The sequence below is a fragment of the Columba livia genome, chromosome 26, assembly GCF_036013475.1.
Source record: "Columba livia isolate bColLiv1 breed racing homer chromosome 26, bColLiv1.pat.W.v2, whole genome shotgun sequence".
NCBI classification, from domain to species: domain Eukaryota; kingdom Metazoa; phylum Chordata; class Aves; order Columbiformes; family Columbidae; genus Columba; species Columba livia.
Window position 1 is genome coordinate 4,422,501 of NC_088627.1, and position 67,841 is coordinate 4,490,341.

At 47.0% G+C, this 67,841-nt stretch overlaps 2 protein-coding genes across 20 annotated transcripts in view; both read left to right on the forward strand.

The window, feature by feature from the left end:
• SRRM1 (serine and arginine repetitive matrix 1) overlaps positions 1 to 10,608 on the forward strand; it is an 18,178-nt gene extending 7,570 nt beyond the window's left edge. For 4 of the 19 annotated variants that reach the window (XM_065041785.1, XM_065041801.1, XM_065041802.1 and 1 more), the window contains 12 exons: positions 235 to 438; positions 1,001 to 1,120; positions 3,370 to 3,641; positions 3,785 to 3,865; positions 4,210 to 4,296; positions 4,946 to 5,090; positions 5,235 to 5,276; positions 6,263 to 6,367; positions 7,546 to 8,010; positions 8,826 to 9,012; positions 9,231 to 9,416; positions 9,629 to 10,608. In XM_065041785.1, the coding sequence (XP_064897857.1) occupies positions 235 to 438; positions 1,001 to 1,120; positions 3,370 to 3,641; positions 3,785 to 3,865; positions 4,210 to 4,296; positions 4,946 to 5,090; positions 5,235 to 5,276; positions 6,263 to 6,367; positions 7,546 to 8,010; positions 8,826 to 9,012; positions 9,231 to 9,416; positions 9,629 to 9,733 (1,999 nt within the window). In that variant the 3' untranslated portion in view covers positions 9,734 to 10,608. The remainder of the gene's footprint in view (positions 1 to 234; positions 439 to 1,000; positions 1,121 to 3,369; positions 3,642 to 3,784; positions 3,866 to 4,209; positions 4,297 to 4,945; positions 5,091 to 5,234; positions 5,277 to 6,262; positions 6,368 to 7,545; positions 8,011 to 8,825; positions 9,013 to 9,230; positions 9,417 to 9,628) is intronic. The other 15 variants (XM_065041791.1, XM_065041804.1, XM_065041795.1 and 12 more) reach the window with 13 other exon arrangements.
• Positions 10,609 to 22,000: 11,392 nt separating this feature from the next.
• On the forward strand, positions 22,001 to 53,486 carry CLIC4 (chloride intracellular channel 4). Its single transcript, XM_065041910.1, has 6 exons — positions 22,001 to 22,235; positions 38,690 to 38,799; positions 45,047 to 45,172; positions 45,561 to 45,667; positions 47,535 to 47,716; positions 49,313 to 53,486. The coding sequence occupies exons 1-6, from the start codon at positions 22,164 to 22,166 to the stop codon at positions 49,475 to 49,477; spliced, it is 762 nt and encodes a 253-aa protein (XP_064897982.1). The 5' UTR covers positions 22,001 to 22,163; the 3' UTR covers positions 49,478 to 53,486.
• Positions 53,487 to 67,841: the final 14,355 nt, after the last annotated feature.

Below are 67,841 nucleotides of genomic sequence, written 5' to 3' on the forward strand. Positions count from 1 at the left end.
TCATCTTGTTTTCTAGCCAGTTGACACATAGCCTGTATATCACTTTTGCTTCTCTTTGAATCATAGTACCATGTTTTGATTCTTTTCATAGTTTTGGAGCAGGATGTCTAACATGTTGTCAGATGATGGGCAGGAGAATGTTCATTGTCAGGGAATATCTTGACAGATTCTCAAATGTTACTTGGGCGGCTGTGGTTTGTATGCACTTACAAATGAAGGTTTTGTTTTTAACAGCGATATCCCAAAACCTCCTAAACCGGAACCTCCTGTACCAGAGACTAAGGAAACTTCACCAGAACGTAATTCAAAGAAGGAGAGAGAGAAGGAAAAAGAGAAGACTCGTCAAAGATCCCCATCTCGGTCCAAGTCAAGGTCACGATCTCGATCACGTTCTCCATCTCACTCTCGACCAAGAAGGCGTCATAGATCACGGTCAAGGTGGGACTTCAGTTTATCCTGGTTGCGAAGGTTGAGAAGTGAATATTTTCTTCTAAAGGTGCCACTTAATGTAGTGTTCTTGGTTCAAATAGCGATGTTTTTAAGAGATGTTGAGCTATGGGATGTTTCAGGCCAAATGAGAGGGATGCATTCAGTAGGTAAATGTGTTGGGGGGTTGTTTTCTTGCTGTCAGTTCATGAGAAGGTGCTCACAGCAACTAACACTGACTGGATAAGAATGGGCTATTTAATGCTGAGTATCGCACTTGTCAGATAATGGGAATTGTGTAGCCTTCTGTTAGGAGATAGGTTTGATGCTGAATATGTTGTAAATTACTTTTTTCCCTTTTTTTTAAATTCTTTTTTCTTCTTAGTAGAGAGTTGTTAGTAAACTTTGAAGGACCAATTGTGTCTAAATGAGCCCCCTTGCATCATATTTTAACGGCTACTTTAATGTGATGCACTTGGAGAAAAGCAACTTTACGCTCAGTGCCCTGAGGATAAATCTCCTCAACTCTGAAAGTTAGATAGTTGCTTTTCATTTGAATTTTTGATTGTGACAGGTCTTACTCCCCTAGAAGGCGACCAAGCCCGAGACGACGACCATCCCCACGGAGGAGGAGCCCGCCAAGGCGAATGCCTCCCCCTCCCAGACACAGAAGAAGCAGATCCCCTGTGAGGCGGTAAGATCCCATTTTTTGAGACCACTGAAAATGTCGAACTGTCAAAGTTGGAGGCACCATGAGTTGGGGAGGAATGAGTGTTACAAAATTACCTTGTTCACCTTATCTCAGCACTGTTGGGTGTATGATCTGCATGATACAAAAACTGCAGCGTCATATTTCATACATGTGTTGTGGAGGAACACAGTAGTTGTGAAATGATTTCTTTTGAGTTGAGATAATGATGAGAATTCTGTCTTTTTGAAAAATGGCAATTTCAGAACTAACTTCTTCAAGTGGCTTTCAATAGCTGTGTCACGGAGGCACCCCGGGGTTAGTTTAAGGGACAACAGGGTCCAAACCAACTTTTATTAAACTGGTGAGAAACAGGGTTTTAGCACTCCAAAAGTGACTTGAATGCAGGTTTGGATATCAGTTGAGGTAAATTATCAAGGGGCAGCAACTAATACAACAGGAGGTCCACAGTGTGCATGCACGTGGCTTCACCAAAACAATACCGGAGCCGTCCCTGAGTCCGGGAAGAGTCCACACTGGCCTGAACACGGTGTGGGATTATTTTAAAGGGATACACGTGCTCGTATTGAGTACGGAAAGTGCACACTTGCAATCCTGCGAGGGTAAATTTTACTCACACACGTGGCGGCAAGGCAAGCGGAGTCTCTGTCCCGAGGGGGCTCTCAGCGGTAGCATCTTGTTCATGCTCCAAGAGATCCGCGCAAGGGGCGGAGTCTCGACGAGAATCCCGTTTTTATAGCCTGATCAGATCTGACTGTGGGCATTCCAGAAGCTTCTCTGCACCCCCACACTGGCTGTGGGTGCCCCTGAAGCCTCCAAACATCCCCACACTGGTCGTGGGCGCCCAGCGGCTCCCTGGTGCCTCGGCGCTCCCTCCTCTCTATTAACGGCCCTGGCCAGGGGCTCTGGGGCCAAACAAAAGCAGCTGTCAGCCTCAAGCAGCAGAGATAGGGAGATGTGTCTACTCCTGCCATATGGAAGGAGAGAGGGGGGTGTTTGCATTCTGCCACAGACTCCAAGCGTAGTGTCTTGACATCTTTTATGACTTTTTTGTTAAAATATTAATACCTTTTATTCCTACCTGGGTAAAAAATTAGAAGTAGTAACTGGGTTTTACTTGTTGGCAGTTTTTAAATTATGACTTACATTTCCATCACATAAATTTAAAATAAAAATTAAATTTTGACTCAAAGTGTGTTTCTTCTTCGTGTTCTTAAAAAATAACCTCCAAGGTCTGCTCTCTGGTGTTGGAGGTTAACATTTTGACAGCATAAGCAGTTGTTCTAGTAACAAAGCTCTGAGTTGCCTTGCAAAGAAAATGGGTACTTCTGGCAATGCCAAAATAGACATTTGTCTTCATAGGAAGAGAATAGATTGTTATCCTTTTCATAGGAAGAGAGTTAAAGTGGTGTTTCCTGTGTACTTCCTGTGTACAGTAGTTATTCTTTTTTAGGAAGGAACAGTTCTTCCTTTTGATGACAAGGTGATGTCTCTTTTTTTCTGAGTTTGTAAAGCTGTTCATTTCACACAGTTACTGCGAGAACTGTGAAAAGTACCAAACGTGTGTTACAAGATGTACAAGAGCTCCCTTTCAGCAAATGTTTATCTCACTCAAGGTAGGGTTTCTTTTTTCCAGGTTCTCAGGAATTCTGCAGCCAAAGGTGGATTCTGCAGGTACACGATTGCAACAGAAATTGCCACAAATTTTGCCGCAGAATTCTAGAGGCCCTGCCTTGTTAAAATTACCAAGTAAAGATGAAAGACTAAAACATAAGAATAGTTAGATTGACTCTGAATTGTGAAGTTGTCTGAAAGGTTTACCTCCTGGTATAAAAACAACTTAGCGTACTCGCACACTAAACTTGAACAGGTCTGTTCTGAAGATCATTCAATCACATGTGCTAACATGGAGAATTCTTTTAACCAACCAAAAGTTAAAGAGCCCAAACAAAACTAATTGCTCCCAGGAGAAAAGCTGAGTTGTAGTCTGTAGATGGGCAGGAAGAAAGCAAAGGTAACACTAACAACTTTTTGCTCACTGTGTAGTTTAACTGTGAAAGATGGGTTGTTATCCTCCTTTTCTACAAACCGTGTTGAAGGCTGTCCACCATGTTTTGGAAGTGCAGTTATATGTGGCTCTTTATTTGTGCTTGCGAAGAAATGCAATTCAGTGTTCACACTCAAAAATTTCTTAAGCTGGCCAGTCAGAACTTAATGTTATATTTGATTTCCAGGAGAAGACGGTCATCAGCATCCTTATCCGGCAGTAGCTCTTCCTCCTCCTCCTCACGTTCCCGGTCACCACCAAAGAAAGCACCTAAAAGAACTGTATCCAGTCCTCCCCGAAAAACACGCAGGCTCTCTCCTTCGGCCAGCCCACCTCGGCGGAGACACAGGCCGTCCCCACCAGCAAGTCCACCTCCAAAACCACGCAGGTCTCCAACGCCCCAGCAGTCGAATCGTGCAAGAAAAAGCCGTGGCTCTGTTTCGCCTAGCAGAACATCAGGTAATCGCAGAAAAAATTGTATGGCAGCACCTTTATCATATTGTGCTTTTGTTTTCTCAAAGATGACCTGTACAGCTTGGATGAGCAGAAAGTGTGCAAGGATGTAACAAATTGTAATTGGGTTATTTGACTTTGTCTTTTAGCACCCAAACATAAGAGTACTGAAAAAAGAGAATCTCCTTCTCCAGCACCCAAAACCAGGAAAGCAGAACTGTCTGAATCAGGTATGGCTCTCGCTTTTCGACGCTGGTTTTGGGTGCGGTTTTTAGTCAAATATGCGTGGCAATAAAAGGCAGTGGTAAACTGCTGAGCCCTCTGGATAGGCTGGCATTGAAAGCAAGAGTTTTCAGAAGTATATAGATGATCACTTATACTGCCTCAGGTATTTAATCCAGGCTTTCTTGGGAAGAGCTCAGCCGGAGTGTATTCCAGCCTCAATGTTTTCTTAAGATTTGGGGGTGAAAAAAGGCATGCTTGATGTTCTATGGTAGTACTATTTGCTTCTGCCTGAATAAGACAAATGTGTGTCTTCAGTTTAAATATTCTGTCTGTGTACATACCTTTTCAGAAGAAGACAAAGGAGGTAAAATGGCTGCAGCAGACTCTGTTCAACAGAGGCGTCAGTACCGAAGGCAAAATCAACAGTCTTCATCTGGTACGGGTGACATAAATTTCCTAAAACTGGATTGCACTTTACTTTTGCACAAAGTAGTTAAATGTAAATTCTGATGAAAATTACGTGCACTGCAGTGCCATTGTAAATTTGGTTCTAGATTTACCACTGGTAATGAAATCACTTTACACTTTGTACTTCATGAGTAATAATTAATTTTAAAGGTTACAGTGTATCTCTTGTTAATTGGTTTACATCTTTAACATTGGCACTTTTAAACTCTTATCATCACACACAAATATTGTTTGCTATGGATAACTTAATCTGTTGTTGCATGAGGTTATTTCCTGATATTTTGGACTCTTGTATGTTTGAGATCAGTAAATTAATCTGAACCTGGTGTAGGTTTTTGTCCACTTAATGTTTGTGTGAGAACTGCAGTTCACTTTTTAAATCACCGGGCTGGTCAAATTATATGTGGACAGTTGGTTGCTGCCAATATTCTTATCCAGCTCCAGTGGATTTAGTTATTGCTTCACTTCACTTTGACTGCCATTTTTAATCAAACTGCTCTTAAATCGAGGTTTCTTGTTAAGTGGGAGAGGTTAGTACAGCAGTTTAAGCTGTCAGTAACTGCGTTAGCAGTGTCAGGAGAATAATTTCCCAGAGAGTGATTCTTCTACGTTTGTAGATTCTGGTTCTTCATCATCATCTGAAGAGGAAAGACCTAAAAGATCCAATGTGAAGAACGGGGAGGTTGGGAGACGCCGGCGCCATTCACATTCACGCAGCCCATCACCGTCTCCACGAAAACGACAGAAGGAATCCTCCCCTCGGTAAATTCTTCTTAATACAACTGATGTCTTTTTTTAACTCTTTAGTGAATGTTGCTTATCTGCCATACACAACAGAATTATTTTTTGCCTCAAACAAATGGCAGATAGATTTGTCTTGTTTTGTTTTTCTTCCACTGCTATCAGGATGCAGATGGAAAAGAGGTGGCAATCGCCAGTGATGAAAAGGTTGGTTAGAAATTGATCTGTTAAATAGGATTTACATATAGAAGGTCATTTAGACATGCTCTCATTTATTTTGTCGTGGGCAAGTACTTCCATTCTTGGGACTTTGCGGGCTTGAAGTAGTAAATTGAGAGAGATTCAGACTGATGCGTTCCCTAATGTGTTGGATCTGGGACCATTTCACTGCAGAGAGAAAAAAAAGAGCAAACTCTGCTCTGTAAAAGGTGTAACTCATTGTCTTGGAGAACAGCAGCCAGGGTATTTGATTTCAAATCTCAGTATGTGTTTGCTTAAAATTTCCCCTCCTAGAAGTCCGTTGTAAGCCTTGCAGAGCAGAAAATAGCTCATTTAGTGAATAACTTTAATCCAGGTAGCTGCAGTTTAGTTCCAGCTCTTATTTTTCTCTGCATTTCAAGAAATTAGTGACTTTGGATTTTAGATCCATAGATAAAAGCTATTTTCAAGAGTACAGTTTCACACTTTATTCCCATTGGAGTTCCGACCGCTGCTGAACGCGGTTCTGCTCTGCCTGGCACAGCTGGGCCTTCCCAGTTCCTCCTTTGTGCCGGGCCTGGCAATTCTGCATGACAGCAAGGAGCTGGTGTTGGTGATTAGTCTCCAGTGGATCAGTGAGCTGGGCTGACTCATGTACATTATACACTCGATTCAGTTCAAGGGAAATGGCAGAAATGAGCTTTCAGGAGAAGGAAATGGGGGAGAATTGGGCGTCCTCTTTTGCTACAAAATTCAAATAGATCAGGTTAAGCAGAACGTGAAATTGCCTTGTGACTGCTGTAGTGGGCTTTGAAAATTACAGTAAAATTAAGCGTTGTCGCACACTCTTTAGAAAGACAAGCATATTTTTTCCATCTTCTGACAGAATTTCATTTGGAAGTGCATGAACATTATTTTGTACAGTGAAAGCAGAACACAAAAATAATTTCATGGCTAAATTGCAACTTTTCTGAGCAATCTCTTTCTGTCTTTAGCCGGAGGAGGAGAAGCCCGTCGCCCCCCCCAGCCAGGCGGCGCCGCTCTCCTTCGCCTGCCCCCCCTCCCAGGCGGCGCCGCTCGCCTTCCTTACCCCGTCGAAGGTCAGTATTGCAGGTTTCGGCATGAAGTGGTTGCGTTTGGTTTGTTGACTCCCAACTGTGGCGTGTAAAAAGAATTAGACTGGAAGGGGGATGGGGTTGTATCTGGGCTTGCATCAGTGGGGCATCACTCTAGAGTTGAAGAAGGCTGGGAGGCCTCCCATACCCTTGGGGAGAAATGTAGCAAGGGCAAGTGTAGAGTCTTGTATCTGGGCAGGAACAACGCCAGGTTCCAGTATAAGTTGGGGAATGACCTATTAGAGAGCAGTGTAGGGGAAATGGACCTGGGGGTCCTGGGGACAGCAGGGTGACCATGAGCCAGCGCTGGGCCCTTGTGGCCAGGAAGCCAATGGTACCTGGGGTGGGTTAGAAGGGGGTGGTCAGTAGGTCAGAGAGGTTCTCCTGCCCCTCTGCTCTGCCCTGGGGAGACCACACCTGGAATCTTGTGTCCAGCTGTGGCCCCTCAGTTCCAGCAGGACAGGGAACTGCTGGAGAGAGTCCAGCGCAGCCACCAAGATGCTGGAGGGAGTGGAGCATCTCCCGTGTGAGGAAAGGCTGAGGGAGCTGGGGCTCTGGAGCTGGACAAGAGGAGACTGAGGGGGGACTCATTCCTGGGGATCAATATGGGAAGGGGGAGTGTCAGGAGGATGGAGCCAGGCTCTTCTGGTGACAACCAGTGATAGGACAAGGGGCAATGGGTTCGAACTGGAACACAGGAGGTTCCACTTAAAGATGAGAAGAAACTTGTTGGGGTGAGGGTGGCAGAGCCTGGCCCAGGCTGCCCAGGGGGTTGTGGAGTCTCCTTCTGTGCAGACATTCCAACCCGCCTGGACACCTTCCTGTGTAACCTCGTCTGGGTGTTCCTGCTCCATGGCGGGATTGCACTGGATGAGCTTTTGAGGTCCCTTCCAATTCCTGACATTCTGTGAAATGCTGTGGTTGAGGAAACCAGTTCCTTGATTCACAGTTACGAAGGGAGTTGTAGTTTTACTAGTGAGATTACGTGTGGCCTAGATATTGCTGTATCAAATACAGAGTAACACCCATTAAGCTGATTTTTGCAAATTTCTGGTTATGAAGTTTTAAAGAATTTCTAGAGGAGTCCTTTTTGGGCAAATTGCAAGACACTTGTAACTAATTCACATGCTGATGTGGCACCTGAATGTTTGTTTTCTCTGCAGGTCTCCATCACCACCCCCCCGCAGACGCTCCCCTTCTCCACGGAGATACTCCCCACCGATCCAGCGGCGATATTCTCCTTCTCCACCGCCTAAGAGACGAACAGCTTCTCCTCCTCCTCCACCTAAACGAAGAGCATCGCCTTCCCCACAATCAAAACGCAGAGTCTCCCATTCCCCGCCGCCGAAACGAAGCTCGCCAGCTGCTAAGAAGCGTTCGCCCTCTGTATCTTCCAAGCACAGGAAGGGATCTCCTCCCAGTAGGTCCAATCGGGAAACGCGTTCTCCACCACAGAACAAACGGCATTCACCTTCACCACGGCCTAGAGCTTCTCATACCTCGGCGAGCCCAGCGCCGCCGCCGCCACGACGGGGAGCGTCAGCTTCGCCCCAGAGGAGACAGTCTCCATCTCCAAGCACTAGACCCATCAGGAGGGTGTCGAGAACGCCAGAACCTAAGAAGACAAAGTAAAAAAAATCCATCTTATTAGTTTTGTGAGGGGGTTGGTTTGTCTGGTTTGTTTTAACACAGCGGGAATAGCTGGGGAATCGCATTAAAATGGCTCTCGTGTATCTTGAGGCTGCTCAAGTGTTGGTGGCTGCATTGTAACGCTGGTTTTTAGAATTTTATTAGATTGGAAGCCTATTAAAGAGGCTTTATGTAGAGTTTGAGGGGTGTTTGAATAGCACAACAAAGCACTGGGACTGAGCAGAGAAAAAGCAGTTTGAGAGGAGTTGTGTTGCTAGATTTATTTAAAGAAAAAAAGAACTTTCTCGTATTTTAGAGCAAACTGCAGAAGGGAGCCAGCACTCCGTTAGCTCATGAGTCATTTCATAAGTGGTCACCCAAGAGGAAACAAAAACATGTAGAGTTTTAGCGGTTTAGTGTGATGCTCTTATGAGCAGATAGTCAAAAGGTGCTGGCTTAATAATTCTTTCATAAAGAAAATGTGGCTGAATGTCATGTCTTATTCATTGGATGATAAAATAGCATTGCTGTAATGTGGTTATAAATTAGTCATACCAGAAGAAAGGGACAATCATTCCTGAACAACAATAGTAGTATTGTTTAACAAGCTATTAAGTAGCAATATCCTTTTGCATTACAGATCCACAGTGGTTTTAGATTGTTTTGCCTTTTGCAACATATGCCAGCGAAGTAACTAATTACTTTTAAGCGGTAGCTTAGCCAAGTTATAAGGACGTATGTTCATTTGGCTTGTTAATTTTTGCATTCTCGTTTTGTCTCTTTTATCCCTAATTGTGGGCCTTGTATTTTAAAGGGCTTCCACCCCAAGCCCACGATCTGCAAGACGAGTATCTTCATCACGCTCTGCATCAGGATCCCCTGAGCCAGCACCGAAAAAGCATCCGGCCCCTCCATCTCCTGCTCGGTCCTGTTCCCCTTCTGCAAACTGGTCACCTGCAAAAAAGGCTGAAAGCCCAACCCAGAGCCCATCACCGGCAAGGGTATTTGTTTGCTAATAAAAGCAATATTTTGGGGTCTATATGGCAAGTTATTTTCATGAAGTTTTAGCTGCTGAAAAGCTCTAAGCTTATTCACATGGGAAAAAAACAAATCCTTACTCAGTCCATTCAGGTTTCCCAGAATGGTTGTGGGCTGCTTGTAACAACATTTTGAAGCCTTAGGACTGAGTTGTAATTATCTGTTGAATTGTTTGTTACAGAATTCAGATCAAGAAGGGGGTGGAAAGAAGAAGAAGAAAAAGAAGGATAAGAAGCATAAAAAGGATAAAAAGCACAAGAAACACAAAAAACATAAGAAGGAGAAGGCGGCGGCAGCTGCTGCTGTGGCTGCGGCAGATACCACCTCGGCACAGGAAGAGCAGGAAGCAGAGACAGAACCCAAAAAGGTAGGAATTTGGTACCTGTGCTTTACTTTTGAATTGTTCCATGAAGGAAAATAGATGGTGATGAACGTAGACGGTACTGTTGTTGTTCTAAACAGCAGTCTTGCTTCAGAAATGCAGCTCTTTAGCGCTTCACTCGATGGTTTGCGCCATTGGGAGGGCCGCAGCCTGGCTTAGCGTCAGTGTCTGAAGAAACACTCGATCTTTGCTTGCAGGAGACAGAAAGTGAACCAGAAGACAACCTTGATGACCTAGAAAAACACCTGCGAGAGAAGGCCCTGAGGTCGATGCGGAAGGCGCAAGTGTCCCCACCATCCTAGGCTGAATCCTTTGATATAATGTACATTTTATTTGGTTTGTACTCAGAATTCAATTTCAAATTGCTAAATGTGTTTGAGCTTTAGAATATAACATTTGTTGTAATAATTGCTAGGTTGAGGTTCACCATGTACAAAGGGCATGGATTTACATTACAAAAGGTGTCCACAGTGTACTAGTGACATTCTTTCATTGGCAGTCAACAGAATTTCATTTAGAGTGAGACTTTTTAGAAGCAGTAGGGGTTTGTTTGGAAGGTTTTGAACATGATTCAGTTCCCTGGTTTCCTTGAAATCCAACCAAACCTTTAGCAGAACCTGTGAGGGGTCTCATTTGACTTCTTTTGTATCCACTTACATTACGCTACTAACCTCTGTGGTTTGTAGGCTTGCCCAGAAGTAAAACCACTGCAGAATTACCAAGGAAGGACATATATTTTGTTGCTTTCTACTGTTGCCTGTATAGTCTCCATTAAAGCGAATCAAAAATAGGAACTTAGGATGGTACATAAATGAAAGCATGTTGTTTACCAGGACACTGTGGGTTTATATAGATGTAACATGTTGATTTGGAACACTGGAATTTCATTTGTATTTTTATGTTCTTTTTTTTTAAAGGGCAGTTTCCATCATCAGCAGTCCCAGAAAAATAATTCCTTCAGTTGCATAAGTTTTGTTTGTGAGATGTCGTTGCCCCATTCATAGATCTTGTCTCGTTACGGTTCTTCTGAATGGTATGAGCAACTTTCAGAGCTGTGGCCTTTGAAAGTCTGAGGAACCCAAACTTTGGATATTGTCATGTTTTCACTGGTTTTTGTTTTTTTAACTAAAGCTATATAAAGCTTGTGGATTAAACAAAATAAATTTCTAAATTTAAACAGATGTTGGTTATTTTTATATGGACATTGACATTTGCTAACCAGCTTTCTTTTTATACAGGGTTAATGAGTACACAGATATGAAAAGGTATTTGATCCAATATGCTGGCTTCGGAAAATTTGGGGCTTTTAACCGTCCTGGGGGTGGCAGAAATAGACCCTCGGTAGTTCACTGGTGCTCCTGAGTGTCTGGATTGGCGTTCTTGCAAAGCAAGAGTAAAGCAGTCTGCCTGCTCAGTGCCCTGTCAGGATGGATAAAGCTTAAACCAAGTATTTGCTGGTGAAAATCACTCCTCATGGCAAGTAAAACTCTTTGAGGTCCTGCAGAGAAATTGGTGGCAGGTTGGTGGTGACTTAGTTCCAGGCTTTAGTCCCATGAAGCCTGGGTTGAAGCTCAGCTGAAGAATCCTGGCGGCTCGCTGCCTTTTGCATAATCAGATTAGAAACTTGCTGGATTGCTGCTGTTGAATTTGAAATTCAAGCTCTGGTTCTGAAATCAAGTCAGTTCTGAAGTCGAGGGTCGTCTGGAAGGAGGGATAGAATGTGGGTTTGAAATTCTTTTTTGGTCCTGCAGCTGAGGTAGATGTGATGTGCACGATTAAGTGTCGATATTTGATTAGTCTTTTTACTTGACATGGTGTAAGGTTTTAAAATCAAACCAGTATTCTGTAGATACTGGATGGAAGGGGATATTGTCTAAGTAGCTTCCTTCTGCACTTCCTTATATGCTGAACCTTTTGCTTCCTGGTGTAAGTCAACATTGTATCCTCAAGCACTTGTAAAATTAGTTCAACAACACTTGAATGTCAAGGATCATCTGTTATTAAATGTGTATAATAAATTCCAGGGATTTTCTGGACTAACACAGTTTTAGAAGTACATCTGAGTGAATTTGATACTTAGGAAACTGCGGAACCTGACACCATATTGTGCTAATGTCATCACCTTGTTCTTTTCTCTTTTTCTGGGGTGTTCTTTGGCAGCACAAATGGTTCTGAAATTCAGTCTTGTAAGACCATACATGTACAGTCTTCACAAGGGGTTAATGCCTCGTTCTTTGTCACCTGAACCTGCCTTTCATCTGGGTTTGTGACCTCTCTATGCCTTTTAATCTCCTAGAAGTTCTTTAAATATATTCAGTACCTGAGTCACTGGCCGCTTATCTTCCCTCAGAGTGATTTTTCATCTCCTGCCTCCAGGACGGTTCCTTCCCAGGTGATCCTGGATAGTCCCAAAGGACGGACGGACAGACCTTCTCCAGACTGACACGTGTTCCCCCACCTTTTCCCCTCCTTTGGAGTCTGTTAGGAGCTCCCTGCTCATTGACATCTATCCATAAAGAATGGTTTAAGTTGAAAAAAAGCAATTAAATGTGCTTTTCAAGAAAACAGAACTTCTTTAAGTTGTGTTTAGTTTAGTATTTTAATTCTTTCCCACGTGGCCATTCATTCATATACCAACATTGCATTTAAACCCCAGTTTAGCGCTTGCAAGCTTCTTGTTTTTCATGAGCAATTCCACTGTTCTTCCTGCTCTATGGCCTGTTGCAGAGATGGTTTTTAGCACAAATTGGCCCTGCCGGGACAGTAACCCTTGGCATTTGTGTCTGCACCCTGCAGCGTCACTGAATTCCTCTCCTGGTCCTCTGTGAGACCCCATCATCCAAAACCAAACGTGTCCCATCTGTTCACCTCTCCATCTTCTTGCTTAACCTCTTCCCTCTGCTTTTCAATCCTTTTATTTGTAGTTGTGACTGTAGGATGCCCCGCGCAGCAGAACCTCAGGTGCATGATCCCCGCGTGCTCTTTTTATTCTGAATCTGCTAATGCTCCATGTTTGCTCGTTAAGCACGGCCGCCTTCCTAAAATAAGATACCTGAGTTGATAAAGGACTTACTGGAATAACTATATCTAACTACAGAAAATAATAAATTCAAGTTTAATTGGACTGTATAGTTCAGATGAAAACGAGCTCACAGGAGTGAGCGTAAGGATGCGGTGAGTCACTGGCAGGGCAATATCTGTAGTTTGTGACAAAGAAAGATGTATTTGTTATGTCAACAGCTGGGACAATAGCAGGTGTGTGTGCAAGAGTTCGGAATTTATAGAAACTCGGTGTTGGATTATTGAATTTTTCCACTTGTGTGACTCTGGAAATTTCCCAAGGGACCTTCACCACTGCGGTTTTACACTCCAACTAATTTGTGAATTGCCTTAATGTTCAGGACCGCTGCTGATTTGGAAAGCACCCGGTACGCTGTGAGCTGGTGGAACCTGGATGAGGAATCACAGCACCGAGGCCGAGCTCTGGGCTCAGCTGCGACTGAAGCTTCACATGGTAAAGGCAACGGTTGCTCAACTCCACGTTGTCTGACATGTGAATGTGAGCAGAGCTGGAGCTGGGCTCAGGGTGGGCTCTGTCACGGGTGGTTTTGTGCTCTGCTGGCTTCTTCAAACACCAAACCTGGTTTGTTTGGGGTGGATTAGAAGGGGGTGGTCAGTAGGTCAGAGAGGTTCTCCTGCCCCTCTGCTCTGCCCTGGGGAGACCACACCTGGAATATTGTGTCCAGTTGTGGCCCCTCAGTTCCAGCAGGACAGGGAACTGCTGCAGAGAGTCCAGCGCAGCCACCAAGATGCTGGAGGGAGTGGAGCATCTCCCGTGTGAGGAAAGGCTGAGGGAGCTGGGGCTCTGGAGCTGGACAAGAGGAGACTGAGGGGGGACTCATTCCTGGGGATCAATATGGAAAGGGGGAGTGTCAGGAGGATGGAGCCAGGCTCTTCTGGTGACAACCAGTGACAGGACAAGGGGCAATGGGTGCAAACTGGAACACAGGAGGTTCCACTTAAATATGAGAAGAAACTTGTTTGGGGTGAGGGTGGCAGAGCCTGGCCCAGGCTGCCCAGGGGGTTGTGGAGTCTCCTTCTGTGCAGACATTCCAACCCGCCTGGACACCTTCCTGTGTAACCTCATCTAGGTGTTCCTACTCCGGTACCATTTGCCTTTGTGGCCACAAGGGCCCAGTGCTGGCTCATGGTCACCCTGCTGTCCCCAGGACCCCCAGGTCCCTTTTCCCTACACTGCTCTCTAATAGGTCATTTCCCAACTGGTACTGGAACCTGGGGTAAACATGCATCCTTTGCGGGTTTCTGCTCCCATCAGTGGGGTGATGCTGCATCCCAATCCCGCTGAGGTTTCCAGGTGGTTCTTTGGGCAAAGTCCTTGTATAAGGTTAATCATGTTCATCAGAAGGAACAAAGCAAACGCCCATCACAGAGCCAACCTGCTCCGGACCAGTGGCGTAAATGCTAATCTGACTCAAGCGGTGACACAATGAATGTGGATTTTATTTCCTCCTATCTGAGTCATGCTGGAAGGAGCCAGATTTTTTTTCAAAGGACTCAAGACAGAAAAGGAAATGTGGTCAGGACAAGAAGCCAAGACCTCACCGTTCTACCCAGACTTAGAAATAACCTTTTGGATAAACTTATTTATTTTGCAGCAGCACATATAGTGCTGGCAGCTCCTAAACACAGCGACAAACTCCCCCGCCTTCTCTAAACCTCGCAACCCGAGGCAGCACAGCGGAGCCAAGGGAGTGATGTCCAAAGCCTCCATATGCCCAGAGCTGAGCTTAAACCTCCTGAGTCACGGCTTAAAACCTCAGCGGCTGCGGTTCCTGGTGAAGCCACTGTTGCCCTGTGGAGAACAACAATCCTGCGAGGCAGAACCAGAGCAAAGATTTCCCAAATCTTCGTTATCTGCAGCACACGCTCTGCCTGCTCAGGCTGAAATTCTGGTATTTCTGAGCACCGAGTACGTCATTTTGCAATGTTAATAATCACCTCTTTAGCCCAGTGGTTTTGCTGTTGAAGGTCTGCTGTGATATTTTGCCATGGTGCTGCTCTTCCGCCTCACCCCAAAGTCACCTCTTCACCTGCCAAAAGAGTTATCAGGAAATTATGTTAATTGCATGAGTGTTTTATCAATATGAATCTTCACCACACCACCAGGGAATGCGAAACCTGCTGTACAGATGGGGAAACTGAGGCAGGATTAATCTCGTGAGCTGCCTGGCTTTGCGCAGTGAGCCCTGTGCCCATGGAGACGGTCGCCTCTGGGGTGATTTTCTCCCACAAAACATCCAAACTACTCCCTTTTCACCAACGACCTTCAGTTCTCTCAGTCCTGGACAGCGCGGTGTCCCCTTTCCTTGTCCCGAAAGGAGAGTTGAAGCTGAAAGAAGAGTCAAAGCTGTGAGAACAGCTCCCTGTGTCCTCCCGCATGAATAATAGAAGGATCCACTTGCATGCTTGTTAGAGATTAAAAATAGATAAATAAGAAAGAGCTCGATTTTGTTTTGCCAGTCATGCACTTAGTGTAATTCTCCCTTCTCACCCCTGGTGCACGCCAGCTTGCGAGGATGTTCACAAGCTGGAAGGGAGCCAACCGTTTCTATCTCATTAACAAAATATCATAGCAGAGGTAGTCACATCGGTACTGAAATCCACTCGCTGAATTAAAACCCTGCTGGAGCCACCTTCCATGTGTAACGGGAGCTTCCCCCCCGGACAGGGGCAGCGTGGGGGTTGTTCACAAAGGTGATTGAAATGTTTTGCAGCTGCTTGTAGCCCGTAGACAACGAGTTTTAAAAGCTGAATGGGGAATTACAAAAAGGCTCTGCCCCCCAGGCAAATCCCCTCCGTGAGCCCGGGCACAGCGCATCCCACTGGGGACATTCGCATCTCCTGCAACACAAGCCAAGGTTGGTGCTGCCGGGGACACCCAGAGCGGCATCAACAGAGGCCAAGGGGGAGAAAAACCAGAGGAAGATCTGGCCGGGCAGGTAAGCGATGAAGTGATGCACGTGCTTTTGTGATCATGAGCTGACCCTTCTCTCCGGGGCCATCCCCGGGCTGACATTGGCAGCCGAAACTCTATTATTTCGGCGTAGCCGCAACAATTTACTCAAGCTGCAGCCCTGCCCCTGGGTTTAACACAAAGCTTTTGTGGAGGAATTGAACAATTCTCTTCCCCCCTCAGAGTCGCTTTCCCAAGAGAACTGTTTTCCGTGTTTTCTTTGAGTGAAACAGAAGGATTTGAAGCTTCCCACGCTGGGGTCAGAGCATCGTCCCCCCTGCCCTGTGGCCCAGCTGGGAAGAGCAACCTGAGCCCTTGAGCATCTGCTGGACAACGTCCTTCTCCGTTTCCCGTAAGCGCCTCCCACACCCCGGGTTTATTACCTGAATGCACCAGTGAGCTCTGTCTCCATGGGGGTTGTGCCCGTGTCTGCAGACATTCCAACCCGCCTGGACACCTTCCTGTGTAACCTCATCTGGGTGTTCCTGCTCCATGGGGGGATTGCACTGCATGAGCTTTCCAGGGCCCTCCCAATCCCTGATGTTCTGGGATTGACTCTCTGATTCTGTGTCACTGTCGGGAGCTGGTGCTGCAGCCCCCGTGGCTGTGCCGGTGCCTCCTGCTCGTTCCTGTTTCGTGTCCCCTCTTCGCAGGTGATGGATGTTGATCCCAACATGCACAGCTGTGGTTTAACGCTGAGCACAAAGCGGCATCCACCTCATTCATGGGGATCAATATGGAAAGGGGAGTGTCAGGAGGATGGAGCCAGGCTCTTCTGGGTGACAACCAGTGACAGGACAAGGGGCAATGGGTGCAAACTGGAACACAGGAGGTTCCACCTAAATTTGAGAAGAAACTTGTTGGGGTGAGGGTGGCAGAGCCTGGCCCAGGCTGCCCAGGGGGTTGTGGAGTCTCCTTCTGTGCAGACATTCCAACCCGCCTGGACACCTTCCTGTGTAACCTCATCTGGGTGTTCCTGCTCCATGGGGGGATTGCACTGGATCAGCTTTCCAGGGCCCTTCAACCCCTGACATTCTGGGATTCTGTGGCTCAGCGGGATAACGTGATGGAATCACTCAGGGCCCCACATCTGGTGCTCCCGGCGAGTCCTTGTCCCACGTGCAGCACTGCCCCTGCTCCCATGAGCCCTTTGCTGGGCTCCCATCATCCCTCAATCCTTAGGCCATATAAAAACCATCAAAGAGTCACATTAGTGTCTTGTTGCCTGCCAGGCCTTGAGGGGAAAATGCACCCGGTCCTGCAATAAATGGGGACAGATTATCGGTGCCTGCGCTGACAGCGTGGTTTGGGATCAAGGAAGCCTGGGGCTAAAGAGGTTTTGGTGTTTGATTTTATTTTTAGTGGTGTTAGCTGCACCCCAGAGAGAAAACGCCCCATCTGGGTGTCATGAATTGGGCTGATGCTCCGCAGCTGCTGTTTGCAGCACGACGCGCAGGCAGGACCACCCTCAGTTCCTTCACAGACCCATAAACCCCCAGCAAACAGCGTTTCCCAGCTGAGCTCCCTGACAGAAGCCAGTTCACGGTGTTGAAACCCACCTGGGAGCTGCTGGAATTTAATGGAAAGAGTTTGTCATCCCGACGCCCAGTGACTTTTGGGCTTTGGGGATGACAGAACTCAGCAGAACCCAAGCGGGTGGCGTTTGATCGCTGTGCTGGGTCATTCGGCTCATTTAACTCAACCAAAGCCAAGCAAACTCGGTACATTTATTTTGAGAAGCAGGTTGCTTAGCATGGTTTTGGTTGTGTTTTTTATTTCCTTTAAGCAAATCCCATTATCATCCCAGCTCTTTGAATCACCTGGGGACTAACCTTAAAAGAAAACAGCCAATGACCTTTACTTATTTACTTCCAGGCAACTTCTATACATAAGGGTGGGGAAATATAGATTTAACTAAGCAGGTGCAGGAAAAAGTGTCATGTTTTCTTCAAATAACTTTAAAAAACAGAACTGTGATAAATCCGGGGCTTTTCTTGAAGGAACTCCCGCTGCAGGGATGTATCGCAAGATGTTTCCAGCTCCCTTTGTGCTTTGTTGAGCATCGAACTTCGCTTCTCAGTCCTTTCCAGGTCTTTTTCTACAAAAGGGTGAAGCTAAACATGTTTTTCTTGATGCTCACCGTAAAGGCAAATATCTGAATTTTAAAAGCAGGGCAGCGAGGAACAAGAGGCGAGGGATGGCAACGGCCTGGCGCTGAGCGGGAGAGCCGGGCGCTCAATGGCTTGTGTGGTCCTGAGAGCCAACTTTCCCCGGGTGTCACCATGGAATGGTTTCACTTTTCCCAGTGTCCCAGCGACGTGAAAAGCAGCGAGGTGACAACTCTGCCTGTGTCAGCGTTCCCAGAAACCTGCCCCGGCACGGGGGACCCGCAGACAAAGGCGCCTTTGTCCACCTCCCCTCTCCATGAGACGCCGAGGCCAAACGTTTCACCGCGAAACGCGTTAATTACTGCTCAGCCCCTGGGGTAAGGACCATGTGCCAGTAAGCAGAAGAAGTAACAAAACCAGCATGTTATTGCGTGGAAAGTACATCGATTATTAAATGACTCCAAGGTGCAATTACTGCTGTGAAAAGTTCTTGATTAACATTTCCTAGTAACGTGGAGTCTTGTGACCTCTGTGCTTGGAGCGGTGTTAACTTGGATCGTGCAAAAGAGACGTGACCTAGAAATTGCGGGATGAAGTGAACTTCCCACGTAATGACCTGGGATGTGTGATCTGCTCCTTAATTCTGCCTCGGCCCGCGGCACAGAGCTGGTTTCTGCTCTTGTCTTCACCAGTATCAGCTGTTAACTGGGTCCGGTTCCGCGCTGCGTGTTCTCAGCTGCTCACTTGGGCGCCTTGTGGGAGCAGCTCCGCGATGCTGCTGAAATGCTGAAATCTGGCATCCTCCCCGGATGAAAATGAGCCATCGAGGGACAGCTGGTCGGGAGGTACCGCAAACTGCAAACAGTCTGACACCAGAAGTTGGATCTTCCCCCCGCGCTCCCTGTAAATCTGGTTAACACCCTCCCATCCGCTCCAAAACCAAAACGGCTGGTAATGAAACACAAACAAGGGATATCGGCGGAACAAAAGGGCCCGTCCTAATTGTCAGGGGAGGGATGGAGCCCAAAATCTCGCTCGGTGTCTGGGTGGGTGAAGGAAATGGGAGATGACGGGGTTGCTGTGCTGCGGGTCACAGCTGGGACACTGGGACACGGCGCTGCGGTCACCACTCCTCCCGCTGGGAAGGACTTTATATCCCAGCCCAGGAACCCGAATTAGTCGTGGAATGGGAACGCTGGTATTTTTAAACCAGGGCGTGTCGGCTCTGCTTGTCTTTTAATAGGTGTCCGTGGGCATGTTCTTCTTGCAGCTTCATCCACCATTAATTTAAAGTGTTATAATGACCCTGACTGCCCGGTTGGGCTCTCACCTCCCACCGCAGCCGATACCGGGTGGTCCGGTGAGCTGCGTTCCCCTGCCAAACCTTCCCCTTTCTTACTGAAACCATCTCATCGCTCTTAAAACCCAGGATATTTGTGCGGCATGTGGTCCCGCTGAGCTGCAACACGAGCTGAAAACCTCCCCGTAGAAATAAAGAGGCGTTTTTGAAGCCTGGGGTTAACGCGGCGGCAAATTCCAGCGGCCGAACGTGCACAGCGAGGGCTTTGATATCTTTAGCATCCGATGCCTCCGCTTTCGAAAGCGCTTGGAAAGTTTGAGATGGAAAATTGCCGCGGAAAGGCCAGGAGTGCTAGAGAAGTGAAACAATAATACGCTGTTTTACTGCTGCGCCAAATGGAAATAAACCCTCTCGATACAGCATAGAATAATATCGAGGGAGCGACCTACTGATCTAAGCACAGGTGGGGGCTGGAATTGCTTTGTTCCGACTCCCCGGTTCCATGCAAATTTAGCTTTGAATAAGTCACTTCACTTTTCTGACTCATTCCTCATGCCTGTAAAAGATGGGTAATACCCATTTCCTACAGAGGGCTGGTTATTTTGTAAAGCTTGGGTGAATTAATACTAAGTATTATTGTTAAAAACCAAAAAAAACAATCTTCCGGAATAACACAAGCAGCAATTACAGAGCTAGGAAAGAATTGAGAGCTTTTGACATGCTGAACCGTTCTGAGCATCGTTAGAGGGTTCATTTGAATGGGGAGGATGAGGGGTTTAGTAGGTGGCAGCTGGAGAGCAGGAAAATGGCATCTAAAAGTAAAATAACTGAAAAGATATTAAGCAACAGACGAGGCTGGTGCAGCTGGGTGGGAATGAAATAAGCCATGAGCTGCTCTGCAAGACGACAGCGTGCAAACCCTTTTGTTAGGGAAGAAACACAGCGGTGCCGAGGAAAACCAGCCCCGGCAGCTCCTTTGTGCGACTGGTTAAACGTGAGAAAGCGCCTCGCAGAGCTGGGATTTGTTGCTCTACACCCCCCCTGAGCTGTTCCTTTGTGCTAAACCTTTTCCAAAGCATCTTTGCTTTGGGGGGGCTGATAAAGTATTTTGGGTTTGACCAAACCCTGTGATTTTTGAAACTTTCGGCAGAGGAGGATGGTGAAGCTCAGAGAGGAAGACAAGGATCAATATTTCCCCTTCCAGCCTCCTGCAACGACCTCCCAACAAAACCCCCTCCTCACCAGTTCGTTGAATCTACTGGGGAATTTGGCCCAACTGGCGTGAATTTCTTACTCTGCCCTGTGGAAAAAGTGAACGTAATGCCCCAAATTCGGTGCTTGTGGAAGGTTTCTGCGACAATCCCATTTAAGGGAAAAGGTTTTTCCCTCCCATCGACACCACCCACATTCTAACACAGTGCCCTCTGCGCTACAGGCTGCAATTAATTTGAGGGTGATTACTGAGGGAGGTTCCTGCACTGCGCAGTCCCGGGTCGGTTTGGCTACGGTGACACACCAACTTCCCATTCAGACCGTCCCACCCCATGAATCAGCGAGATTCCTTGGACTCTGTGTTAAATAAACAGCCACGAATCTTCCACCGACTCCCCAGGAGCCGCTGAGCCGGGAGGGCTGAGCAGGAGCTATAGCAATGGGAATAGAAAGGACTTTGTCACATCGCTTACCCAGCCCTGTCAGCACCAGGAGAGGGTCTGACAGCAGTTTTTCCTGCTCTGGATAAACAATTCAAGCACATTCAGAGAAGAAATTTGCTTAAAGATATCCGGTTATGCAGAAGCGAGGGTAGCAAAATGCCTGGAGAGATACAAGGTTTTGTTATTACCAGTGAATGCTGTGTTGGTAACCATTTAATCCGGAGCTATTTCTGGTTGCACGGAGGTATTTGGGTACAAATTACAGGGAGGTTGGTCCCAGCGCCGGGGCGCAAACAGTCGTTCTGCGAGTCGTTCGGTGCCACCTCGGGGTGTCCCACCTTGGGAACGGCTCTGCCCAGACGCTCGGGTGCAGCTGAGCCCAGACTATCCAACATAAAAGAGTCTGAGCTCCACAAGAGAAAAGGAAGGACCAGGAGCAAGGGCGGGTGCTGCCGAGGCATAAAAGCCGCTCTGTTCAAGTCGCATGGGGAAAATGTGATCGCAGGCTGCGCGCTGCCTTATGCTATTTTGGTGAAAAGACGGGAAAAAGGGCAAATGGTTTAATTTCGTTCTGATGTTTCGCCCAATTTCCCTGCACATTTTTTTCTGTCCAGCTCCTCAGTCCCTGACCTTAATAGCGAGGGAAAAACTAGGCTGGAAATGCTCCTCCCTGACTCTCGAAATAGATTTTGGCCAAGAAAGACGCTGTTTCGGCTGCTCTGGCGCAGGCGCCCACGGGCTGGCTGGTCCGTGAGAGGGAAACTTTCTAGTTTTGAAGCTTTTTCCCCCCGAGCAAAGCAGTCTGTGGACCCGGGGATGAGGCGATGGGGGGACACAATGACACCTGCCCATCTGGAATATTGTGTCCAGTTGTGGCCCCTCAGTTCCAGCAGGACAGGGAACTGCTGGAGAGAGTCCAGCGCAGCCACCAAGATGCTGGAGGGAGTGGAGCATCTCCCGTGTGAGGAAAGGCTGAGGGAGCTGGGGCTCTGGAGCTGGACAAGAGGAGACTGAGGGGGGACTCATTCATGGGGATCAATGTGGAAAGGGGGAGTGTCAGGAGGATGGAGCCAGGCTCTTCTGGTGACAACCAGTGACAGGACAAGGGGCAATGGGTGCAAACTGGAACACAGGAGGTTCCACTTAAAGATGAGAAGCAACTTGTTGGGGGTGAGGGTGGCAGAGCCTGGCCCAGGCTGCCCAGGGGGTTGTGGAGTCTCCTTCTGTGCAGACATTCCAACCCGCCTGGACACCTTCCTGTGTAACCTCATCTGGGTGTTCCTGCTCCATGGGGGGATTGCACTGCATGAGCTTTCCAGGGCCCTTCAACCCCTGACATTCTGGGATTCGGTGACACAGAATCTGTGACACCGGCGACACCGCGCCCTGGGCCCCGCGATGGAAACCGTCACCCCTCAGCGCCGGCCACGCCCCCTCAGAGATGACCACGCCTCCTCACTGACCACGCCCCCCTCCGCTCTGGGCCCGCCCCCCGCGCCGGCCGCCTGTGCCGCTGGGGCGGGGCCGGGCGCAGTCGCGCTCCGGGCGGGTGAGGGGAGCGGAGCGGAGCGAAGCGGCGTCGCCGTCCCGGCTGGCAGCGGCGGGCGAGGCGAGGGGCTGGGCGGAGGCTGAAGCATGGCGCTGTCCGTGCCGGTGAACGGCCTGAAGGAGGGCGACAAGGAGCCCGTCATCGAGCTCTTCGTAAAGGTAAAGGCGGCGCGGGTCTGGTCGGGGGCGAGGTCCCGTCCAGCTCCGTCTGGGCGCCGAGCGCGCGCGCCGACCGTTGGGCGCCCCCTCCCCCAACCGCCGCTTTCCCGCCCGCTCCAAGTTTCCCTCAGCGCGTCGCTCGGGGCCGCTCCTCCCCGGCGGACCGAGGGGGCCGCCGCCTCTGGCACCCCCTTCCCCTCAGGCAGCCCCGTTCCGCCCTCCCCAGACTCCCCGGGGCCGAGGCGGGGCGGCGGCAGCGCGGGGTTCGCTCCCCTCAGGGCGGCTCCGGGCCCGGCTGGAGCCGACGCCCCGTCGCGGTGCGGGGCTGCCGCGCACAAAGAGCCCTGGGGCGGGGAGCGGAGGGTGTGTGCCCGGTGCGGGGACCCGGGGCTGAGTCAGTGTGTGTGCAGATAGAGCGAGCGATTAGGCGGACCGCAAATAAGTCACTTGGGGAAAGTGCTTGTGTGCGTTTGCTGGAAAATTCTTTCCCCGAGAGCAAATGTTGCAGCTGGCGCGTAGCAGGACCGTGGGCATCGGAAGCAGAGAGGGGTGTCTTGCTCTGCGAACCGCAAGGCATCCAGCTCTCCGCATTGTGTGTCCCAGCGTGTGTATGGTGGTGAAAAACAAGTTACTTTTCACGCAATCCCCTGCCTAAGAAGTGTAGTTTTGGGTGGAAATGAAACATGTAAATGCATCACCAGTTTTATTTCTAAACTAGAAGGGTGAGCATCAGTTGTGCTGCCCTTATCTGGCAAAAATACCGTATGGTATCCCCGCGTTTTGTATTCATATATTGCAGTATGATGCAATATTTTGCATCCTCTGGGGCTCTAGGGATGCAGCATCTTCCTTTCACTTCATATCAAAAGTGTAAACGGTGTTAATCTGTCCTGTGCTTAAACTCACTTGGAAGAAAACCTCTCTAGAAATGAAGTACTTTAATTTTTCAGATGAGGTTTCTTTTTTTTGCAATGAGAAAATAATGGAAAGCCTTCATCTGAGAGATTGGCATCGCTTAGTGTAAAAGCCACGATGACAAACATGAAAATTGCCAGCAAACTAGGTACAGCTTTACAAATAAGTTGTTAAGTATAGATTTATTAAACGATACTTTTAAAACAATGAATTTTCCTTGTTTTGGACATTTTAGTAGTCTCGGGAGGCAGTAACGAGACCCAGGGAAAGCATCGCAGTGGAGGATTCCAGACCTGATTTGAGTTGGAGGTTAGAGCTTCACTAGTAGAGCAATTAAGTTACAGATTACTTAGAATTATTTATAGCAATACTTCTCTAATGTAACATGCCAACTGATCTTCATCTGTCCTAAAGTTCATTGGCCGTTTTTTTCCTATTCTTAAACAAATGAAAGCCGTGATTGATGGCAGAAGGATTTAGTGGCAGGGGGAATAAACTTTGTGGGTCTGTTTAAACGAGATATTTTGTGTTAAAGTACATGAAAGGGAAAAAGCAGGGATTTTTTCTGTCCTTCTCGATTGAAACTTCTTCATTGCCATGGATTTAAGAAGGTAATGTTCAGGATTATCAGGGAGCACTATCTGCCTCTAGGAAGCCTTTTCGCAGTGTTGTGAATGACTGCTGCAGGCTGTGTGCTGCCTGCCTTCGGGATAGTTCACGTTAAAGAAGTTATTCTTGTCTGCCGTGGCGATCCTCAGGTAGAGGTTATTTCCCTGTAAAATCCTGCAGAGGAAAAACACCCCCCGCCCCAGCAGACAGACCAAAGGAGGTGTTTCATCTGGGTGTTGCTGCCTGTGCCACACTTACTGCAGCTGTTGAGTATTACTGGAACAGTGTTTTTGGAAAGCTAATAGAAGTCTCGCTTGCTGCCTGTCCCATCGAGATGGTCGCTTCATCAAATGCAAACAGAATATTTATGGTTATTCAATAAAACTAATCGTGTCTGTCTAGAAGAGCACTAGATTTTGAGTCATTTTTTCCCCTCTAAAAGGGAAGCTCGGTTTCTGCTTTTCTCTGTTGCACAGTTTCACCTGGTTGCTTTTAGAAAGATTGTGGAGTTACTGAGTGAATGTTGGAGTATTTTGCAATGTAGTCACTTTTCAGCGGTATAGGGGGTCTTGGTTCTTTCTGTGCACTGTTACTCAGCGAAGCTCTTGGGATAGAGGTAGTGGAAAGACTTCTTGACCAAAAAAGAAACCCCTGCCAAATGCCTGCGGCTGAAGGGCGGTAACTGTATGACCTGCATACAAAGGATTGTAGCAGCCAGACTGAGATGAAACAAAGGTACGGATTAAAGCTTGAGAAACAAACCTGTGAAGCAGGAGAGACTGTTTGGCTTCATTCCCAAAATGTTGGGGTTGCATCTTATTAAATTGTGATCAGTAACAAAATAGGATGGGCATGGCACAGGGAGGAGCGTGCGCTTGGTTGGGTTTCAGTTGTGAATAACTTGATGGGGTTGTTTGTCACCAGCAAATTGCTGTGATTTATTCATGAAGACAGTGTATCAGTCTGCTGTTTTCTTCGTCTGTGATAATTTAAATGCAGCATTAGGATATTGAGGTAAGAAAATGTGTTACAGTGCTGATACTTGGGTCAGTAATCTGTTTCTTGGTCTCATAATCATTTTTTCATTACAGTGCTGGTGGGCTGCCCATGGGCTCCTTTAAACTAAGTGTAAATATTTTTTCAATGCTTTCCTCTGAGAGCTGATGAGGGGAAACTAGTGATGGATCTGATTTCATTTAGTTTCCTCATATTTTGGCATGTTTTATTAATGAGGGAGGCCCACTATCCATTGTCTACCAAGAATATTTTTATATGCCCTAGTGGCATTTTAGAGCAGTGAAGACTGCATTGTAATCAACGTGCACGCAGAAACTCGAGCGGATCTGAATACAGCTCTTCCAGGCCACTTGTAACAGCTGCAATTTAGTTGTTGTGTGTGGATTTTTATTGTAAATAAGAAGTGTAGTGGACTGACTTGATCAAATAGAACCACTCATCTGTGGAAACCACAGGACGGAGCTTACAAAGCCACCAGTGCGGTTTCTTTAGGACAGTGTACGAAGGAGCTGGGGATGGAGCTGCCCAGGGCTCAGCCCTCGGTGGTGGAAAAGGCAGCTGGTGATCGCATTCTTCTGGTAATAGTAAGGTGGAGACACACACGATCAACAAGTTTGGTGTTAAAGCAAAAAACCAACAAGAAACTCAACAAACAAGAAATTCATAGTTGTCTATCTGCTGGCGTGAGGTGGGTTATAGCACATGTAGGTAACCATTAAGGAAGGTGCTCTCTTCTTCAACTCTGTAACGTGTGTGTACTTGCAAATTAATTAGACCTTGGGTTTCTGGCAGCTTTCAAGTAAGATGTCATTGCGAAATTTGGCACCTGTTTTGAAAATCAGATAGCGTCTGCTATCTGTTTACCTGTGAATTGTACCGTCAGGAGAAGAAATTTAATAAATAGCCCACTCTTAAACACTCCCAGTGATTGTAACAGAAGCTTGTCTACATTTTTGTCTATCTGAGTGAAACAGAAATTTGGCAGGTGAACTGTTTGTGTGAGGGCTCTAGGTCTGTTTTGTTCAGTTGAATGTCGGAGCCCATGGCAGGAAGGGGATGTGTGTGTCTGCATCTCTGGCAGCAGACTTGATATCGGCCTAGGGCTGGGTGAGAGGAGCAGTGTGGTTTGTATGAATTAAATGCATCCAGGTCTGCCTTTGTCTTACGGTTCCTCTTTGCCTGTGCGTATCCTTACGTAAGCTCTGATGTGTCATTCTGGAGTCATATAGCTAATGTATATTGGTTTATAACAAGCCATCCCACAATCTTGTTTGTCTTTTTCTTTTTTTGTAACTGTGAAATGAAAAGGAACATTGATACAGGGAAATACCAGGACCAGAGGCGTGCAACGCTGTTTCTCAGGGATAGTCTTGTCAGGGGCAGGCTTGTCACTTGATAATCTTATTAGATAAGTCTCCTCCTGACGTACCAGGTCATCCTTTGGAGGTTTTGATGTCATAACCTCAGCACCCGAGAACTTTTTCAGTCTGTCTTTGATATGTGTTTGGTGTAGATAGCAAAGTTTCATGGGTGGCTTGTTTCTTGAGAGCAAATACCAGAGTATCATAAAGGATCCCTTTATAAACTGAGGCGTGACCATCTTGGAATAGCCTGTGCTTAGTTGTTATAAATCAGGCCTTTTCCTTCTTTGGCCAGCAAGCTGTATTCCTTTAAATTCTGCTTGGGAAAGCCCTCATAGCCAGAAACGTCCTTGTCTGTTGCATTTGAATCTAGTTGCTAATGCAGAAACTGATGCCCTTGGTACAATATAGTGTAAGAGTGCAAAGATGGTCTCAAGCGTAAATGTTCATTCTATTGCCAAGTAAGTTTAAAACTCCTAGCAATCATTTTCAGAGAGATTACACAGATGAGTTAGCTTCTCTTCGGTCAGAAATTGCTTCTGAACACTCTCCAACAGTAATGGCTTTAGTCACTGGCATCTAGCCCTCCCTTTCCAATGATTAACATCTAGACAGCTCAGATGAGTTAGAACTGGGGGCTTACTTTGCAGCTGAAAGGTGTCTGATGCTCCTGCGCTTCTCCTCCTGTCCCCACAAAGTGGCCTGAGAACTGGCTGAGCATGGTCTGAAAAGGAAAATCTTCTTAAACAATGTGTCTTGTCTGTACATAAGGATAGGTAATTGTTGAGAAATAACATGTAGGTATGAGGAATGTTGATGTAAACTGTATTTCACTGTTAGGAAGTGGGTGGGAGGTTCCTATAATCTTTTACTGGGCAGCACTGTGACACTCTTAGCATCCTAAGAAGTTAGTAATGGTTGCCCTGGCAGCCTGGAGTGACTCAGTGTCTCTGTCTAGTCTTCCACCGGTTATCCTGACGTGGTCTTGTGGAAAGAAAGAGGGAGGAGAGAGAGTTCTTTATTTGAAGAGTGTTACTGTCTTTTTAATGTGAATAGGGTGAACAGAGAAGCACTTGGTTCTGAAGCTGAGCTTGTGGATTTTTGAAGGCTGTGTGGTCTCTTACAAAAAATCTGTGTTTGGAAGGATCTAGTTGGGGAATTCGTTGAACTTCTAGCTAAACAGTAATCCATGTACTTTGGAAAATGACTTTTGTACTCTGAGGTTGCAGGTTTGATTTTTTTAGAAGTGTACATTAGTTAAAAGGGACAAAAAAAGCCCATGGATGTTGTTGTTTTCTCAGTGGTGTAAGCTTGCTCTGATTCTCTTTTAAATGAGACATTCATTGTGTTGTGACTAACACAAGGCCTACACTCTTTTATAAAACAGTGCCTACATCAATCCCGAGTTCTGGCTGGGCTGCACATGGCATTTAGAAATCCACAAGAACTACTTTTAAGACCGGATAACTGCACTTGGCAGTTAATTAAGATGGTGCTTGGTGCTTGACCATCCATAGAAAAATGATTTACTTGTTATCCACACAGAATCCCAGAATGTCAGGGGTTGGAAGGGACCTGGAAAGCTCACGCAGTGCAATCCCCCCATGGAGCAGGAACACCCAGATGAGGTTACACAGGAAGGTGTCCAGGGGGTTGGAATGTCTGCAGAGAAGGAGACTCCACAACCCTCTGGGCAGCCTGGGCCAGGCTCTGCCACCCTCACCCCAAACAAGTTTCTTCTCTGATTTGAGTGGAACCTCCTGTGTTCCACTTTGCACCCATTGCCCCTTGTCCTGTCCCTGGTTGTCACCCAGAAGAGCCTGGCTCCATCCTCATGACACTCCCCCTTTCCATATTGATCCCCAGGAATGAGTCCCCCCTCAGTCTCCTCTTGTCCAGCTCCAGAGCCCCAGCTCCCTCAGCCTTTCCTCACACGGGAGATGCTCCACTCCCTCCAGCATCTTGGTGGCTGCGCTGGACTCTCTCCAGCAGTTCCCTGTCCTGCTGGAACTGAGGGGCCACAGCTGGACACAAGATTCCAGGTGTGGTCTCCCCAGGGCAGAGCAGAGGGGCAGGAGAACCTCTCTGACCTACTGACCACCCCCTTCTAACCCACCCCAGGTACCATTGCCTTCCTGGCCACAAGGGCCCAGTGCTGGCTCATGGTCACCCTGCTGTCCCCAGGACCCCCAGGTCCCTTTCCCCTACGCTGCTCTCTAACAGGTCATTCCCCAACTTACACTGGAACCTGGGGTTGTTCCTGCCCAGATTCAAGACTCTACACTTGCCTTTGTTCTATTTCATTCAATTTTTTCCTGCCCAGCTCTCCAGCCTGTCCAGGTCTCTGATGGCAGCACAGCTTCCAGTGTCACCACTCCTCCCAGCTTGGTGTCATCAGCAAACTTGCTGACAGTCACTCTATTCCCTTGTCCAAATCGTTGGTGAATATATTGAATAATATGGGCCCCAGTACTGACCCCTGGGGCACTGCACTAGATACTGGCCTCCAAGTGGACTCTGCCCCATCTAATTTCATTTTTATCTTTAAAGTTGTCTGTAAATAGCCTGTAACAAGCAACTTACTGTTCTGATAATGTTTTTTTCCTTTTTTGCCTTGCATATTCTTCACTCTGGAATGACATAGTTCCACTCTTAAAATAGATGCTAGGTACTCTGTTCTCATTTGTTGTATTAAGAGTTTGTGAACATTTTAACAGTTAAATCGCCCAAACCCCAAATCATTATGTTGTCTTGATATGAGTTTAAATATGACTTTTGACTTCAGGAGATTTTTATTTTGAGGTTTTTTTCAGTTCAGGTCAAACATGCATTTTTGGCCCAGTCTGTTTTGTAGGGCTCTGAATGCCGTGTTTGTTTATGCTGAAGTGAACAACATCAGCTAAACTGCTCTTAAGTACAGATGTCTTTGTGTGCGAGTTCTCCGAGAGTTCAAACTTATTCCTTGTATTGTTGGCTAGACAAAGGGCAAGGAACTTGACACGAGGAAAGGAAATGACTTAATTCTGTACACTGAATGTCCATATTAGGTATAAACTAAATATAGGAGTGTAATCCAGGAGTGAAGTCATATCTGTGTATTTTCATGAGAAGAGCTAATGAGATCAGTCAGCGCTACTGGATCAGCTTCAGAGGTTTTCTGGCTCTGCCGAAGCATTGCTACTTTGGCCAGAGTTTGCTGGTCTCTACTTTGGAGAGCTGCTTTTCTTAAATAAAGGAAATAGTTTTCTACGTGGTTTTGTCTAAAAATAAAATCAAAGCAAGCGTAAGTATATTTCTGTAGTCTTTCCAAGGGATGTATTAGCTGCCCCAGTGAGACATGCTGTACTGGAGCTTAATGCGATAAGGCGAAACGTCCCCACGGAGGAAGTTCTACCCTGCAACTGGAGAACCTGGATACCATCTCCCAAGGGATGCACAATGAATACACTCGGAGAGGTGCCTGTTAGTGAGTGAGCTACACATTGCTTGTGTTGAAACCAGAAGCAACAGAGAGTAAACCTTCCTCTCTGCTCGCCTGTCCGACTAATTGCTCATCTCAGCTCTGTAAATTGGGTTATAAACTACCATAAACAGAGTTCTTTGGTTTTGTGTTCTGCAGAAGTGACGCACGTTCAAATGTTTATTTGAAGAACTCATAAATGCCAAAGATAAAAATTTTACTTGGCCTTCTGAGCCCCAGTAACAAAGTTTGCAGTTATTTCCTATAATTTTTATAGATGTTTGATTATTAGTGGGAGGGGGTTGGAAATGGGACTCTTGGGCTGTAACCAAAGCACACACTGTACTTTGTTAACAAATTTAAGAAGTGTGGAGGGAGAGAATCATTGTCATACACAATACCTGTTCAAGTTCCTGTCCTAGGTACCCAGAGGCAAGTTTCAAGCACTGTAAAAGAAACCCTTAGTACTGTATAGTTAATTACCTTACAGTTTCCTAATATAATATTGCAAGAATGTGTCAGGCTGTTACACAGCAAATTCAGTCTCTTTGGCCCTGTTGATGTTACTGAGGTTTGTTACAACTGGATCCCTTTGTCAGAGGTACTGCCACTGCAGTAAGAGGGACAGAGGAGAGATACCAGGCTTCTGCTGTTAATGAGTAATTTAATTCTCCTCTGTCAGGCTAGGAGGTGGTCATGTGCATGGCTGGCCACAGTAATCCCAGGTTTTTGTATCCGTATCGTTCAACTAATTTATTCATTGAAGAAAATTATAGTTAGTATTTAACGCAGCTTTTGATTCTCTGTCTGGTTCTCCCAAAGGATGAACATGGGATAATTTCTTTTCTCCAAAGAACTAAAAGGGCTTAATTAATTTCTACTGAATCGTGAAGTTTAATACATCGCGAAGATCCTGTAGCTTTTTCCAAAAGCTTTACAGTGAGAATGAGGTAACAGTAAACAGGAGTTGCTGGAAAGTGTATGAGACAAGGCTGCTAATTATTTTGTTAGGAATAGCATCGCAGAGCTAAAAATAGCATCATCCTAAATTGGGCACTTGCTGTTACACTCATGTCTAACACAGCCGGGGCTTATCAGAAAGGTAATGACTTCAGAGGCTACTGGAATGGGCTGATAAACATTCTTTTCCCTGCTTTAATAGCCAGATCTCAAGTAAATACAGGGAGTTCAGTTAATTTTTTAAGCTTTTTGAGTTTACAGGCATTTCAGCTGATGTGGACGTTGGATTGATAACAGTTGAGCAAAGATGGTGCAGCTTGTCAAGAGGCAGTGGTGATCAAGGTTGCTATATGCTCAATCAGCATATAGAAAATATAGACTAACCATTTTAGACTGCAATTTTCTTTGTGATGCTGTAGGCTCATCGACTGACACCACACAACACGAGGAACACAGGTGAATTGGAAGTAAGAGCTGTATAAGGTGTCCAACTGCTGACCTTCGGGGTGATGAGAATGATGTTGGATGATTGACTTAGAATCATCTTAATATTGTGAAAGAATTGCAGGAGTTTGCTTGCTTGCCAGCGACCTTTAATAGTGTGAATAAATCTTAATGGTTGCTACAATGGTTGAAGCTGTCTTGAGGTTTGCCTTTGCTCTTGTCTCTTTTTGAGGGGTTGACATGGATCTTTAAACCTGCAGCGGTTTTTTATCAATGGAGAACAAACTTGTAAAGGACAGAGTTGGTGGATAAACATGACAAATGTCAGCCATAATGAGCACTCAGGACTGAAATGAAGGAACTTAAATATTCAATATTGAAGAGCTTTGCCAAATGTGTAGTCCAACATAAAGATGAAGTCACGACAGTCATAATCTCTGAGCCTTGCAGAACTGTCTTTGGAAATGTTTTAAATCCTCTTCATTCTGTCCTCTTTGTGAGTGGATTTTAGATTTTTTTTTTTTGCTTTTGTGAGATGGTCCAGACTCTGATTCCACATCAAGATTCCTGGACACCTCTGTTTGCGTGTGGGCTGGTAAGATCCTGTAGGGCAAGGTGCGTGTAGTAGGTGTTTACCAGGCCTTTTTCGTTTATCTTTCACGTGGATATGTTGATAGCAGCTCTCATGGGCTAATTATCGAAGCAGGAGGACGTTTTTGCAATGTTTATGAAGTGTTTATTGCTTGAACACTCTCATTGGTATGTCTGGCAGAAGGGAACAAACATGCTGGAAGGAGTTATTCACAGTTGCTGTTGGGTTTGTGCTGGCATCGCTGTTTTCACACAGAATCCCAGAATGTCAGGGGTTGAAGGGCCCTGGAAAGCTCATGCAGTGCAATCCCCCCATGGAGCAGGAACACCCAGATGAGGTTACACAGGAGGGTGTCCAGGCGGGTTGGAATGTCTGCACAGAAGGAGACTCCACAACCTCCCTGGGCAGCCTGGGCCAGGCTCTGACACCCTCACTGGGAAGAGGTTTCTTCTCATCTTTAAGTGGAACCTCCTGTGTTCCAGTTTGCACCCATTGCCCCTTGTCCTGTCACTGGTTGTCACCAGAAGAGCCTGGCTCCATCCTCCTGACACTCCCCCTTTCCATCTTGATCCCCAGGAATGAGTCCCCCCTCAGTCTCCTCTTGTCCAGCTCCAGAGCCCCAGCTCCCTCAGCCTTTCCTCACACGGGAGATGCTCCACTCCCTCCAGCATCTTGGTGGCTGCGCTGGACTCTCTCCAGCAGTTCCCTGTCCTGCTGGAACTGAGGGGCCACAGCTGGACACAATATTCCAGGTGTGGTCTCCCCAGGGCAGAGCAGAGGGGCAGGAGAACCTCTCTGACCTACTGACCACCCCCTTCTAACCCACCCCAGGTACCATTGGCTTCCTGGCCACAAGGGCCCAGTGCTGGCTCATGGTCACCCTGCTGTCCCCAGGACCCCCAGGTCCCTTTCCCCTACGCTGCTCTCTAATAGGTCATTCCCCAACTTATACTGGAACCTGGGGTTGTTCCTGCCCAGATTCAAGACTCTACACTTGCCCTTGTTCTATTTTATTCAATTTTTCCCTGCCCAGCTCTCCAGCCTGTCCAGGTCTCTGATGGCAGCACAGCTTCCAGTGTCACCACTCCTCCCAGCTTGGTGTCATCAGCAAACTTGCTGACAGTCACTCTATTCCCTCGTCCAAATCATTGATGAATATAGTGAATAAAACAGGCCCCAGCACTGCCCCCTGAGGCACTGCACTAGATCCAGGCCTCAACTGGACTCTGCCCCATTGACCACGACTCTCTGGCTTCTTCCCTTCAGCCAGTTCGCAGTCCACCTCACTCCCCGCTCATCCAGACCGCACTCCCTCAGTTCAGCTGTGAGGATGCTGTGGAGACTGTGTCAAATGCCTCACTCAAGTCAAGGTAGATCACGTCCCCCACTCTGCCATCATCCATCCACCTTGTTATGTCCTCATAAAAGTTAATGAGGTTGGTCAAGCACGACGTCCCCTTGGTGAAGCCCCTAATGACCCTCTTATCCCTGATATGCCTTGAGATGGCAGCAAGGAGAAGTCGTTCCATCAGTTTCCCAGGGATGGAGGTGAGGCTGGCTGGTCTATAGTTCCCCGACTCCTCCTTCTTGCCCTTTTTGAAGACTGCAGTGACATTTGCTTTCCTCCAGTCCTCAGGCACCTCTCCCATTCCCCAAGACTTGGCAAAGATGATGGAGAGAGCTCCAGCAATGTTTTGTTGATATCTTTGAAAAATAAAGAGCCTGAGAGTTTGTTTACTTCCATTAGTTTGCCTGTCCCTATAATACTGTTCTTTACATTTTCTATTTTAATGTCCTTTTTCATTACTCCTTGTTTTAGACTTAACAGCATAGCTGGATTACTATGAGAAGTATGAGGAAAAGTATTTCATAGCAGCACATCAAGTATCTGTAGGCAATATTTCCATGTTAAGGTTAGAGTAATATTTACTTGCTCGCTTTCAGTGCTATTAAGAGAATGCAAATGGGTGGTTTAAGCTCTTGTATGTCGCAAGCAGTGCATGCTGCTGCCACCACTTATAGGTTCCTGGTTATAGTAATGAAATGTTTGATCTATATTGAAACAGGGTGCGAAGGTCCTTCTATTAATAGTATTCTGAATCTTTTGCAGGACAGAATTGTCTTCCATGTTGTGGGGTTTATTTTGTTTGTGCCGCTCTCGCTCATTGAAGTGTGCTGTCAAGTTTTGGCCTGGCCGGTGGCAGGATGACACTGTGGTATTGCAGACAACGCTTTTTCAGTCCTGATTTCTGCAGCTTGCTGCCTTGTCACCCGTTTTCTTCTTTTGAATGATGCTTCATTAATATTTGAGACATCAGGCCCCTTTAAGGTCTGTTTTGCCTTGCGGGGTGGGTGCTCACAGATAACATTCCTGCGGCTCATCCGTCTTCTGCCTGAACAAAAACACCAAGCAGTCGGTACAGTGGCACCATACGGAGGAGGCGTTTGATTGGTGTTACATCAAATACTGTTATAGTCCTTTCCTGGACGTAATTCTTTACATCTTATCTGAAAACACTGCTCACTGAACAGCATGGAATTCTGTTTATCCAGCTTGGCAAGACAAAGGGCTGAGCAGACGCTGCAGGGATTTAGATTGATACTACCAGACCACTTTCAATATTTATGTGTGGAACATTAAACCAATTTTGAATTGCTATATGTTTTTGACTTGAATCACTTTGTTAGTTTACACCATTTCCTCTCAAAACGGTAATTCATATAGGATTATTATTAATTTACTCTGATTTGTGAAATGAGTTTACCTTTCATGAAACATGGAGTGATTTTATCTGCTGTTTTGAGGCAACACGTGTGCATCATGCTGTTCTTCTCATGTAGTTTTCCCTGCAGTGAAACAGAAATACATGGTGGTGGTGTTGAGTACATGTCCTTTGGTGGATAATGGCAGCTTCATTTGGTGATAACTGAAAATGAACCCTAATAGCAGGGAAGTCTACATTATTTAGTTATAAAGATTTTTAGACTGGTTTTGGAAAGAATTTGAAATAAAGCGCAAAGCTTGTCAGTATTGAATGAGTATAATCTCCTGTAATTAACAAATAATCTACACTGATGCTAGTATAGAGAAATCAACATTTGATAGTTTCTTCGCTCTGATAGTTATTAGGATTAGACACTAAAGATATCCTGGAATATTATGGCCTGAATTATAAAAACAAGGCAATGACAGATTTCTGGCTTTTCTAATAGGGACCTTAAGAAACAATTGTTACATGATTAACCCCCTGCATGATGAATAATGCAGAATCTCGGAATATTCTTGCAGTATTTAAAGGATTCTAGATTACTGTCAGCACAGTGGAGAAAATCAGAGTCAGAACTGACTCTTGAAGAATCTCCCCAACTTATCTCCCTTTAGAAAAGCTCCTGGTGCGATGGGTGAGGAATGACGTGTTCCATGCAGCGTGACGTGAGTCTGCATGCCGGTTCTAACAGGTCTGTGCTGCAGCTCCCGACGCATCACATACACCAAGACACAAAACGGGCCTCTCAGGCAGACGGTTACAGAGCAGAATTCCTTGCACGAGCACTGAAGCCAGAAGTTTCTTGGCATTCTGTCCGCATTCCTTTCCCAGTATGTGCTTGGAATAACTTGGGACTTTTTGGAGCAGAAGTGGGACAAACGTTTGTATGTAGACAGAAAAGTCTGTGCTCAGTTTAGCTGTTCAGCTTTGAAAATGCGTTAGGTTTTTTTCCAAACACCGTATGTTAGCAGGCTATCATATTTTTTGACTCAAATAAGCCCAAAAGCCCGTCTCGCTAAAACAAAAGCAGATGCTATTTGTTAAGTTGTTTGTTCATTTTGAATGTTACGCTTGTGTTGGGAGAGAAGAAGAGTTTTGGTACAAGTTTGCTTTACAGCATAAAGGCATTCGACCTTTTTTGGTCCTCATTGTTCACCTTGGTTTTGGCTTAGGAAAATGGACCTTAATGAAGGAGACAGCTCTGTGCTATACCTTAAATTTGATACCATTTTTCATTCAGTTTGTGACTTAAAAGACAGGCTAAGATTTAATTTTTAGAATAATAAACAAAAGTACCTCCTGAATTTGAGTTTGATTGATTTCTCTTGCAATTTTTAAAACTTCCTCTCGAAATAATAAAGCTCCATGGTAGAATTACATCATATGAAAGAAGGCATGGGCTTTAATCCAACACCCTAACGTCCTCTCAGACTGTATTGTTGCAGCTGTTAAATTTCAGAGTCTGTCTGATACAAAAATGTCTGTTCATCATTTTTCAGAGGCAGGTAAGATCTTGTACGTGGCACAAAAAAAGGTAGATGAATACAGATCTACAGTGGCATAATTTACCTGCAGGAAATGTCTGTTGCAGTGTAAACACAGGAATGTAACTGTAGTGGAAAATCCTGAGACACACGCCCCTGTCTGGAGGGATGGCATTGCAGTTAATATGAAATCTGTGAGAACATACAGCTGTTAGGTATAGGCTGCAGAGTAGAATCTGCATGGAAGCATCTGGTGATGTAGGAACACGTGAATCCATAGAGGAGCAAGAATCCTCAGAGATCGTCCAGACCGCAGTCCCTCAGTTCAGCTGTGAGGATGCTGTGGGAGACTGTGTCAAATGCCTCACTCAAGTCAAGGTAGATCACGTCCACCGCTCTGCCATCATCCATCCACCTTGTTATGTCCTCATAAAAGTCCATGAGGTTGGAGGAGGGAAGAGAAAATCACTTGAGCCCCAGACTCTTTTACCATCCGTCCCAAGGCCTTGAAATCTTTTTTCATTCCCGTCAGCCTGCGGGAAGCAGCTTCCTCCCGTCTGTCTGGAAGACCAGCAGTGGGTAGTAGTCCGTCGGGTGCACCAGGCTGGGGAGTGTCCTGGTGATGTCCCTGATCCGGGCACCAGGTAGACTGCACACTTCCCTACGATGAGGGTCTGCTCTGCAGATCGGGCCCTCCGTCCCTCTCAGAAGGGAATTGCCTATTACAATTACCTTTCTTTCTTATCTGAGGCGATCTTGAGCCGTGGGGTCAACTGCCTCTTTCTATGTGACCTCGTAGGTGGACCTTGCATCACATCCTCACCTACCTCCTCTTCAAGATCCAGGGCCTCAAACCTATTACAGAGGGGCACCTGGGGAAGCAAAGCAGGTAGGGATTGGGGTTGCCCATGGCCCTGAACTGGAACCAGCTTCCAATCCTCGCCATCTTTTCTGTCCCCTACCTCTGCCTGACAGCGACAGAGGCTGTCTCAGGTCTTCTCCTTCTGCCCGACAGGGCAAGGGGTCCATCACCTTTTGGAGGGTATCCCCCTGGAGCCTCTCTGGCACACCAGGGAGTTACTCCACCGGTCGATTTCCTTTTCACACTCCCTGATGGTCCTCAGCATCTCAATCTCCTTAAGTTTTGCAACCACACTGAGCAGACCTTGCGCCTGCTCACCCCTCACACAGGTGGGATGCTGCCCGTCCTCCCCCGGCAGCAGCCAGAAAGCTGAACAGCCACACTTTGGGGCAGACAGTCTGTCCGAGTTGCTACAGTCTTCTTCAGTCAAGCTCTCTTTCTGGTCGAGACCATGGTCGGCAACAGTTTGAGACAGTGGCAATAGGTGAGAGAGTCTGAGTAGCAAAGGTGACAACCTCTACGCCCTAGTGCACGAGTTACCGCACCTGCTGCAGCACAGCGTGGGTGCTACTCACCCGCGTCAGGATGGGTGCTTGTAGAAATGAGACCATAAACCTGAGGCAACATAAACCAGTTTATGAATTCTCATGCCCTGGTATGGATCGATAACTATTAAAGGAGTCTCAGCCTTATCAGCAAAGGCACCGTGAGTTTTTGTAGCTCTGCCTTTAAATATCTGGTGCTTAGTGAACATACTTGTTTTCTGTCATTTCTCTGAGGGGTGTGGCCAGCATACCCTACAATATGTTTTAAAATGGCCTAGTTGAGACATGATAGTAATGATGAAAGAATTATCCAGGTTCTGAGAATAGTACTGATTAAAATTATTCTTGGAAGTACTCTAATAAAAATAAGCAAAATCCTTTGAAACTCATCTAATGTAAAGTGTCAAGATAATCTGACGTATGTGGCTGTTTTAACTACTGAACCAGCTTTCTTTTCAGAGGGTGGAATTTTATAGCAAGATTCAAGGTTTCAAGTGTCTAATTCTAGCCCATTAAAACCTAAAATTTTCCAAGTCAGCAGTACATAGTTCATTGTCAGAGCAATCATGAGATGCATGCCATCACTGGGTGCCCTGGAGTGCCTTTCTGTTGCTACGCAATAGACCTTTGTTGTGGTAGGACAAAGACTTATTGATAAATTGCCTATAAAACGTGGCTTTGGAATATGACTTTATTGTCAGTGAAGTCTCTATGTACTTAGTTATGTCTTTCCTTACAACACCTGCAGTACAATAAAGATCCAGAGTTCCTGGTTGCACTTGGCTCGCTGTAGCGTTACACAGGGAGAGATATAAGCAGTACACTGGAAGATGACTACGAATAATTAGCTATGCCTTGTAGAAGAAGGAAAAAAGAATAATTAGAAACAAATTGACATTGGAAAACGGCCATCAAAAGGTGTAGCTGCTCAGATGAGGATGATTAGCTGCCCTTTTTTGACTCTTCAGAGCAGTTGGATCATTTTCAGTGTGAAAGAGAACTTATTTTGTGATCGGAACTCTTGTTTGGATACACTTTGTGAGCAGCTGTTAGAGGACGTGTCACATAGATTAGTCAACTTCATAAATGTGCAAATTTCACCATAATAAAGTCCTTGTTATGTCTACAGCATAAAAAAAATTCATTGGAAGGTGCAAGTATTCTTTTTCTTTAAATAAACAGCATGATGCAGAAGTCCATGCGTACCTTCCCCACACTTCATGTGTATTGAATTATTCTGAGGATGCTCGTTTTTGTGCGTTTTGCACGATGCCGGTTGGCTGGGAGCTGCTTAGGTCTATGGGAGTCAGTGATCTGAAGGCTGTACAGACAATAAAACCCATGATCTGTTATCACGTTTGTCTTTACTGAAGATCTTCCTGTAACTGTGAGCGTGGCACAGTCCCACCTGCTAACGAACGACGTGTTTTCCTGCAGGCTGGCAGCGATGGCGAGAGCATAGGAAACTGTCCCTTTTCCCAGAGGCTGTTCATGATTCTGTGGCTGAAGGGAGTGGTGTTCAGCGTCACAACAGTTGACCTGAAGAGGTAAGAAATTCTAAATTACGGCTTATTTTCTGACGTTAAAAAGAAAACCTATCCTTAGAAAATACTCAGTGTACAAGGTGCATTCACTGATGGTTATTTGTATCTGTAACCAAAACCGGTTGATCTGATCAATTCTCTTGAAGTGATCCTCTTCTGTGAAGTGTGCGCCTTAGCGACTAAGAAGGGTGAGATGTGAATCCAGGAGTCTTTAATTTGCTAAGATTGGGTGGACTTTTATTACAAGTGGTAAGGCTAAATTCAGCAGAGGCCTTGTGTTTGTTTTCGGTGTGAAGTCGTGTTTTCACAGCACTAGTGTAACCTGAGTCGCTGAGCTCTCAGAGAGGAGAAACTGCCGGTGCTTAAAACCTTATTTTCAGAAATAAATACGCAGTGTTCTCCAATGAATCAAGTGTAAAATGTGTAGGAAAGAAATCACCCTGTTACCTTTAAACCTTTTCTGGTAATTTTTTTTTAAGGTAATGACTTGTTTTAATTTTTCAAAATCACCAGAGTTGCTTGTGTACTGTGTGTAGCTTTAGGCTTCCTTTCCTTTTAGCGATGGTGTTATTTAACCTCTTACTGGGGCGGCAGGGGATGAGAAGGAGGTTAGAAGAGGTATTTTATATTTGGAAGCATTTTTACTGCTGAACCAGTCTGAGAAATGTCTTTCAGATGCCTGATGCTTTGGCTTTATTTGTGTGCCTTTGGCAACTTGGAGTTAATTGCATGGGGGGATGGGATGTAAAACTAGCTTTTAGAATATAAATTGGTTGCAGATGTTTAAAATGGTCCTTTCTTACACAAGGAAAGCTTTCAGGGTTTTTATGTTGGGGAGGGAAGACACTAAGCGCAAAATTCAACTGCACGGGAATAGGTCAAATGAACCCTGTTGTACACTGAATTATTTTCTGCTAAAGGAAAAGAAAGACTAATTCAGATTTGAATTGATGTTGATACAAACTTAATTCCTTTCAGACTTTAAATAAAGCCTCATAAATACAAATTCAACATTCCGGATCGTCTAGTAGGTAGTTGTAGAGTAGGATAACTTGCAAAATGTCAAATTCAGTTAACTGCTTAAGTGGAAATGTTTTATACCAGATGGTGTTTTTTCCCCGTTAGTATTACCAGAATGATAATAGGTAGTACACATCGCCTTAATACTTGTAATATTGTCACAAGAGATTGTTTTTACAAGTACATTATTTAAGCCAATTCCCTTCTCTTTTGTTCTCTTGAAAGAGACAAACTCATTGAAGAGCGGGGTAGTCATGATTTTAAGCACCTGAATTTATTTTATTAGCCAAAAAAAAAGAAGAGAGTTTACTTGCAGACCATGGTGCTGCCTCAGAGCCTGATTTCTGCACAACAGTCAGGCAAACTCTGTTTGTCAGGCTTAAAAGGTCACGGTTGGGTACAAAAGTTCACAAGGGAGTAAATTGGGACAGAGGAAAATCTGAGTCTGATGTGACTGACTCTGGCGTGTATTTTCCCTTCCGTAATTGCAGCGGGCATCATACTGTGTAACAAAAGAACATTTTGCAGTTCTACTCTTAAGACACAAAAATATGCACATAGGCAAACAGAGCGGGACATACTGCCCTTTCAAAGAAATCAGACGTTTCTTGCTCCTGTTTGGTCAGACAGAAGCTTTATTCTTTCCCTTTTCAGAAGCAGCGTTTCAGTGCTCAGAGATGTGGCTTGTGGTGAGTGGAGCGGAGCTGCAGTACACAAACCATTCCTTGGGCTTGGAACAACATTGAGTGCAGTTCTGAAATCCCATTTTAAACATCTTGATTGTGCGGTTTTCCAATTATGTTGACAAAGGTTAAGTAAAGAGATTAGTAAATATTAAAGACTCCGCAGAGGTGAATGCAACCTCAGCAGTGTGAAATACTGCTTAGGAACAGGAGACAGAGCTTTATTGCTGGCATTTTTTTCATGTTACTCTTCAGACACTCATTGTAGTAGTTGTGTGATTTATAAAACACTGTAGAGCGTGTTACATGGGGGCGCTGCCTTTGTCTGATCTTGAAGTTCTTTGAGTGCTATTTTCCCTCCTTCCAGTTTTGGGTGATGATATGGGAGGGAATAGAATAATTCAGTCTGTAAACAATTTGCTCCAGGACTGGTGCTACAGGCAGGGCTTTGGGTTCTGGTTTTACAAGACACCGGTCCAAACAGTGATACGTGGGAAAGGTTTATCTCGCAGGGGCAAAAGGATGCTGGGGCAGGAATTAGCTGGGCTCATTTGGAGAGCTTTAAACTAGACTCGAAGGGGGATGGGGTTGTAGCTGGGCTTGCATCAGTAGGGCATCACTCTAGAGCTGATGAAGGCTGGGAGGCCTCCCATACCCCTGGGGTGAAATGGGTGTGCTTGGCTCGCTCTCTGAAATGCCTGCACACCAATGCGTGCAGCGTGGGGAATAAACAGGAGGAGTTAGAAACCTGTGTTAGGGCAGGAGATTATGACCTGGTGGCAATTACAGAAACATGGTGGGACAGCACACATGACTGGAATGTGGGCATGGATGGCTGTGTCCTTGTCGGGAAAGACAGGCCAGCCAGGCGTGCTGGTGGAGTTGCTCTTTATGTGAGAGAGCAACTACAATGTGTTGAGTATAGTCCAGGCACGGATGAGGAGTGAGTTGAGAGTCTATGGGTGAAAGTTAAGGGGCAGGCTGGCAAGGGTGATACTACTGTGGGTGTCTATTCTAGGCCACCAGATCAGGGTGAGGAGGTTGATGAGGCCTCTCCACACAGCTGAGAGCAGCCGCACAGTCACAGGCCCTGGTTGTGGTGGGGATTTGAACTTCCCTGGTGTTTGTTGGAAGGACCATTCAGCCAGCCACAGTCTAGGAGGTTCCTCCAGTGCCTTGAGGATAACTTTGTGATGCCAAGGGTGGAGGAGCCGACTAGAAGAGGAGCACTGCTGGACCTCATCCTCACTGACAAGGAGGGGCTGGTTGAAGCGGTAAAGGTTGAGGGCTGCCTTGGTTGCAGTGATCTCAGATGGTGGAGTTCAGGATCTCATGGGGCAGGAGCAGGATAGCAAGCAGAATTGCAACCCTGGATTTCAGCAAGGCAAACTTTGGCCTTTTCAGACAATTGCTGGGGGAAATCCCTGACATTCTGTGATTCTGTATTTGCTATTGTAGTTTGTGGCAAAGCAGCGAAATATTTATACCTTAACTCTGTTGTTAAAAAGCCTTAATTAGCTAGTGATAGCCAGATTTTTAAGGATATGGTCCTGCCTCCAAATACCCCCGTAAACTGTGGGGCAGGTACTGGCTATGGTGGAATTGGTTTGAGTGGTCATGGGAGTGGTTTTCTTTAAAGCTGTCCAGTTTTATCTCTGAAGTAATCTTCACTATAACATTTTAAATTGCCTTCTTGCTTGACTGTTAAGGGAAATTGCCCTCTTAGCCTTTTAAGGATATTCCTGTGTACTTGTGATGCTCCAGGGGCTGTGGCTTGTATGTGGCAAACCAGGGTTTGTTAATGATCCCCTGTCAAGAGCAGCAAACTGGAAGTCAAACCCTGTATTACGTTTGGGCTTTGGCTGTGGGATGTTGATCTGCTTTCATTTTCTCTAAGAAGATAGAGGTTGTCGGACTGGCGTGGCAAGAGGGGTCAGTAAAACGTTCTGAGATCCTTGAGATGCACTCGGATTCTTTGGAAAACTTTTTTGGTTGGCTCATTAGATTAGTCTGTTTCTGAAAGAAAATCTTGCCTTTGATAATATTACTGCAAATCCGGCGGTCTTGCCTGTGTTTGTTTTTAAAATAACATTCCTTTTGAGGAATTTTATCTAGCCAGCATGTGAAATTGGAAGTGAGCCACGATGACTTCCTGTAATTGTTGTGGGTTACAAAGCTCTATTTAAATGAAGTGTTAAACTACTTAAAGCATTAACCAATAACAGACTTTAAATCCTAAAAGTAAGAGGGTGATGGCAACTATTGGTGAGAATAACTTAAAAATTGAAAATGATTGAGTCCTTGTATTAACAAGACTTTTGTCATCCGGCTGAAAGCAAGGTGCTTGATGTTCTTACGTATAAAATGAGATTTCTCATTTACAGAATTACAGAATCCCAGAATGTCAGGGGTTGAAGGGCCCTGGAAAGCTCATGCAGTGCAATCCCCCCATGGAGCAGGAACACCCAGATGAGGTTACACAGGAAGGTGTCCAGGCGGGTTGGAATGTCTGCAGAGAAGGAGACTCCACAACCCCCCTGGGCAGCCTGGGCCAGGCTCTGCCACCCTCACCCCCAACAAGTTTCTTCTCATCTTGAAGTGGAACCTCCTGTGTTCCAGTTTGCACCCATTGCCCCTTGTCCTGTCACTGGTTGTCACCAGAAGAGCCTGGCTCCATCCTCCTGACACTCCCCCTTTCCATATTGATCCCCAGGAATGAGTCCCCCCTCAGTGTCCTCTTGTCCAGCTCCAGAGCCCCAGCTCCCTCAGCCTTTCCTCACACGGGAGATGCTCCACTCCCTCAGCATCTTTGTTGCCCTGTTTAGTTTTACATTTAGTCCCAAGTGCTCCTATCTGCTGTATGCACTTTGACACTCTCAACTGTCACTGTTTGCGCTGCTTAAAAGGTTCAGCAGTGGGCAGGACATGAAATCCTGGCAGGGGTTCTTAATTTTGTAAGAAGTGGAAAGCAACGTTGCCACAGGACACACTTATGCTTTGTGGTATCCCTGAGGGCACCGCTCTCTCGAGCTGCCCCAGTGACCATGGTTATGTGTGTTCCTGATCCAGTGCTTCCAGTCTCCAGTAAATCCAGTTCTCAGTGTCTGCTGCTGGCTCAGAAATGTGGCCACGTCGTACAAAGCACAAACCCCGTCCAAGGGTTACGGTCTGGTTTGGATTTGTTCAAATAGTAACGAAGGGACAACTTGATCTTGGCGAGTTTTCTGCTGGGTCAGGTATCTTTGTTGTTCCTCATCCAGCACAGCACTAACAGGAGGTGATGGTCATTCTGTGACATGTCAGCCTGACAGAATTGCAACTGCACCGTCCTGTCTCATCTGGACCACATGTGCTGTCAGCTGTCAGGACACAGGGATGATCTGGGGAACAAGGGATTGCCGACTCTCCTTTAAAATGTGGAGAGGTTCTTAGAGAAGATGGACCGTGTCCTTCTGAACAGTCGTCCTGGACCGGAGTCAGCAGCTCCATCAGAGAAAAGCTTTAAGTGCTGCTACTGAAGCAGTGCCAGGCAGTGCTGTCATTGCACTTCTGCTCGCACTGAGACAGTTGCGCTAGTATGGGACTAACTAATACCAAGATGACCTAAGGGAAAACTGGCTGCAGCTTTTTAGATGGTGCTTTGGATTTTATAGCTTGTAATGAATCCACGTTTCATAATTGACTTCAGCTTTGCATCTGGATCTGCTGACAAGATGTGAGAGCTTTATGTCCAAGAGTGAGGCGTTTGGGGTGAATGGGTAGGTGGGTGAACATGCACGGCTTTGAAATAAATGCCTGCAGAGTTGTCCTTGTCCCTACAGCATCAAAGCACAGCTTGAGGAGAGAGAAGCCAATTGCTTGGAAAAGAAACTTACTTAGCTTGATGAGGATTAGTGTGAAAGGAAATGGTGTGAATAGCAAGAGGTACCATCTAAACCTACTTCAGGTTTAGAAATGTCTGAGTATTTTAGCTTAATTCTGTTTCATTTGTGTCTAGTCATACTCGTGTTGGGGATTCCCCTCCTTTTGCCCAAGTGTGCTGCTCTTATTTGGAAATAGCTTTTTCACTGGAGGAAACTTTGAGCATCATTTTTAAACATGATGTTAAGCATCTGCCAGCTTGTCTAGAACCAGATCCATGGTTTGTATGTACTGCTCTATCTCAGAGTTGCTTCTTTCCAGAGGAGTTTAAAGGGGAGGATTATTACTGATCGCAGATTACGCTATATATAAACTCTGTATTGCAGATGTTGGGAGAGTGTTTATGGTACATATATATCCCCCCAGCTAGTCAATGTTGTATTGACTTGAGAAAAAACAGCCAGAGATATGAGGAGTTTTTAGTATTTGAAATTAATTGTTATCAAGTATATATTCAAAACGCTAATCAAGCTGCAAATTCACTTTTTAAAAAGAAAACTGGGGGTATCTTTTTAAAGCGGCAAGGATGTGGGAACCTCAGGCGGTGCTTTTGCGATTGTAGCGATGAAAGCTGGGCTCAGGGGTGTCCCCTGCTTACTTGTGTACTGGTTTGTATTCCACCCTAGAAAACCAGCAGACCTTCAAAATTTGGCTCCAGGCACTCACCCGCCCTTCATCACCTACAATGGTGAAGTGAAAACAGACGTCAATAAGATCGAGGAGTTCCTGGAAGATGTTTTGGCTCCACCCAAGTAAGTGTTAAAATGATAATCTGTCACCTTAGATTAGATGGAGTGTTCTCAAAAAGGTTTTCTGTACTAATTAAGATGTTCTTCGGCATCAAGAATAGACATTGGAGCTCTTGCTTGTCATACGTTTCCTTCCTTCTGCTCCCTCATCTTTGTATTAAAACATTGTCAGGATTATTTTAAAATCATGTTGGCTTTAAGAATTTTGATCTTAAATGGAAGTGTGTGATGTTTCGTGGAAGAAGCAAATCCTCCACATCAGTCTGAACATGGATAAACTGGTAAACGTACATGATGTAGAATATATTCTTAAGGGCCATTTTGTGCTAGTTGATGTGATGAGCACCATTCTGCTAAACGTGCTGTAGATCATCTCCTTTGTACTTTTTAGGTACTTAAAACTTTCACCAAAGCATCCAGAATCAAACACTGCTGGAATGGATATATTTGCCAAATTTTCTGCATTTATCAAGAATTCTAGACCAGAAGCTAATGAAGGTGGGTTACCTGCGGGCTCTCAGCTCTGCGCACGCTGTGTCAGTGTCTTGTGTTTTTCAGAGCAACTTCACTATGAAGTGTCTCACTGACAAATTTTACTGCACGTTGAGTGAGGCCCGTGGTTTAAAATTAACGGCCAGAGATGGAAGACTTCAACAATTCTAAAGAAAACTTCAATTAGACACTGTTTGTTCAGAATTTTAATAAGGGGTGCATGATTTGGAAATACCCCTGGTGTTGAAACTCCTCTGTGCAACAGCCACTCAAAACTCCTGAATGAAGCAGAAATGATTTGAACATCCAGAACCAAATCCCTGCGGAGTTTGCGTCGTGCCTCAGGGGTTGAGTGTCAAGGTTTACGGCAAGGCGGCAATAAACCATGGCAGACGCTCCCTGTCATCCCCTTTACCTCCCGCCACCCCTTCCTTTAGATCAGAAAGATAAGAGGAAAGGAAGAGAGACTTAGACTTCAAGTTGGGGAGTTTTAAGGGGTTTTACTAGTGCTACTAATAAATAGAGAATATATATACAAAATATACAAAGCCAGTCTGGAGTGCCGGATGTGGGGTTGGCGTCACTCAGCAGCAGAGCTGGGGGTGCGGGGCTGGCGGCTCCAGGTGCAGCTCAGGCCTCCAGAAGTCGTTGGTGGGACTGCACAGCAAACTGGAACCTGGTTGCGGGATGCGGGGCCTGAGGTCTATGGATCACAGGCAGACAGACAGACAGGGTCCTCTCCAGATGCCGGCCATGGTCGAAGAGAGCGTGACCCTCATGGTCGCCCTCTTATATAGGGGGTGTGACAATTATGGGATGGAATACTTCCATTGGTTAGTTCTAGTCATCTGTTCCATCTACCCCTCCTCAAACACACCCCTCTCTCAACGGAACGTGGGAAAACTTATCAGTCTTTCTTAGCTACCATAGTAATAAATCTAAACACGAGCTGCTTCAGCATTCTGTTGGTCTCTTATCAGCATCTAGGAAAAATATGCAGGCTAAAACTCAGAAAAGTACAGCCACCTAAAGAACTGAGCTGAAAGGAAAGTCACTAAAAGACACCTGGTCTTGTTTTTAAACAAAACCAGGACATTGAGTTTCTGTGCATTTGCTGTGAGGCCTTTCTGCTCACTTGGTATCTGAGGCTTGAGGCCTCCAGTCTGGGCTAAGCTTAGTTCCGGTCCCTCTTTAAAGGATTAAGACCTTCCTGTGTGGAGAGAACGTAGTAGATGGAAGGTGGGAGATCAATAAGAGGTTAAAAAAAAGCCCAATTAGAGCTTTAAATAGCTTAACACAAATTGAGAAGCCTTTCTGCTGTATTTTGAATGGAGAGCTTGGAAATATTTGTAAACAGAAGAGAAACAGTTGGTGATTTTGTGGGGTGTGCTGCCCTCTGCTGCTGCCTTCCCCGAACCTCCTCGGCGTGTGTGCGCTCAGTTGTGGCTGTTGATGAGCATGTGACATTAAACAGATTACTTTTAAATGAATATAAACCCCGGCATAGCTTAATTCTAATTAGTTTAAGCCTGTTAGGAACAGTCTTAAGAAAGTGACATAAGCCACTTTTTACACCAAAAATAAACACTTGTGGAGAGTCTTAGAGTATTTGAAATGAATGCAAACTCATGTATAAACCAGCTTTTAAATAACCTGCTTTTGTGTGATATTTAAAGGGATTTCTGTTCGGTTGCAGTGTCACTAGTGACCACAAAGGCAGCACCAGCAGTGGCGTTGCCACAAAAACTGTACATCAGTATATGGCCCGTTCTGGGTAGTGCAGTGATGTGGATTTTGTTTGTCAGGTCTGGTACTGATATCAATATCCTAAAAGGTAATTTGCTTTGAAATTTATTGAACTGTTCCTTTGTAGCCTTAGAACGTGGCCTCTTGAAAACCCTCCAGAAACTGGACGAGTATCTGAACTCTCCTCTTCCTGATGAGATAGATGAAAATAGCATGGAGGACATTACAGTTTCTACCCGCAAGTTTTTGGATGGCAATGAGATGACATTAGCAGACTGCAACCTGCTACCCAAACTACACATTGTCAAGGTAAATGGCTCATTATGTGATAATGAAGGACAAGATGCTTATGGTTTATGCCATTCTAGAGTCTACTAATTTCAACCATTTGTAAGCTCCCCTGTCAGTTTAACTACAGTATTAATAGTACCTGAAATTGCATAAAATTGGGGTAATTCACAAGGGCTTTGGGTAGGGAGGAGTTGAATTCAGTGGATCAGCAGGCAAGCTGGGCGGCAGATGATAAAATGGCACAAACCAAACCCCGTTTTATTGCGCTGACCAGTGTGGTCGCAGGAAGAAGTTGCAACGCTTAAAAGAATGAGGTGGGAGGAGGAAAGTGAACATCTGGCCAGCTAATGCTTGAAGTGGATGTCTTCTCACATCAGTGGAGAAAACTGCTCTGTTAGCAAACAAAGGAAATGACACAATGTGAAATAAAAGGATTTAATTTAAAAGTCTGAAGTCTAGAAAGAGGTAGCCTAGGATAACTACAGGAGTGAAGCTGTGCCCAGGTGTCAAGGTTTAAGGCAAGGCGGCAATAAACCTTGGCAGACACTCCATGTTATCCACAGAATCCCAGAATGTCCGGAGCTGGAAGGGACCTGGAAAGCTCATGCAGTGCAATCCCCCCATGGAGCAGGAACACCCAGATGAGGTTACACAGGAAGGTGTCCAGACGGGTGGTACACTCTATTCCCTCATCCAAATCATTGACAAATCTATTGAATAATACCGGCCCCAGCACTGACCCCTGAGGCACTGCACTAGATCCAGGCCTCAACTGGACTCTGCCCCATTGACCATGACTCTCTGGCTTCTTCCCTTCAGCCAGTTCACAGTCACCTCACTACCCGCTCATCCAGACCGCACTCCCTCAGTTTAGCTGTGAGGATGCTGTGGGAGACTGTGTCAAATGCCTCACTCAAGTCAAGGTAGACCATGTCCACCGCTCTGCCATCATCCATCCACCTTGTTATGTCCTCATAAAAGTCCATGAGGTTGGTCAAGCACGACTTCCCCTTGGTGAAGCCCCTAATGACCCTCTTATCCCTGATATGCCTTGAGATGGCACCAAGGAGAAGTCGTTCCATCAATTTCCCATGGAGGTGAGGCTGACTGGTCTATAGTTCCCTGGCTCCTCCTTCTTGCCCTTTTTGAAGACTGCAGTGACATTTGCTTTCCTCCAGTCCTCAGGCACCTCTCCCATTCCCCAAGACTTGGCAAAGATGATGCAGAGCAGTCCAGCAATGACCTCAGCCAGCTCCCTCAGCACCCACGGGTGCATCCCATCTAGACCCATGGATTTATGGATGTCCAAATTGCCTAACTGCTCCCTAACCCAGTCCTCACTGTCTCCAGTGATCTTTGTCAGTTTTGTACTGCAGATGGAGCCACAGATTAAGTTTTCCCCTGGGTGCAGAAGGGTTTACTCCGGTAGGACAGCAGCACAAAGCAAGCGAGGCAGCGCTGCCAGGCCCAGGCACGTCCCGGAGGGACAGGTTCTGCTCCCTTCACTAGTGACTCCCAGTGTACGCCTTGGAAAGTTAACGAGAGGGGGGCAAGGGGTGGAAAAGTGGTTTGAACTGAAGGATGTCAATTCATAATCGAATTATTTTCTTCTAGGTGGTGGCGAAAAAGTACCGCAACTTTGAGATTCCCAAGGAAATGACGGGGGTTTGGAGATACCTGACGAATGCTTACAGCAGGGATGAATTCACCAACACCTGTCCTGGAGACAAAGAAATTGAAATCGCTTACAGCGACGTAGCCAAGAGACTCACCAAGTAAACAGCACTTGCAAAAGAGATGACTTCGTGCATATTCCATAACAACGCTTCTAACAGACTGCTCTTTTCATATAAGATAGCAATTTTTTTTGCATGAACTTGCAGTTATTCAAAGTTATGGTGGATAGACCAGGTACAGTAATTACCTAAAGTTTGCAGACTTAATTATAGGCTTGTGTTTTCTTACCTCCTTTCACAGCAAGTTTGAATATCATTAATGCAGTTATGTTAATATTGCACTCGGGTAACTAAATTCTTCACTATGAAGGGTTATCTTGCCCCTACTACTTTTCTTCACAAACATTTGGGCCCTCTCTACGAATTGGTTTAGGATACTGTCTTGCTATATGGTACAAGGAATATTTATGTATTTTGGAGTTTCTTGCTTTTCCAGAAGATCTATACACAACTGTCGAACCTGTGACACATTGAGCTGTACCTGCTTGTCTATCCTATTTACATACAGAAGGGAACCTATTACCCAAAAGAGCCATTTGCAGAATATTTGGCAACATTAAAAAACCAATCTCTTGGATTTGAAATCACAGTAATGGCTGAGAATGGACTCAAATGCGAAGCTTGGTTTTGAATGACCTCAGACATCAGGGAAGCTTTTGAATCTAGGCTTGGGTGCCATAGCAGGAAGCTCACAGTTCAAAGTTGGTATTTAGTTGTGTCTTCACGAGCTTGAAGAGATAAAACCTTTAATTGGCAACTTACATGTGTCTCGAATTGAGTTGCAGCAAATAACCGATTGTCAGGATGCCCTTTACCGTCATGAAAGCAGCAGAATTGGGTGCGTGCTATCTGTTCAGCCGAAAACTTGCAAGTGGCTTTCTTTTTGGTAGTTAAGAGCCTTTGTTTCGTGTAGGCCTTTCTGGTGGTATTTACTTACAAAATCTGTGCTGTCATAAACCAAGTACCTGTACATTAGTGTCCTAGTTGGTAAATAGCTACTGTATATGGTGAATAGCAGTGCAATGATTAGCGATGCAAGACAACACCCAGAGCTGTTAAACGGGGAGTCTGGCTGGGAATTTTTTAAGCTATTTCTTTCCTGAAGAAAGCTAAAAGTGACCTTTACAGATAACATTTGCCTTAAATTATAGTATGCATCTTTTTCCTGAAAGGGAATCTATTAATTACTCTGGTAAAGAAATGGGGTGTGACATCCAGTCCTTCACATTGAATTGATCCTTATCGCCTGCCCGTGCACCCGGACGGCAATTTTGCGCAGTCGTAATCATTGCACTACTATACATAATCTTTTTACAGCAACACTGAGGAATAGCACTATGATTTTTTTAAAAGCAATTTTCAAATATTTCTACACCAGGGAATAGTTTTCTTGTTTAAAATTAATGATTTTGATGCATGAAATAAACCGCTAGGTTATTTTTAAAAGACCGTCATAAACAACTCCAAAGAACGCTAGACTTATATGCCTATTTTTTTGTAAAGATACTTTTATATTTAACTGATTTTTAGAAGCTGGAAAGTGCTATTCCTGGTAGGTTGTTTTTGGAATATTTAACGTTCCGCAATAACGTGGAAATGCTCACATAAACACTTTTATACACTAATTATTTTGGTAAGCACTGGCTTGATGAAAACTAGCCTGACTTTTCCAAGCATCCTGCTTTTGCTACTTTCTATACCCACGCAGTTAGTTTGACGTAGAAGAGGTAGAGTGCAGGATCCATATTAACACACGTGGCTCGTGGTGCCTTGTCCTGCCTTCCTAGAGCTACAATTCCCATACAAAGGCCGTTCACAATCCTGTTACGTGTCTTTCGAACACAACCCTAGATACAGTGAAACCCACCTAGGATTTATTACAGGGGTGTTTAGGCATGGAAAGAAGATTCTGCAGAGAGACCTGGTTAGGAAAAGCTTAACTGTAGCCTTTGAATAATGACTGTATTCTAATGTCACCTTCTCATCCTGAATAAAGGTTCTCAGCCATGATAATCCTCTGTAGGGGTTCAGTCTTTGCTACAACGTGGCATCGAGAATAAGGAATGACTTCCTTTCTGTTAGATAACATTTTAATGACACATGGGGTAAAAAAAAAACCCAACAACCCAACCCTCATTGGTTCGGTGCTCTTTGAGTCCTACAATTAACCTTTAAAAACAAAAATATAGGAAGCAATGTGATTGTGGGCGTAGCTTTGATCAATTTTTAACTCAGCTTTCAAACCTAGATCAGGATGGCCCTTGGAAGTTGTCTGAGGTTGTAGTAATCGGGCCTCGACTCCTTTTAAAAGCAAATTAGCCCTTGTGTGCACACTTTAGTACATCAGGCAATTATGTGCATATGAGCATGAAAACACTTCCATGCCGTTCTCTAGTGTGTGCTGCCTGCATATCAATGCACACAAATCCTTGTTAAAGTACCAGCCTTGTTGTCTTTTATAGATAATATATTCTCTCTCCTTTTTAGCCAATCTTCAAACAATTGTAATACATTATATTCAGCATTAAGTATTTTAATGATCGTGTCTGAAAGCTTGTAAACAAAGTTAAAGCTCTTGCTGTAACTAATGCGCTTCTTATCTCAGTACAATTGAGCCTCGGAGCCTTTCCCTTATAGGTGTAATTAAAACGAGGACCAGGTTAGCGATTTCTAAGGCGGTTCCTTTAGGATGTTGGTAACTGTCCTGTCCGAAAGGAGTTTTCTAGGCTTCCTCTTGCCCCGTTGGGTGGCGGCAGAAGCTGCGCAGCCCCTCGCTGCCTTCAGCACGGCCCGGGAGCACCGCGGAGCAGCCGGGAGCTCTCGGGGATCCCTCCAGAGCAGCAGAGCCGAGCCAGGGAGCTGCGGAACAGCCTCAGCGTCTGCTGTGGGTAGAACACTTTCATCTGGCCCCAATCGCCAGCTCTACATTAATTAAAAAAGCCCTTTCATAACTATGTAAATTCTTGACTTCTGTCAACTTGTTTACAATCTGATCTTTAAATGCATTTTTAATTTCATCAAACGGCAATTAATCTACCCCCCTGTTTAAATTTAAAATGATGCTTCTAGCCCCTTCTACGATTTAAAAACAGCAGTTACCCTTTCAAGTAGGCATTCCAGTTTGCGAGTTGGCTGCATGTATTAGCATGCTGAATAACTTACTTTATTCTCAACCTGAAATATGCTTAAATTCCCATTAAAACAGGTGACTTGTGTATTTCCTGAACATAAAGGGAAAATCCATCATCCTCACCCTCTCTTTGTGTGGGAGAACAGATTATACTATATGCATGATATTTTTTTGCCTCCTAACGAAGCTTTTCTTCTTGAAGAGGTTCCTGGTGTGTAAGAGCTGCTGGCTGAACAAGAGGCATGTGAATTGTGAAGCAATTTTGTGCGCTCCAAAGCTTTCCCGTCCATCCTGTGTTCCCTGCTGCTCTATAACTGTCCCCAGTGGACGGTCACAGCCACATAGCTTGTCCGCTCCCATTTTCCCATAAAACTGGGTTTTTTTTCCGCAGCGGGCGTGTTTAAACAGGTTGAAAGTTGCGTGCAGTTCCATGATAAGAAGGGAGATGTAATCAAGTTTTTTTATGCTAAAGTAGCAAATTAGCATTTTGTATCAAAGGAGCACAGACGTGAACACACTGGAGGTGCTTGAGCCAAACCCACTGATGCCTATCTCAACGGAGAACAAAAAGTGGCAAAGTACAGTCAACTTCTTACTCTTTGCCACTTGGAGTGCTGTCCGAACACAACCCATTAATATTTTCAGAAGGCGGCTTTATCCCAAGTGAAAAATAGTTAATCTGCCTCAGAACCTGTGCCACCAACTATTAGAGAGGGTGGGAGAATAGTGGAGCAGAATAGGAGGTGGAGACTCCCAAGACAGGACATGGAGAATCAGAGCATTGTTTGCAGAAATACTTGAAGAGTTGATACAATTTATTGTAGTTTGCTTATGTCTTTCACTCTCTGGAACATCTTTTACAGATATACCAGTATACTGCTGGCAGCTATTGTTAAAAATAAAATTATATTTTCACTACCGAGCAGATCTTTCTCTTATTTCTGAAGACTACACTGTGACTTGAATGCAGCGTTAAACTACAGCACAAAACTTTGCAGTAATGATATTCTCAATATTTAGCCTTTTATTTCAGTGGTGATGTGACTTAAGGCAGGATACGTGCCGTTTCTAATGTGGATCTGGAGTGTGACTTTGATTTTTAAAAGGGAATTTGTGCGATCTAGAAGAGCCTGTAACCTGGGATGCCACCAGTTTGAGCACGCACAGGAAAGCAATAGATGGGCTTGAAATAGTAGGAAACCCAGCAATTAGCCCCTCGGTGGGATGATTTTACCGACTGCAAGGTTAGTGATGGGAGGTGGGTTGTGCAATAAGATTTGCACAGTTGCCTTGTTTCAGTTTGGCCACATGAAATGCACCAGGGTGGACCAAAAGGTAACGGCACATCATTTTAGTGTGAAAAGCACGCTGAAAAGGAGCAGCCGAGCTGCAATGTGAGTATTTTGTGTAATAATGATTTGCTGCAAAAGCTGCTTTGACTGGCTAATAACCTTTATATTTTCTGCTAGATTTTTAAGACACCTCAAGTGGCTGCCGAGTCTGGTGTGGAAGGTTCCTTTGGATGTCCTAGCGAGAAACAGCTGGATTTTGGCTTCGGCGGCAGCTGTGGAGCCCTGTCCCAACCCCTTCGGTCTGTGAGCGATGGACAGAATTTCAGAGCTTGAGGGGCGCTGGGTGAGGCCGAATTGTTCCTCCTTGTTTCCGACTGCTGTGATCTCCCTGTTCTCAGAGGCAGCTCTGATCTAACAACTTGGAATTCAGTTTGAATCCAGGTTCCATAGCTCTGGCTTAGCTCCGTGTTCCCAAGGACGACTAGTCTGGAGATTTGTAGTAAGCTCTGGTGGTTTAGGATCTGGACTAACTAAACTGTGATCAGTAGGCATTGTGAGAGCAGTTGGTGTCTGTTCTCAGTTGTAAGGACAGAGAGCAGCGCGGTCTGAGAACTGCAAGAACTGCATTGGCTGCTCTCAGGTGTGTCACCCTCTTCTCAACATGCTTTAGCTAAGCCCCACTTATACTTAATCGATCGTTTTATTTCCATTTGTACTCTGCCCTATTCTAAGTTGTACTGGAAGGTGCCGTCAGTCTCTGATTTTGAGCGCTGGTTCACCTTGAGATGTGTTTTTAATGGTGCGAGCCTTGAACTGTTGGCGCCTTGTTTGGAAATACTATTTTAGGTACTCATCAACATTTTTTTTGGTGATATTTCACTGAAAAGTTAATTTTGTTAGCATTGTTCCATTTCTTACATAGGGCATTGCACACGTTTGAGAAGATTGATCTGTCTTGCTTCGTTCCTTTAGCAATTAGTGCACTTTATCAGAGCTCCCGTTTTCTCATTGCAGAGAGGCTCAAACACACCGTTTGCCAAAAGCTTCAGTGGTATTAATTGTGCTGTGGAAATTCCAGAAACAATTTTCTAATTACTTCCTCCACTCAGTTTTCTCATAAACAGCAATAAAACACAGTAGCTGAGGAGACCCTGGAAGTGTCTGAGCACTTGCTGGTGCAGCAATAAATCACTTTGTCAGAGGGTAGTCAGGATTTTTATGGGAGGAAAAAGAAACCTGGACAAAGCTTTGTGTTCAGCGGGATGGAGAGGAACTCATCTGACGTGGTTACCCGAGGGCTTTTGGATACTCACGTCAATAAAAACCAAGTCTGAGCTGAATGTCTGAACATTTTTGCTGCCTCTGAATGTCTCCAGGAGAAAGGGTGGATGTAGTGACTCATGAATCAAGACTATGTTTCACTGTGGTGGATCACAGCTGGTCCAGGAGGCCACGATGAGCCTTTGATGGGCTTGTATGAAGCAGGTGATGGTATTAACAGAGGGTGAGTGGTCCCTGAGCAGCTGATTGACCTTTTAATCATGATCATTTGGGAACTGCTGCTCGAGGGCTTTACTTTCTTCATTGAATTCAAGGTTCGCCTTGAACAGTTCACAGCCAGCTCTGGGGTTTGCGGTGGTCTCCTGAGCTCAGTAGGTACGGCGGGGAGACTTAAAGCAGTTTAGTCTCTAAGAATAATAAAAAAGGCAGCAACACTGGCAATATCAAAGCTCTTTAGTCTGGGTGAGTATCTTTCCAAGACTGCCAAAAGTGTGTGGTGCTGAGCAACTTGGGGTCGTGAGCGCGGTGCTGGAGATTGGGGAGGTACATGAGTCATGTGTCATGAGATAATTTCTGAAAAGTATTAACTTTGGCGACTAAAAGAGCCCAGCTGTTAATTGCGTGTGAGAAACGATGGGTCTGGAGGCGAGCGGCTCCTCTCCCTGCACATCCCGCCGTACTTGGTCTTGCTGCATTTCTGACGAGCTCTCAAAGCTGCTGCTGGACGGTTTCCAGAGCTGGAAAAAGAGAACTCATGATTCTTTGACTCAAGAGAGAGCTGCTGTGTTCTTACCACTGGACAGAGACATGAAAACAGTTGCTAAACTAAGATCAAACATGTGAACTTTATAAATAAACAAACAAAATTGATGCTAAGGGACGTCTCAACCCCTTTGCCTGCGGCAAAGGGCTTGGCAGGACCCAGGAGAATGACTTTGTCAGTTTGCACATGGAATTCTTATTTTAAAGAGTCTGATTAAAGCGATACTGCTCCTCTTAATGAGTTTGAAGGTTATGCCGGTTCAAATGGCATTGACTCTTGTCTGTGGTGGGCAAGCTGTTTCCATTTGTCATGTCTCAGCTTTGCTTTCTTGAATAATTACCTTTAAAAGATTTTGGTAGTGTTTTCCACCTGCAGCTACCAAAGAAGGATCTTGAAGAAGAAAGTATCATGGCCAATCGTCTCCCTTTGTGATCGAAACGAAGGCGCTTTGGAGCGCGTGTGCCGTAAGGAAATGCGCTTTTATTAACTCTGCCGGTCACAGTGACTTGTTTATCTGCCTTGCTGGGAATAAAGTTCTATCAGTGGAACAAAGTGCGTTAATGTTCCTACAATTCCGTGGCTTGTAGCTGGATTGTTCCATTTGATCTGGATGGGTTGATCTGTATCTGTGGGCTCCTGCTGTGGATATGCTTGAAACAAAATTGAATGATGGAAATGATGAAGCTTGTGCTATTTTTCTCGTCATTCAGGGCACGCAGACAACTTAACCTGCCATTGGTGTGCGGGTGGCCTGACCCGTGACAAACGAGCCTGGATGCACCACGCAAGGACATAGGGTAGGAGAACACTGAGTTTCCAGCTCCTGCTTGTGCGTGTGGGTTTAAGGTGTGGGCAGGCATATGCTGCTTCAGCTGCTTCTTAGTTTTAATTTCCTCAGGTAATATTTCTTATAGGGACTGGGAGTTCCTGCAGTTTGTGTTTTTGTGAAGGCAGCGGTTGGCTCTTTGTCTTGCTGCACCCACTCGCCCAAGAATGAGATGTACAACAGCACATTCACATTTAACACAGGCAAGGGGTTGGCGGATTTGAAGAGATTTCTTCAAGGGGGTCTAACTAATTTCAGAGCGTTATGTGGGCTTGGAAACAGGCTCAGTGATGCAGTAAAACTTGTCATGGAAAGGAGTGTGAAATAATGCTGCTCTGAGCGGCGGGTGAAGAGAGAAATTCTGCACGTTTGCAGGCACCTCGTGGGGCTGGGGGATGTCGCTGGGTCCCAGCTCCCTGCCCTCTGGGCACACAGTGTGACAGACCAGTCCAGTTAGTCTGAGATCCTTTTGTACCAGTGGGCAGCGGAAAATACACACGAGCAAACTTTCTCACAGTGTGACGAGCCCGCAGGGCAATGAAACCCATAGATATTAGTGTGGAAATCCCTTCTCAGGCTCGCTCCGTCCTTCCCTCCAGACGAGACTTTCCTTATGGCCAATTACTCGTTATGGCAGAGCTTGCTCAGCTTTCCCATGAAACTTCCTGCCTCAAACTGGATTTTGCAGTGGCTACTGTATTGGTCTGAGCCAGTTCACAGTGTCTTTGGGAGGGAAGGGTTTGGGGAGATCTGGGGTAAGGAGAAAGGTGCTGCAGCCTGAGGTGCTGTGGGCGATGAGAAACTTGCTGGGAGCAGCTGAACGGGGGCTCCTCGGGGCACAATCCTGAGCTGAGACGCAGGTGCTTGACTGCGGATCCAAATGGTTAAGGCTGTGCTTAAGGAGGGAGAGGCTCCTGAAAGTGTTGGATGGTTGTAAGAGAAGGATCCCGAGTATCATAATGCGACTCAATGTATTGGAAGTCTTTGAAGTCTTCCCCTGACATCCATCCCGTACCAGCATCTTTCATCCTTCGCCAGCGCTTCCCCAGCTGAAGCTATTAAGGGGAAACTACAGAAGCCATAAATCCTGGCTGTTAACATCTCCAGTGGTGAGATTTCACAATGAGCCCGAGTTGCTGCAAAAGATAAGAGACGGCCTTGAAACGCAGGCAAGTTGCGACTGGTTCCCGAGAAGAGCTGAGCTCCACAGCTTCGTTGGGGGTCCCTCCAGGTTACTCGCTCTTGGGCGCAGTAGCTGGTTCTGCTGCCGACTCTCGGGGTGCCCTGTGTGAGTCACTGGCTGCGTGTCTGCAGCGTGCAGCACAACCGGGAGCAGAGATCCCTGGTCCCGACCCGAAGGCGTGAAGCTGTGTCTGGGGTGCTGTGCAGATGTTAAACCACCCAGCTGCAGCGCTGTCCCGCTGCGGTGACGCTGCTTCCAAGGATGGATCTTATCACATCCACAGGGAGCTGAGCTTATAAATGCACCCGTTTCAGTGGAGTGTGGCCCCCGCTTTGCATGTGGAGGGTGGAGAGCCTTTCCCAGCGCTGGAAAGGGCCAGGAAGGAATCTGGGAGTTCTGATTCCCCAGGATCGCTGCTTCGGTCACACCGGTTAGAACAGGCAATGAAAGGCGAGGTCTCTTTGTGTGTTTAGCTTGAGATAGTGGTTGGAAGGCTCCCTGCGTTATCAGGAGCGTTGGTTCAGCAGAGGAGAGGAACGCAGCCTGAATTGCCAGACAGTAAATAGCAGCGATTCCTGGGAATGTTTCCTTGAGTGAATGGGAACATTGTTAGTGGGCAAACTGGAATCGATGTTACGCTCATGATTTTATTTACACCCTTGCTGTGATCCTGATCTCTGCCCAGCCTAGAGTGAGTATCTGTACAGAGTTCACTTCAGTATAAACACTTGGCTCTGCAGAATGTGTCGGTACATCAAATTGTCTGCCAGGCGCCTTCCTGAATGATTCTTTTCATGGGAGGCTGCTTTTTTTCTCATGTCTTCTTCACAGCACTGGTCTGGCAAGTCTCCTGTTTGTAGCAGCAGCCCAGGAAGAACTGATGGGTCCACGGGGCAAAAAGTCCAGTTACCCATGTGAGAGGGCCAGTGGCATCGTGGCAGAACGATCAGGAAGTCTTTGCCTTCTGTTTTCCCACCTCTAGTGGCACTGGGGGAGAGAAAACCCGCCTCGGTGCGAGTGTTGTGGACACTGCAGCTCCTCAGCACTCCGAGGAAGGAGGTTTTCACCATCTTGGTGAAACAGCTTTGGCTGGGTAGTTGTGAGGGAACATGTCAGAGCATCAGGGCTGGAACATGGTCTTGACCATGACCAACAAGGTCTTGGTCAGAACCTGGGCAAGCGCTGGGGTGGGCTGGAGTGACATGGAGCAGCTCGTGTCACCTCTTAGACCTGCAAACCTCTCGGTCCTGCCACTTGCGTTTGCTTTGCTCTGCTCACTCTCCTCCTCCAGGCAATAAAATGAGTCTCTGAAGAATCCTCCTTTCGATTTTCCTGCTCTGAAGTCCTCCCCAGCACCACAAGCATACAACTGCCCTTCTGCAGGGAGATCGCCCGCCGCTCCGGCCACGCACGGGTCCTTCTCCATCCCATCGCGTGCTGTGTGTGCACGGAGGGCAAAGCAGAGCTGCCTGGGTGCCGGAGCGCTCTGGGATTTGGCACTAACACCCAGACAAACCTGAGGCTTTGAGGAGGCAAACGCTGCGTCTAGGAATTCAGATCAGCAGCTGTTAGTGAAAACCTCAGCAAGACGAGAGGCTTTGGAGCTGCTGTTGCCCTCCAGGGATGACTTCACTCTTTGCCAGGGCATACGTGTCGCTTGCTCAGACCGTCTTGGAAAAGGAAACCTCAGTATCAGCTATACCGATTATATATATATATATATATATATATATATATATATATATGTATGTATATATTTTAGCTGAAAGCCAAATCCTCGGTGTTTGCCACCCTACTCATTAACTGCAGGTACAGGATAAGCCCTTCTGGACACGGTGTTAGTCCAAAGGTGAGCAGATGATGCGGATCCTGGGGAACTGGGGCTGCTTCTGGCCCTGAGCTCCCGCTTTATATTTGTGCAAAAAGGGCGTTGTCAGACCAACAGCTAAATGAATTGCAGTGAACCTTCCATTTCTCTGTAGCATCCACGTCTCTCATAACCTCTTAATTTCTGGAGCAGGGGAGATGCACAGGAAGGAGCCCAGGATGAGCGGGGAAGATGGAGGGGAGGAACGGAGCCGTCTTGGCCGGGACATGAGGCGGACGCTCCCAGATCCTATCAGTTCCTGCTGCTTTGGTAACACCTGGTTGGTTTGGGTGAGGAAAGAACCCTGTCTGCACGGCTGTGAGGAGGCGGCGAGCAGGGCTGTTATGAGGCAGCTGGCCTGTGGAGGTCAGGCTCTGCTCAGGAACCTCCCGGGAGCATCCCCAGCCCCGTTCCTGCCCCTCAGCACCCTCCCCAAGTGTGGGGGCCAGCTCTGTCCCCCCACCCAGGGTTTGGTGGCTCTCACTGCCCTCCTGTGACATTCCACTGCTATTTATTTGGTCCAGAGTGGAGAATACGGAGACACTGGGGCATGTTTGACTTCATCATAGAATCATTTTGGTTGGAAGAGACCCTCAAGATTGAGTCCAACCATTAGCACTCACTAAACGATGTCCCTAAGAATCTCATCTCCTTCTGGAGGGGCCGAGAACAAAGGAAATGAACCTGCTGTAATGCTTGGTTCTGACCCCACATTACAGTGTGGCTGTATTTGGGCTTTACTTAGAGAAGCGTTTGTCCCCATATTAGGATCTGTGCCACATCTCCAGCATGCTGACCTGTGTCTCGCAGCTCAGAGACGAGCTCAGATGGACATCAGGACTGTCCTCAGTGATTTTGGTGTGTTTTTTTCAGCTCCCATCTTACCCAACAAGTGAAGAACACAGGGAATCGATGGGGATTTGTTTGCTGCTGTAGGAGTTCCCGTTCTCAAAATGCCACAGACCCCTCTGCAGCCTGGACAGAGCACAGCTCTAGATGTGGGACCTCAGGGAACTGGTGTTTGTGTGGCACTTCTCTCCAAAGCCCACCAAGCTCTGGTGGGACCAACATCTCTTATCACGGCACTTTAAGACCATCTCTTTCCCACAGGGCGTTTCCTTGGCCCGTCCCTAATAGATCCCCACTGGGGATCCCGAAACCGTCTGCCCAGTGCTCATTAGCAGAGCTGAGTTTAGGCTCCTGAAATGACCTTTGCTGCTGGGCTCCTGTCCTGCCCACGAATTGTGGCTTTAGTCGCTAATGACAAGGATCGTGGTGGTTCTGGGCTTCTGGAGCTCTGGAATAGCGAAGGTCCCCAGCGCGGTCAATGGAGAACTGATGGAGAAGGAAAGAATCTCTCGCTTCTGGATCTTTCCAGTCTTGGAAGACTGTAACAGTGAGCAATAATTCTTCCCATTTCCCACCTCATCGAGCTAGAAGAGCTTTAGGACGCTGTCGGTAACCACAGCAGATCCTCCAAGCCTCGGCGCTGCTCTCCAACGGGGTAACTGTCCTCACTTCGTGCTCCCCAGGCTCCAGCACAGCCATTAATATGCAGAGAAGCTGGATTCATGTTTTAGACCGAGCTCATATTCTTCTCTATTAGCAGGTTTCTATAGATGCCACAAAAAGCATGTTATTAAGGCAGATGAAAGGCCAAGGAACGAGTTTGCTGTGCTCGTGCATGCCCATGGGGGAAGCTTTCTGCCCCTCCCCTAGTTTTTTAAGTGGATCCATCCTGCATCAAAGTTGCTCCGAGAAGCGAGCGAGCTCCCCGGGACGGCCCTGCCGTGGCGGTGATGGAGCAAAACCACAAAGTGTTTCGCTGCTTGTGAAGTGCCAGACTGACGGCTGGGCCGAGCCAAGCTGACAGGTTGATCTTTTGCTCTCTGCAGCCTCTTGTGCTACCAAAAAAAGAATAATGAAAGGCAGCCCCCCTTCCTGGAGACTCCTCCACCTGCCCCGCTCCCTTGCTGACTTGTACATTCCTCCTTGCCCATGTTATAAAGATTAATCTCTCTGGTTGGAGCTTGGTGCGACTGGGCAAGGCGAGACATTCCTCTGTTGACATTGCTGCTGCAAACCCAGAGGTTTTGGGCTCGCCCTGGCCGGTCGCTGTGTGGGCAAGTTCCTCGGGGGGTTTGGCACGGAGGGAATTGAGCCCCCCGGCAGCAGGTGGGGCCTGGCCCGGGGGTTTCTCTTTGCACGCTGCCTGTTGCTGTCGCAGATCCCATGGTTTTGCTTTGGGGACCAAAGGGACAAGCAGAGTCCTGAGCTTTGCAGGTCAAACACAACCCTTTGCTTCCCGCTTGAGGAACGGGAAGGTGTTTGCTGTGCCGTGGGGCAGGAGAGGCTGTGTTGGTGTAGGGGATAAAGCGATGTCTCTGTACGACAGTGGGGAGTGTGGTGAAACCACGGTCAGGGGTCTTGGGTCTGCTCCTGCCGCGCTGGCCTGTCCTTGGGGCCGCCTTCTGCTGCCTTTGCAAGCAGCTGTGTCTTTGAGCACCCTTGGCATCGCTGCTGGAGCTCTCGAGCACCTCTGGACCCAAACCAGTCTCACACCCGCCTCAGATCTCCCCTTGGATCCATCCGTTACAATCTCCAGCCCCAAAGAGAGGAATGTGGCTCCTGCCTTGCCCAGCTCAAGCTGAGGATGGGGAGAGGCTGTGCTGGGGTTGGGGAGAGCGGAGCCTTTCCCCAGGGATTTCTCAGGGTGTTTCTGCACCACCTCGTGCCATCCTGTCCTGTGCACGTCTGCCCCGAGCTGGGAAGTCGCTGCAAGGTCAAACCTCAGTGGTAAGTGGCTATTTCTGGAATTTCATAGGAGAGAGGAGCTGTCGGGAGCCTGGAATGGAATTGGAGCATCGTATGGAGAAACGAGCGCCGGGAAGAGGCACAAATCGCCACGCAAATGGGAGCCATGGAGGGCTCTGGGGGAGAGGGAAGCAAAGGCGCAGATTCAGGTTAGATATCAGGGAAAAGATCTCCCGTCGTGTCGGCAGGCCGGGAACCGCCACCGCGGGCGTGAGGGACGCGCTCGAGCGCTCCAGACAGATGTTTGTCTGTGTAAACGCCCGCGAGCCGCGGGCGAGGGAACAGGTTCGGTGGCTCCAGCCCCGCTCCTCGGCGATTGGGATGCGCAGAACTCGCCTGCGAGCGCGTTCGCTCACCCGTGCGCTTGTCCCGCCGTAAACACGCGTTTTGGATCCGGAACAAAAGCTTCAAATACATATTGCTTTTGTTGCGTTTTGTCATCTATTTCTAGGCTCGTTGAGCACTGCAAAACAGCTTCGGGCTATGAGAAGGATTATACAAATGAAGCTGTTGTTAGGCTGTAATTTCAGATATTTTTTCTTACCATTAGCTTTTTTCCTTTACTAAAAAACCCTTTCTTTTGTGCACTTTGGACCAAGCTTGCCATATTTCTTTTAGTCTCCAGTGACTCCTTCATACTACAGACTTTCTGGAGTCCTTCTTGTTAGACCAAGAACTGCATGATTCATTGTGTGCTGGAGATTTAATACTGCACGTAAAACATTCCCGGTTCAAATTTGTTTTCTCTTTCCCCCCTCCCCTCATTTTTTTTATAGTTTCTTGGCTTCTCACTTACATCCTGGAATTTTTTTCACGAGATATAAAATAAATACATTCCCAAATATGTCCAGTAGGAAACGATACGCTGGGATTTTTTCAGCTGCTGTTTTGAGGCCGTAAAACAATTTGGCGCTGTTGGGTTTTCTGCAGGGATGGCTGTGTTGAGAAGACCATCGCCCGTGGTCCTTTGAGGACGCCCATCACGTCGTGAGCAGCTCGGCCTCCGCGTGCAGCCGCTCTCCTGCCTTTGGAGGCACATATTGCGTCCTCAGGCCTGCTCTTCCAGTGGTGAGACGGAGATCTTCAGTGCCAAAAGGGACATTTTTGGTTATTCGACCTGCCTAAATCCTGTCCTTTAAGGCCACCAGCCCTGTGGTGGCGTGTCCCATCCCAGCGTTGATCAGCAAGTGGTTCACTGCGTCTGTCCGATGTACCTGTGGCTGAACAGCCGTTCAGGAGCAGCAGTGGGGTCGGCTCCATCCCAGGACCGAGTCCTCTTGTGGGCAGTTAAGTGATGACCTGAACTTGGGGAAGAATTAGTCCAACCCTTTAATTACAGCTTGCCTGTAGCCAGGTGTACCTGTCCTGCCCAGGCTCCTCTTCATCTGCATTTCTTAAATATATGGTAACGAATTCAAGTCCCTCTCAGCCATGACCTGAGAATCAATTTTTCCAAGGAGCCCAAGGCTGGGTTTCCTGGGACTGGCTCCTGGCAATGGGCTCTTATAGCAGCTCCCGGCCCTTCCCAAGCGTTTCCAACGGCACATGGAGACACTTGGGCTTCTCGCAGACCAGGAGCACCTCTGGTCCTGCACGGTGCCCTGGGGACGCGTTCGCCTGCTGGGTGCTGACAATGTTCTGCTGTTTGCCATAGGTACTCACCTCCATGCTGCTCGCTCCCAATGGAAAGCTGGTTCTCATCACAGCTTGACCTCAGGCTGCAAATCCCATGGCTCTTCTCATTAATGTGGCAATTTGGCCCCACGGCAGAGCTGTTATCTCTGTGCTCCGGTGTCTTGAGCAGCTCCTGTGTGTGTGTGTGTAGATATTTTTATGACCAGGCAGCATTCCTTGTGTAAACACCTTGGGGGTCTAATGCAATTCCTGGCTGCCATCGCTTCTCTGCTCCACTCAGGAACTGCCGGGGATGGTGGTGATGATGATCGTCTGGGTTTTTGCACTGACTTGTGCTGGGACAGGCTCAACTTGGGGGTGATCCCACAGCAGGACCGCAGGAGGTGCTGCCATCATCCCCACATCTGACACCATCTGGGGACGCTCAGCTGGTCCCCAAACCCATCTGTGCAGAGCGGGTGTATTTGGGAGCTCTGCTCCTGGCTCTCCTCCTGGTGACCCCACACAGGACCTGTGCAGCTCCTCAGCCGTGGAGAAGTGGGTTTGCTGTCCCTCTCCAAAGGACTTTCAACCACCCTGTGTGACCCCTGAGACAGCCGTGCTGGGACACTGTGACTCCTGGTCCCACACCAGGCGACAGACACCCAAGTAAAGTGTGTCCTGCCCCGCGGTGTCATCTGAACCTGCAAAAACTGGGGACAGAACAGGAAGGTGGCGAGTGGGGATGAGGTTTGTACCATCAGTGATGGACCAGAGACCGTAGGTTCTGTCTCATGGTTTTTCCTTTAGCTATAGGGTTCCACAGAATCCCAGACTGTCAGGGGTTGAAGGGCCTGGAAAGCTCATCCAGTGCAATCCCCCCATGGAGCAGGAACACCCAGATGAGGTTACACAGGAAGGTGTCCAGGCGGGTTGGAATGTCTGCACAGAAGGAGACTCCACAACCTCCCTGGGCAGCCTGGGCCAGGCTCTGCCACCCTCACCCCAAACAAGTTTCTTCTCACATTCAGGTGGAACCTCCTGTGTTCCAGTTTGCACCCATTGCCCCTTGTCCTGTCACTGGTTGTCACCAGAAGAGCCTGGCTCCATCCTCCTGACACTGCCCCTTTCCATATTGATCCCCAGGAATGAGTCCCCCCTCAGTCTCCTCTTGTCCAGCTCCAGAGCCCCAGCTCCCTCAGCCTTTCCTCACACGGGAGATGCTCCACTCCCTCCAGCATCTTGGTGGCTGCGCTGGACTCTCTCCAGCAGTTCCCTGTCCTGCTGGAACTGAGGGGCCACAACTGGACACAATATTCCAGGTGTGGTCTCCCCAGGGCAGAGCAGAGGGGCAGGAGAACCTCTCTGACCTACTGACCACCCCCTTCTAACCCACCCCAGGTACCATTGGCTTCCTGGCCACAAGGGCCCAGTGCTGGCTCATGGTCACCCTGCTGTCCTCAGGACCCCCTTCACATTGTCCAAGGAAAAAGCGATCTCAGGGCTGTGCCCACCCACTGTGCAATAACCAAGAGCTCTTTTCCACGCACGGTTCTCCCGCAGGTGCATCAGCTGCATCCCCATGGCCTCACTCCTTCCTCCAGCACTGACGGCACCCGGGGGCCGCTGCAATCGCCAGCCATCGCGGCGTGGAGCCGGCGGGGCCCGCGCTTCCCCGGGAACCCAGCGCCGCTTTCATTCCCCAGCCCGTAAACACGGCGGGTTCAGGCGTCGCTTCAAGTGCGGTTCAACCACGGCCGATGTGGGGGCTGCAGCTTCCCGGCTGGGGTGGGGCAGCCGGGGGCTGTAATTGCTTCAGCCACCCCGACTTTAAGACTTTAATCCACCTCTGTTTGTGAGTCAGTGCCCCCGGGGGCTTAAGTTAAGAGCTTGGGCTCAACTATATATAGTCAGTGGGGCTGCCAGGAGGCAATTGAGGGACCTGCCCCTCCCCGGGTACCAGAGGTGGGGAGAAATACCCCGAGATGGGGAGTTAAGCAAACCTGTTTTACTTAATGCTGGGCCCAGACACGGAGCCCGTCTGTGGTCAGTCGGTGCAGTTCATCCCCGGCTGAGGCAATTTCTCAAACCACTTGAATTTGCTCTGCAGACGCGTCTGACGCGCTGGCTCGTGGGCGGCTGGGCCCTGGGAGCCGGGCTTTGGCCTTCGCCCTCTGCTGCTGTTTCGGGGGGGCTGCCTGTGTGTCCCCTGGACCTGCAGCCACACGGGCTGTTCCTGTGGCCCCCCAGCAGTGCTGGTGTGGGGGACCAGGTGTCCCCGTCACCCCACGGCATCTCCCCTGGCATTGCAGCTCTTCATCCACTCGCATTTCCACTTGCAGAGGGCCAATACTGAGCTCATCTTCCAGCCCTGTCTCCGGCACAGCCATGGCTCTTTAGCTGCTCTTTAAGGCTGAACCTCCTGAGGACCCAAATCTCCCTCCCCGCCAAAGTGATGGAGAAGAAGGCTTTAAACTGGGCCTTCCTTTGAGCCTGGCTTTGCTGCGTCGGCTTGTGCTCCTGGCTGATCGCACTGATGTAGCAACTCCCCAGCACACATGTTAGTGGTTTTGAGGGCTAAATTGGACTTTGAGAATTAGCAGCCTTGTAAGTCAATAACAACGCGTCCTAATGAGTGCAAGATGTCCCTTGGAAATGAAGGCTCCTTCGCTCGACTGGGATCCTGGGAGGGGGAGAGGACCAGTAAACAAGAAGGAATGCTCCCACTGGAGATAAGCAGGAGATACAAAGTCGATATCCAGATATCCCAAGCACACCCCAAATGTGGGTGGCGGAAGGGGGAACACGAGCCGTTTGGGGTTGCGAAACACGGCAGCGTTTGCTGTCCGCATGTTCCCTGTGTCTCCCTTGGGCAGCAGGGGCTCCAAAACCTGGAGTCCCCCCCCTGCCATGAGCAGGGACATCTTCACCAGCTCAGGGTGCTCAGAGCCCCGTCCAGCCTGGCCTGGGATGTCTCCAGGGATGGTTCATCCACCACCTCTCTGGCCAACCTGGGCCAGGCTCTCACCACCCTCAGGGCAACAATTCCTCTTCATGTCCAGCCTGAATCTCCCTCCTTTAGTTTAAAACCATCACCCCTTGTCCTATTGCAACAGGCCCTGCTCAAAAGTCTGTCCCCATCTTATTGGTCCCTTTTAAGTCCTGGTCGCTCACAATGTCCCTGTCAGCCTGTCTGGCCGCTCGCTGACCCTTCCCAGCTTTGGCCCTGATGCTGCTTTCACTGTTCAACTGCCCCGCATGGAGTGTCTCCCATTCCTGGGCTTGCAGACTCTGCCAGAGCCTCACGAGCGTTAGTGTTGCTCTGGATTAGGAGTTTAATCCTTCCACCACCTCACCATGTGTTTGATCGTCCCCCTAATTGCACATGACACGTACACAGGGCTTCGCTGTGTCAAGAAGCGGCAGGAATGTCTGTCCGTCCGTGGTTCCAAGTCTTGAAGCGTTCACTGCCGCTGACACCCCCACTGTAATGCATCCCAAATGTGTCCTAGCGGCCATGTCCTCGTGGTGCAACGATGGCCCCAGGCACAGCAGCCAGCTGGGATTAAAGCATTAAACCCTTGCTTGCAGGCACGGGTGATGCTCAGGGGTGACTGTGCACATGGAATACAGGGGT

What these genes read in the sequence shown, in the direction of transcription:
- CLIC4 (XM_065041910.1), top strand. Translation starts at nt 22,164, where the DNA reads ATGGCGCTGTCCGTGCCGGTGAACGGCCTGAAGGAGGGCGACAAGGAG. An exon ending in TCATCGAGCTCTTCGTAAAG is followed by an intron (nt 22,236 to 38,689) that starts GTAAAGGCGGCG and finishes GTTTTCCTGCAG; the next exon opens with GCTGGCAGCGATGGCGAGAG. An exon ending in CCAAACTACACATTGTCAAG is followed by an intron (nt 47,717 to 49,312) that starts GTAAATGGCTCA and finishes ATTTTCTTCTAG; the next exon opens with GTGGTGGCGAAAAAGTACCG.